The sequence below is a fragment of the Lolium rigidum genome, chromosome 4 (assembly GCF_022539505.1).
Source record: "Lolium rigidum isolate FL_2022 chromosome 4, APGP_CSIRO_Lrig_0.1, whole genome shotgun sequence".
Lineage (NCBI taxonomy): Eukaryota > Viridiplantae > Streptophyta > Magnoliopsida > Poales > Poaceae > Lolium > Lolium rigidum.
This window is the reverse complement of record NC_061511.1, coordinates 274003626-274075714: the sequence shown is the minus strand read 5'-3', so window position 1 is coordinate 274075714 and position 72089 is coordinate 274003626. Positions and strand designations below refer to the sequence as shown.

At 45.7% G+C, this 72089-nt stretch overlaps 3 protein-coding genes and 1 non-coding gene across 4 annotated transcripts; 2 read left to right on the top strand and 2 right to left on the bottom strand.

Moving 5' to 3' along the window:
- Positions 1-21353: 21353 nt before the first annotated feature.
- Positions 21354-23422, bottom strand: LOC124650631 (annexin D3-like). Its single transcript, XM_047190146.1, has 6 exons — positions 23170-23422; positions 22746-22891; positions 22415-22645; positions 22084-22299; positions 21855-21944; positions 21354-21760 (listed from the first exon to the last, which is right to left on the bottom strand). The coding sequence occupies exons 1-6, from the start codon at positions 23372-23374 to the stop codon at positions 21554-21556; spliced, it is 1095 nt and encodes a 364-aa protein (XP_047046102.1). The 5' UTR covers positions 23375-23422; the 3' UTR covers positions 21354-21553.
- A 492-nt stretch (positions 23423-23914) lies between these two features.
- On the bottom strand, positions 23915-23987 carry TRNAR-CCU. The gene has a single exon. It is a non-coding gene; the product is annotated as a tRNA-Arg (tRNA).
- A 2695-nt stretch (positions 23988-26682) lies between these two features.
- Positions 26683-28212, top strand: LOC124650630 (annexin D4-like). The gene is made up of 3 exons (XM_047190145.1): positions 26683-26811; positions 26927-27330; positions 27425-28212. The coding sequence occupies exons 1-3, from the start codon at positions 26772-26774 to the stop codon at positions 27932-27934; spliced, it is 954 nt and encodes a 317-aa protein (XP_047046101.1). The 5' UTR covers positions 26683-26771; the 3' UTR covers positions 27935-28212.
- A 31627-nt stretch (positions 28213-59839) lies between these two features.
- On the top strand, positions 59840-62228 carry LOC124706067. Its single transcript, XM_047237724.1, has 4 exons — positions 59840-60083; positions 61338-61404; positions 61512-61716; positions 61872-62228. Exons 1-4 carry the CDS (start codon positions 59875-59877, stop codon positions 62099-62101), a joined length of 711 nt encoding a protein of 236 aa, XP_047093680.1. The 5' UTR covers positions 59840-59874; the 3' UTR covers positions 62102-62228.
- Positions 62229-72089: the final 9861 nt, after the last annotated feature.

Here is a 72089-nt window from a genome sequence, read left to right as displayed (position 1 = left end):
ATAATACTTGATGTGGATGACATATCGTTGATTAGAAATGATGTAATTATGAATTTGATATGATTAAAATGTTTCATTGAAATTTAACTTCAATGAAAGGATATGGACTAAAAGCATATTTAGCGTCAAGATCTATGAAGATAGATTGAAGCGAATAATAAATTTAAGTCAAACTACATAGAATAAATATTGAAGTAGTTCAATATGAAAACGTCAAGAAGGTGTTCTTTTTGATGTGGAGGTTTAACAAGACTTGAGTGTATTTGACACTCAATGAGTAAAAACACATGAGTGATTTATATCACGAATAATATGTACACAATCAGATGTCCTATGCTCTAAGGTGTTACGATCATATATCAGAGTGATTCATATGATGACCATTGGACAATAGTAAGAATATCCCCAAGTGCTTTGTTAGAGCCAAGAATATAAATATATAGTTTTATATGGGGTAATGACAAACCCATCACTGTAAGGTGTTGCACCGATATTAGTTTGGTCACATATAAAAATGAATTTCAATCTCAATTAGGCTAAGTATTCAATAAAAGGTAGCACAATGGGCTAGACGAAGTCTATGCTAGATTTATATGAGTTCTAAATATTGTGACGGATTCTAGAAACGAAGGGACAATATATCATTGTTTTGACAATGACTGAGGGTGTTTGAGTCGAGGAGTTCTTTGAGAACTTGGTGTAGTTCCGGTAGTGTCAGAACTATGAAGTTATATTGTATGTGACAATATTGGTAACATATTTCAGATCGCGAAATTAAAGTTCCACCAGAAGACTAAACATATACGATTAATGCCGAATCATTTGAAAAACCGAGTGATGCGTGGAGACGCAAATAAATTGCAAAATACATACATTTTTGAACATGTTAGATTCGTTGACAAAAACCTCTCCCATAAGAAAACATGATAAGCACTAGGAAGGCCAAGGTGTTAGATCTTTACAAATTTAAACTAGATTATTAACTCTAGTGCAAGTGGGAGACTGTTGGAGATATGCTCAAGAGGCAATAATAAAAGTTTTTATTGGTAGTGTTCATGATAAATGTTTGCATCCCATACTATAATTGTATTAACCGGAAACATTAATACTTGTGTGTTTTGTAAACATAAAAGAGTCCCTAGTAAGCCTCTAGTTAAACTAGCTTGTTGATTAATAGATGATCATGGTTTCCTGATCATGAACATTGGATGTTATTAATAACAAGATCATATCATTAGCTGAATGATGTGATGGACATACGCCCATAGTAAGCATAGCATATGATCAAGTCGTTAAGTTCATTTTGCTTAAAACTTTAAGATACATAGTAACATAATCCTTCGACCATGAGATCATGTTAATCACCTACACCAGATGGATGCTTTGATGACATCAAACACTACTTCGTAAATGGGTAGTTATAAAGGTGGCATTAAGTGTTCCGAAAGTATAGGTTGAAGCACGTGGATCAATAGTGGGATTTGTCCATCCAAATGATGGATAGATATACTCTAGGCCTTCTCGGTGGAATATCATCTAATTAGCTTGCAAGCATGTGACTGACTCACAAGGGATGCCATATCACGGTACGAGTAAAGAGTACTTATCGGTAACGAGGTTAAACTAGGTATGGAGATATCGACGTTCAAACTTCGGATAAGTAAAATATCGCGCGATAAAGGGAATCAATATCGTATGTAAATGGTTCTTTCGATCACGAAGTCATCGTTGAATATGTGGGAGTTATTATGGATCTCCAGGTCCCTCTATTAGTTATTGCTCGGAGAAGAGTCTCGATCATGTCTGCATAGTTCACGAACCGTAGGGTGACACACTTAAGGTTCGATGTTGTTTTAAGTAGATATGGGATATGGAATGGAGTTCAAATTTTGTTCGGAGTCTCGGATGGGATATAGGACATCACGAGGAGTTCTTGAATGGTCCAAAGAATAAGATTCATATATAGGAAGTCACATTCCAAGTTTGGGAATGGTCCGGTGCATTTATGGAAGGTTGTAGAAGATTCTAGAATCATCCAAAGGTAGAGTCCCGCAGAGACTCCAACGTCCCTAGCCAACCCACCAAGTGGGAAGGTGGAGCCCATGGTGGACTCCACCTAGTTGGCCGGCCAAACTAGAAGGAAAGGGAGAAATCCCTTTCCCTCTAGGTTTTCAATTTTGGTAAGTTTGGGAGTTGGACTCCAAAGTGGTTTTCACATCTTTACTATTAAATGAGAGTTGGTCGTTTGACACTCAACGCACTTTGGTGGTCGTCATTGGAAGCATCTGGACCCTCTAATCATCCCCAACATTTCCGCTCAAACTCACACCGTCCGATGTCCTCTCCTATTTGTTGGGAGCACATATATATGTTAAGAGGCTGCATGCATTCAGGAAAAGGAATGCTATCTTATAATTTCAATTGCTACAAATAGTCTGTTCTAGCCAACTTGGAAAGATATCAATCATATGTAATGGAATCAGCGTAGCCAAGTAACTGCTTATTTCCATCAACACTATCAATCTATCACGTTAATCATGGAAGAGATTTTCTTACCAATTTTCAGTCAATAAATGTAGGATAGCAACAACCATATTTTTTAGCCTAACATGGAAAGGTATCATATCTTCTTTACTATTAAGGTGAAACATGTGAATGCCTGGTGTTACACATGTAAAAAGTTACAAAATATGCCCCGAGCCTACCATGCCGTCCCTTCATCAGACACCCCCTCCGATCGATGCTCCATCTCTCGCATGCGTCTAAAGTGGACTAGGCCCAACGGCCTCGTTAGAAAATAACGGGAACCCAGCCCTCGCCCCCGAACTCCACATCCTCCACCTCCCTGTGCAGATTCCCCGACCCGTCGCCGATCACCCTCCCGATGGTCTCGTCGTGATCTCCCCATGGGCCTGCTGGAGGCGAGGATGTCATCCACCAGGCGGCGAGGATCTCCCCATGGTGTGGCACCCTCGCTACAGAACATGGACGGGATGTATGATGCCGAGTCCCCACTCCGTCGCAGGGATCCCCGCCAGTGGCAAGTCTTCACCATATACGTTGCTGCCTGCATGCAATGTGCGGTTGGTGGACGCCGCGGTCTTCACACCGGGCGCCGCCTCCTCCTGGCAGAGTCCCTGCCTATATACCCCGACACCGCCGCTGCACATGCCTCCCTTGTCCCTTCGTCGGAAGGATCCGCTTATCCGGATGGACGGGACAACCTAGATGCCGCTACCGAGTTCACGCCGACAACACGGACTAAACGGCACTACCGTCGCGTCACCGATGCACTACGTGTGCACGTCGCCCTGCTGCCTTGGCCACCATCATCGTCCCGATTCAGACGCACACCTGCCACGGACTAAACGGAAACACCGTTGCACGGACGATCCAATTCACCTGGACGCTGCATCCTAGACATAGTCGTTCGTCTGGGCAGAATTAGGTTACTGGAATAATATATTCAATGTTTTCTCCATTCTACAAGTTCCAATTACATGTTAGCATATTGATTTTATAGGAGTCACTCTTTTTTGTGCCCAAGAACTCCGTAGCTTCATTCAATTAGAGATGGAATGGAGCATCCTGCTGCTAGGTGTTGCTACTGCACCGAGAGTGCCGCATCTTGGATCCTACCTATGGGATGCAAAATGGAGAAGCAATGTTTTCGAGGCATGAAGGAGGAAGCCATATATGTTCCTTGATGACTACAACAGCTTGGTGGCAGGAGATCGAGAGTTGTAGCGTCCCTAGCAAGACTGCGAAATAGTTGAATATTTGCTTATGCTTTATTTGCATTTTAGATTGTGAGAAGTTCATGGTGTTCCGTCTCTTGTGCTTTTTTTTTCAAAATTCGGTGCAAATTCTAAATCAGGATAAAGGATACTGAATAGGATACGGTTAGGAAGTCAAGATAGAATGCTGCAGTAAATCAGTCTATATGATTTTTTTTCCATATGGGGATTTTGAGAAAGCTTATTCTCATTTCTGGATTTGGTTTCAACCTTCATGAAGTAAAGGTGTTCCCATATTAAATCAATTGGTACTTACCTTATTCCATTCATACCCACTTTATGAGCTTCTATTGTGTCTTATCAGAGATCCATTGATAGGTTTTAGTTGTTTCTTGCATTTTGCTTGCTTTCATTATTCTGGCATGGTTATCATTTCAAAGGCCATTGTATTATTAGTACATGATCCTAATTTTATGAATTATTGTAGATATCTTTTTAGCCTAATAAACTATGCATACAACTTTTCTTCTGAGGTTTACTTCACAACTTCTAGATCTATGTTAGTGCATACGGCTATGGGAAGTCTATCTCGTGGGGTTGCATTTACATATTACAGTTCTACGTGGCCTTTCGAAATTATTTAACAAAAACAGTCCTTGATTTTATTGTTTTGTTTGATTTCATTACCCCCGCTTGGTTATCATTTCCTCGAGTTCGACAAACGAAACAACAATGCAAAATTCCACCCCATAGGAATGGTGCTACTGAAATGATTCAGAAATCCCCACGATTAAGAGCCTATATATATGTAAATATATCGAAACAATCTCTAACTAATTGTCAAATCAAAGTGGCAACAAATCCTATCCGGTCCTACCAAACTGTAACAAATTCAGTCCAAACATTGTTGTGTTGGTTCACTCTTATATATCTAACAAGTCATGGCATGATATACAATATCTGCAGGGATTAGCTAGCATCTACAACTTAATGCTTGAATATCTGGATTAATGAGCGCAAAAGTTGGAGCAGATGTATGTGTGCCATTGAATAGCTTTTGTGTGGTTCAGGTTCCAAGTAGCCGCGCTAATAAGCTAGCTAGCTTGATTAGTTTACTTGTGTTGTGATGAAATAAAATTGAGCGGCTTGTGGTGACCGATATGTAGGAATTGGCAATGATATGTTGCGAGTCGATGGTGCTGGTGGAAAAAGAGTAGATTGACAAGTTACATAGAGGGAACGAGAGAGGAAAAGAGAAAGAAAATAGATAATATTATCATGTGTGGTTAAGAAAAATGTTTTGAAGAGCCGTGGCAACGCACGGGCATTCAACTAGTATATATAGAGGAGGAGAGGGAGGGGATGAACACCACAAGCCAGCCACACAACCCAGGGCTCCCGAGGTCGGCGCCCAACAGCACCCCTCTCCCAAACCCTAGCTACGCCCTCCTATTTCTCCAGCGGTGCTTACGACGAAGCGCTGCCAGAGATGTCGACCACCACCGTCATCACGCCGTCGTGATGGCGGGATTCCGAGGAGGATCTACTACATCCGCTGCCCGCTGGAACGGGGAGAAGGACGTCGTCATCAACACCATACGTGTGACCGAGTGCGGACGTGCTGTCCGATTGTGGCATCGTCAAGATCTTCTACGCACTTTTGAAAGTGGCAAGTGATCGACTACATCCACCACGAGATTTATCTCGTTAACGCTTAGCGATCTTCGAGGGTATGTTGATCTTCACCTCATTGCCACCGTCTACTAGATCAGATCTTGGCTTGTTATTTGTTCTTCGGTAGGAAATTTTTTGTTTTCTATGCTACGAATCCCTATAGAGTCCACTGGAATTCTAAACCCAGAAGCACCTGGATGGATAAAAAGTTCGGTCTCCTTCGATGGTCAATTTATTTAGGGGACCCCTGAGAGTCTCGCGGGGATCACATCCCTGATCCCCGGGTGGACAGTCGTACAATGTATATTGGCAAACCATCTGATCCCTCTAGTCTCCACATCCAAAAATAAAAAGAAGAAGCAACCCGACAAAAAAAAATCACGAGGGGGCTCTCAAGTGCAGCGCTAGCTCCAAGGACATGCGCTCGGGTGACTTTGCTTGCAACATTGCCTGAAGCAGTCTCGGTTGGGGTCTCTCGTAGTAGCCAACAACCGGATGTAACAGGGCAACGACCTTCTGTAGCAGCGGTGGCAGCGGTGTCGTTGCCTAATCGACGGTACCTCGGAGGAGGGATCCTCACGAGGGGGAGAAGAAGTAGGGGCCATAGGGCGGAGTGCACACGGGACGGTGGTACGCGAGTTACCCAGCTTCGGAACACCTGCACGATGACAGGGCCTACCGCCGCTTGTCCGGAATTATCCGGGCGCTTTCGCGTTGTTACAATGAGTTGTGGTTGTGCCTCTAGGGCTCCCGGGATCCGGCTTATAAAGGCGCACGGATCTAGGGTTTACACGGAGAGTCCTAGCCGGATTACAGATAGCCTAACTACGGTACAATATCTTGCCGTGCACGTCACGGATCCGCCTTCCATATACGTCGTACCGGATCCGGGTTCCTCATGGGCCTCCATGGATCCGGGTTACTCCTAATGTCGGTACGGATCCGGCTTACCGATCCCGGGCTGGACTTCTTCCTTCATGATCAACAAGAATCGGGCCGCCCGATGGGCCACATGCCTCATCACCATCTCGTGGGCCACCCGGGCTTGCCGGATCTAGGCACCGTCGATGGTACACCCATGAAGTATACCCACAACAAGTAGCCCCCGCAGTTCTCCGAGTTTCACCTGCAGTTTCCGCCTTGCTGGTCCATCATGATCTCCGGCAAACGTTGGTAACGCGGAGAAACTTGAAGAGCTCCAACTTCACATTTTCTTCTTTCCCCAACTTATTAGTCGGAAAATGCTCCCATCCCGCGGGACTTCATCCATCGACATTCCAAAGAACATTTCCGGGTTACTCCCTGCTCGTGAATGAGAACTAACTTATCCTCACGCAATTACCCGGAATCTTAAAAGACTCAAACGGTTCCGCCAATTCTGGCGCCATTTTCGCGCGATCTCCGCGGTAACTTATCTCTAGCCATTTTTACCGTTAGGGTTTGGGACACGTGTCACGCATCCAACGGTGCGACGCTTGCGTTCCGACCACAGGATGCGGAACACGAATCTTATCCCCTCAGCCTATAAATATCCGCCGTCGAGGCCCTTACCCTCATTCACCCCCCCTTCTCACCTCTCAGCCGAGCGCCGCCCGTGAGCTCTTCCTCCGCCGTGCCGGAACCTGCCGGAATAGTCGCCGGAGCATCACCGGAGCCAGTTCACCACCGCAGTGTTCTTCGTGTTCTTAACTCCGGCGAGCCACCGCGCGGAAAACTCATCGCCGGCGACTCCAACCACCGCGTCCGCCATTACAGTAAGTCCTCGAGCTTCATCTTCGCGCCGTAGTTGGTAGGGGTGAACTTTGGGGAAGACGATGTGGGATCCGACTAAAGTAAGTTTCCGCCAAACTCTTTTTCCTCAGATGTCTTCAACGACTCCGCCTCCGACCTCGGAACCAATCATGGCGACCCCGATCTCCTCCGCCCCTCCTCCCTTCGTTCCAGTCCGGCTGGATCCTTCAAAGGATTCCGGCAAGGAGGCCGAGGGGACCTCTGCTCACCCGGAGAAAGCTTCCGGGAGGGTCAAACGGAGCACCAGGCGGAAGAGGCCACGAAAAAATCAAAAGCTCGGAAGCGAGATTCTGAGGCTAAAGGAAAGTGGTGGCCCTGTACCACCACCGAGATGGAGCTCAAGAACCTCGAGTCGGAGGGCTTTCGCAACCCGGAAGCCGGAGGTCGGTTCCAAATGAACTTGCTCCGGCTCCGAAGGACGATGAGATGGTGCTGACGAAGGCGCTGGTAGAGCGCGGATTTTCATTTCCGCCTTCGGACTTCTTCCTGGAGATTCTGAAGACGTATGGACTCCAACCCCACAACATATCTCCAAACAGCGTCCTCGCCATCAGCAACCACGTCGCCCTCTGCGAAGGCCATCTCCGGGTAACCCCCGAGATTTCTCTCGTTCCAATATTTTTCTCTCGTCAAGAAGGAGAGGATCCGACAATCCGCCGAACTCGCTACATGCGGATCCATCACCTTTATGCTCCGCCCGGGCCGCGTCTACCCCCCTACCGACCGCCACGAATCCGCGAGGTACTGGTCCGGGGGTTTCTTCTATCTGAAGGACGTCTCCGACCCCGCGAGCGAAAAGAAACTTCCGGTTTTTAAGAACTGCCCCGCCACCGAGCTTCCGTCATGGACGCACTGCCCCCACTTCTCCGACTCGCCTCAACTGACCCGCGCTGTTAGGCGGATCTGCAAGCTCACGGAGGAGGGGCTGACGGGGAAGGACTTAACCCTTTCCTCGGTTCACCAAGCGGATCCAGCCCGCCGCAACACAGGGACCGCCTGATGTTTGAATACACGGGGCGCGACGATCCAATGCGCGCCACCAAAGACAATCTTTCCGCCGACGCCATCGACAAGAGGATCCGGGTCCTCCTCAAGATCTCACGTGAACTCCATGTTCACGTATGCAACAAAGATATCCATACAAATGGATCCGGAACCGCGGTACGTCGTCTTGACTTTGGTTTATTGTTTTTCTTCAAACTTTTTCATCTAAGTGTTAACTTTGTATTAGCTCGAGGCGCTTGAGGAAAATGAACTCGGAACTCTCCTCCGAGTCCCATCCACCGGCCACGCGGATCCGGAAGCCGCATCGGAGGCGGAAGCTCCCGAGGCTTCCCGCCCCGCTAAGAGGAAGAAGCCGGCTCCTTCCAGCCCCTATGCAAAACGCGCCCGCGAAGTGCCAAGCATCGCGGCCACCCGGAAATTGGAGGCGGAAAAGAAGCGCCTCTCGCTGATTAATACCAGCAACAAGGGGCAGCCCGCAATCCAAGCATTTCTTCAAACCTTCCGGTAAACGTCCACTTCCGAGACCCAAGTTCTGATTCAACGCTTGCTCTTATACTTTTATGTTTTTTCCGAAGCTCCGAAGCCAGCCTCCCAAGGCCCCAAAGGTCCTCAAGAAGAGAGCCAAGCCATCTCCGGCTTCATTTCCCATCACTCCTGAGGTTGAAGTGCCGCCCAAGGCTTCCTCCGCCACCAAGCCGGATCCAAAGGATATCATCGACATTGATGACCTTCCTGAAGATCCCGTTCCTCATGGCGACTCCGCCAAGGGTACCTCGTCACCAATTCCTCCGCCAGATCAACCAAGCTCCGCTTTCGCGGAGCCCACTGAAGAAGAACAGGAGCAAAAGGCTAAGCTCCTCCAAGTTACCAACGCGACCCGAGTCAACCTCCAACCAACTCCGTCCCTCCAAAAACTTACCCTTGCACAACGTCACGCGGAAGTTTCCGCCATGCCGAACAAGGTATGGGGAAAACCGGACGAGGAGGTGCGTGAACTCGCCGAGCCGGAGAGCGACTTGAAGGATTTTTTCGCCAAGCACAAGGAAGTGCGGCAGTAATACTAGCCCCCAAGCATTGGGTGATATAGTTCCGTGTAACGTGTATTATCCGATGCTTTCCCGTAATGTACTTTAGACGGAAATTTAAAATTTTTATATCTCAAACTGAATTCCTCGCTAGCCCCCAAGATTTTAAATATCCGGCTAACTCCCCGCTGCTTCATAGACCACACGGAAATTGCACGAAGATCTGCGCATTCATGTGCTAGAGCAGATCACGGAGATCGAGGGGCTGCGCCGTAACGCGGAAAACAGCCAAAAGGCTATCCAGCTCGCTTGAGACCCGCCTTAAAGGTACGAGATCCGGGTCTTCACTTTTTGTGTTGTCATAGTTCAGGATGCATAATATGTGCAACTTTTCTCGCCTTCGAAGAATCTGCCAAGCACTCCTCGTTTGATGAGCTTTCCGCCAAAGTCAAGGTGCTTGAGGCGGAGAACGAGTCCCTCAAAACCTTCATTCATGAATCCTCTAAAAAGGAATCTGAGGCGAGGAAAAACTCTCCGAGAAGCATGCCAGCGACCTGGCGGAACTGAATGACAAACTGGAGAAAAGCCAGGGCCGCGTGATTTCCATAATATCCAAGAACAGAGTTCTGGAGGAGGAGGCGGAGGCTATTGACAAACTTATCTTCCGTAAGCATTTTTCCGTATCGTTGCTCCGACTAACTTGTATGATTCCTCTCTAACGGAACTGAGTCTCTTTCTTCCACAGCAAGCCTTGGCTTTGAATGGTCAAAAGAGTCAAACCTTACGAGGACGGAGGCATACGATGAAGCGCGGATATCAATTGACGCGTTATTTGAAGCCTGTCGCGGAATCGCCACGGCTCTGTCTCTGAAGAAGGCCAAAACCACAGTCATCGATACGATGACCAAACTTATGAAGCTGGTGCCGGATTTCATCAAGGACTGGCAGGAGTCTTCAGCACGCGGAGTCGCCTCCCTGGTCCTGGCCACCCGCAAGGCTCACTTCCCCTCGCTCAACCTCGGCGATCGTTGCACGCGGAGCCCCCAAGGGTTCCGACATGGGCGCCCTCCTCGCGGAAACCGAAGGATATGAACAGCTGTTTGTCAGGCGAGTGGATCACTCGTTCTGGTATAACAAACATGATCTGCCCGAAGGCTTTTCCGATGCTGAGGAAGAAGCAGGTGAGCCGGAGTATTACGGGGAAGGATCCGGATCAAGCGGCGAGCATTCCGGAGAAAACTCTGGTGACGACTCCAAAGCCGGATCTGGTGACAGCGACGACGGCTCCTCCTACCAGCAATCAGAAGAAGAGGACTCCGAGTAGAGTTCCCGCTTTAAACAATGAAACAAGTTGCATCATTTTGGCCCCGGAGTGGGTTTGTAATAAGACTTAAATTCTTAAGTAGCTAGGAACGAAACGATTATGCATGGGGCGGAAACACTTATCCCGCTATCCGTTTAATGTTATGTGCATGTTTCGTTTTATGTCGGAAAGCAAGTGCTGACTTCATTGTTTTCCGGCTTGCCCGCTTGACCTTCCGCGAGCCGGAAGACCTTAGCCGGAAACGCCGCCGCCGGCGACGAAGCCCAATGGCAATCCGTCAATAACCGCGGAAACAAGCCCCCGTGCGTAGGTGCCGGAAATCGCTACTAGGAATCCACGAGTTCGCAACGGACAACAACTTAATCGTAAAACTTAAGCTTACGTCCCGAAGGACGATTTTTGAAAATCACAACTTTTGTACACGCCTAGGCGGAAGAATCCAGCTCTGCGGTTTTAGTCGGAAAACATACACGATCTAAAAATGAACAAGTAAAGGAGGTAAAAGACTCAAAGAGTGAACCATAAGCTTTATTTCATTGATCATGTATAACTATTACAGTGTTTGTAACTCAGAAAGAATATGCTAAGTGTAGAAAGGACGTAGCTGTGCGATATTCCAAGGGCGATCTGTTTCATCGTAGATGTCATCCGGATCCTCACGCTTGCGTTTCCGGCGCCGCTAGCAGTGTCTATCCCTCAGCTCGCGGAAATCAACAAGGTAGTATGACCCGTTATGAAGCACTTTGCTAACGACGAAGGGTCCTTCCCATGGAGATTGCAACTTATGGTCTTTCACCCGTCGAAGGCGGAGGACCAGGTCTCCTGCCATGAAGGAGCGATTCCGGACTCGACGACCGTGATAGCGTCGGAGCTTCTGCTGGTAGATGGCGGAGCGCTGATCAGCTAGATTCCGAGCTTCCTCGATCAGGTCCACAGATAGCTGTCTGGCCTCGTCAGCTGTTTCTTCATTATAGGCGGAAACTCGCGGTGAATCGTGGATGATGTCGGAGGGAATCACGGCTTCAGATCCGTATACCAGGAAGAAAGGGGTAAACCCCGTTGACCTGTTAGGGGTAGTTCGCAAACTCCACAAGACAGCGTCTAGTTCGTCGGCCCAAGCTCCAGCTGCTCGTCGCAGCGGTTCTTCAAGGCGTGGCTTGATTCCTGATAATATTAGACCGTTAGCTCTTTCAACTTGACCATTGGATTGTGGGTGAGCCACAGTATGCAAGGTCCAATCGAATCCCCATTGTCTCACAATAATCCTTTAATTCTCCCTGAGCGAAGTTTGTGCCATTATCTGTGATTATGCTGTGTGGGATGCCGAATCTCATCACGAGGCTGCAGTACAAATTTTAGTGCCGTAGCACCGTCGGCTTTTCTCACTGGCTTTGCCTCGATCCACTTGCTGAACTTGTCAACAGCGACCAATAGGTATTCAAAACCGCCAGGAGATGATCTTTTTAACTTACCAACCATATCGAGCCCCCACACCGCAAATGGCCAGGTGATAGGTATGGTCTTCAGCTCTTGGGCTGGAGCGTTTGGTTGAGTAGCATAGTACTGACAACCTCGGCAGGTCTTGACTATCTTGTCAGCATCTTCTTTAGCCGTGAGCCAATAAAAGCCTAGCCGAAAAGCTTTTGCAACGAGTGACCTGGGAGCGGCATGGTGCCCGCAGTCCCCTGCGTGGATCTCTCTGAGGATTTCAATGCCATCTTGATTGGAGACGCATTTGAGAAATACCCCCGTTGCGCTTCGTTTGTAGAGCTGTCCATCAACAATTGTGTAGGATCGTGCTCGTCTGATGATCTGGCGCGCGAGGACCTCGTCCTCCGGCAACTTCTGATCGATGAGGTAGTCCAGGAAAGGCCGTGTCCAAGCCGGAATGGTAGCCAATACCTCTCTAGCCGGAGACACCGCCACTTCTGGGTTTTCCGGGTTAGCGCCCTTCACCGAGGGTATCCGGAGATGCTCTAGGAAAATTCCAGGCGGAATTGGCTTTCTGCCGGATCCGAGCTTGGATAGCATGTCTGCCGCTGTGTTATCGTCTCTCCTGACGTACTTGACTTCGTATCCGAGGAAGCACTTGGCGAGCTCATCAACTTCGTCTCTGTAGGCTGCCATGACGGAATTTCTGGCGTTCCAGGTTCCGGCTACTTGTTGTGCCACCAAGTCGGAATCTCCACAGCATATGATGTGCTTGATCCCAATTTCCTTAGCGATGCGCAGACCGTGTAGTAGAGCCTCATATTCCGCCATGTTATTTGTAGCTTCGAAGTGGATCTCGCGTAACATACCGCAGCTCTTCTCCGGTAGGGGACTTCGTGGTGACTCCGGCTCCCGAGCCTTGATGCTGCTTGGATCCATCGAAGTGCATAACCCATGTCTCTCGGTTCCGGCTCCGTACTTGCATCCGGAGCTTCGTCCAATCTCGCAACGAAATCTGCCAAGACTTGGGATTTTACCGCAGTCCTTGGCTTGTAAGCGATGTCGAAGGCGGATAATTCAATGCCCCATTTAGCCGTCCGTCCCGTTGCGTCGCCGTTGTTGAGAATTGTTGACAGCGGAGCCTTGCTCACAACCGTTATCGGGTGCTCTTGGAAGTAGTGTCTCAGCTTCCGGCTGCCTAGGAAAACTCCATAAGCTAGCTTCGAAAGTGAGGGTATCTTTGCTTTGACTCCGTCAAGCACCTCGCTTATGTAGTAGACAGGTCTTTGGACGTCGTATTCATGACCTTCTTCCTTTCGCTCCACCACGATGACGAGGCCGATGACTTTGTTGGTAGCTGCCGCATAAAGGAGCATTGGCTCGACTCGCTGGGGCTGCCAAGATAGGTGGGGAGGTAAGTATTTCCTTCAACCCTCGAAGAGCTGCGTCGCCGCGTCGTCCCGCACAAATTTGTCTCGTTTTCTTCAACAACTTGTACAGAGGTAGCGCCTTCTCGCCAAGACGGCTAACAAACCTACCGATTGCTGCGACACAACCAGCTAGTCGTTGCACATCTTTGAGACAAGTTGGCCGTTTGATACACAGGATTGCCTTGATCTTTTCCGGTTAACCTCAATGCCTCCGTGAGAGACTATGAAGCCAAGGAGTTTTCCGGCTGGCACGCCAAAGACGCACTTCAGCGGATTCAACATCATCTTGTACCGACGGAGATTCTCAAAGGTTTCGTGAGGTCGCCGATCAAGTCGGATCCTTTCCGGGTCATGACCGCGATGTCGTCGACGTAGGCGTGCACGTTCCGGCCAATTTGGTCCTTCGTGCACCGCTGCATCGTACGTTGGTAGGTGGCACCTGCGTTTTTCAAACCAAAAGGCATAGTAACATAGCAAGTAAGTACCAAACGGGGTAATGAATGAAGTCGCCTTTTGGTCGGATTCCTTCATCCGGATCCGATGGTACCCGGAATACGCATCAAGAAAACACGTAAGTTCCGCCCCGCCGTCGAATCAATGACTTGGTCAATGCGCGGCAAGGGGAACGGATCCTTCGGGCAATGCTTGTTCAAGCCGCAGTAATCGATGCACATTCTTAGTATTTCAGTTGTTCTTTTTGGGTACAAGGACGGGATTCGCGACCCAATCGGTGTGGATAACTTCTATTACAAAACCTGCTTCTAGTAACTTTGCTAGTTCCATTCCTATGGCGCGGCGCTTCTTATCTCCAAAGCGTCGCATAGCTTGCTTCACCGGTTTAGCCCCCGGATTTATGTTGAGGTAGTGCTCGGCGAGTTCCCTAGGTACTCCGGACATGTCGAAGGTTGCCATGCGAAGATATCCATGTTAGCGCGGAGGAACTCGACGAGCGCGTCTTCCTATTTGGGGTCCATGTTGGCTCCGATCGAGACTTGCTTGCTAGGGTCATCTTCCTTGAAGTTGACTTTCTTGGTCTCTATCGCGGCCCCGAAGGAGTTTTTCTGTTCGGAGATCTCGCTTCTTGGTGGTTTGCATCTCGGCCGGATCCACCGCGGCCCCGTAGCCTTTCAGCCTCTTCTCCGGATATGACAGACTCGCGAAGGCGGCTTCGCCCAACTCGCACTCGTGAGCCTTTTTGTAGTCTCCGGTTATGGTGATCATACCATTAGGACCCGGCATCTTGAGCTTGTTGTAGATATAGCACGCTCTTGCGTGGAACTTGTGGTAGGTGGGCCTGCCGAAGATGACATGGTAGGAGCTCTTGAAGGGCACAACTTCGAACGTGATCTTCTCTTCGCGGAAATTGTGAACATCGCCGAAAGCCACGGGAAGTGTGATGCTGCCAAGGGAGTTCGCCTTCTTACCCGGAACCACGCCGTGAAACTCAGTGTTGCTGTGTTTGAGCTGTTCCTTGGTGAGGTTCATCCGCTCCGCAGTCTCCAGGTACATGATGTTCAAGCCGGCTCCGCCATCCATGAGGCACTTGGAGAAGTCATACCCGTCTATGCGGGGACTCACAACCAAGGCGTAGTATTCTTTTGGCACAATGGCGGGATGATCCTCCCCGTCAAATGTGCACGGAACTTCCGACCACCCGACATATCGCGGCACAGCCGGAACTCGTGGCGTTCAGGATCCGGGTAGCTGATTTTGTAGCGCGGATCGTGGGGGTTCCGAGGAAGGTGTGGTAAGCCCCCACGCTCTTTTTCTCGAAGGGGTTGGATTTACTCGCGGATCCGGCTTTGGGATCCGGCGAGTTATCATCCTCGTCCATCGCCTCGGAACTCGTCCTCCTCCTTGTCCTTGTTCTTGCCCTTGCCTCCTTTGCCGCGTGGGCGGTGCTTCCGGCTCGCTTGTATCCTGCCTCCGGGTCGTTCTTTAGGTCGTTGACCCACTTGCGCTGCGGTTGGTGTGAGTGGACTTCCCCGTAGCCGGATCCAAGTGGGCCAGTGCAGGGCATGTCTCCGTATTCCTCGTAGGTTTGCGGGGCGCGGGATCCGCCGGCCAGTGACCTCGTGCCATGCCGCCGACCCCCGCCGGCTCCGCCTCCGCGGCCGCGTCCTCTTCCACCTCCCGAACCTCCGCGTTGGAACGCCATGGCGACCATGTCGGATCCGCCACTCTTCCGGTCATCAGTGGTTTTTGCGTTTGTGGCCGCTGTTGTTACCGTTATCACGGTTCTTCTTTTGTTGGTGCAGGGGGATTGCCGTAGCTGCGATATCACCGCCCGCGTCGTCATCGGCGGCAGTGTGATCACCGGCAATGGAGATCATCTCGTCCAAAGTCAGCTTTGTTGGCGTTAGCCAAACATGTAAGCTTATGCCTCAGCAATCCTCCTCTCTCGCAATCCACCAATGAAGGCGTACATGGCAGTGGTGTGGTCGACGTTTTCGCACTCGTTCCTCGCATGCCAACCATCGTGTGAGGAAGTTTCTTGAGGATTCTCCCTTCTTCTCGGATACAAGCTTGTAAGTCGCTTGCCGTGGCAGGTCTTTTGTAGGTGCCTCTGAAGTGTTTCTCAAAAGCGGTCTTCAGGTCGAACCAGCAAAAGATGGAGTTTTTCTCGAGGTCGCTGAGCCATATCCGGGCTGGTCCTACAAGGTACAACTGGAGCATGCGGCAAGCGATATTAGGGGTTCCTCCGGCAAAGGTTACTGCATTGTAGTAATCCTCAATCCAGGTATCCGGCCTTTCGGTGCCATCATAATGCTTCAGATTTCCGGGTAGCTTGAGGGAGCTCCTTGGCTTTGGTTCCTCTCGAATCATTCCGCCAAAGCACTTTGGTCCGATGTAGTCGGTTCCGTATTCGTTGAGGCGTTCCCGCGCGTCGCGCGAGCCGTGACGGGGGACCGTGAGCGAGAGCGAGATCTCCGGCCACCGCCTCCGCCTCCACCTCCGCCGCCACCGCTAGGTGGTGGTGAGGGAGACCTGCGAGGGGGCCGATCCGACCTCCTCGCTTCCGCCCGCAGATTCTCCCCGGCCCTCCCGGTGCCGGCTCCGGCTCCCGTGGCTGCCTTCGCCGTGACGCCGGCTGCCCCGGTCGCTCCGGCTCCGGCGGGGCTCCGGTCGCGCTCCTCATTCCGGCTCCTCCTAGGCTCGGGCTCACGATCATTGTTCCGATTCCGGCGAGGTTCCGGCGTGCGCTCCCCGTTCCGGCTTCCGGAGGGCATCACGATGTCGCGGATAACAATTCCACCATGCCCTTGAGGCCCGGTGTTTCCGGCTGGACTACGGCGACGAGGGGGACGCGGGTAACCATTAGGCGGAGGAGAGGCGTTGCGGTACTTGTCTCGTCCAGTAGTACATTGCATCCTTTCCCTTTCTCGGATCTGACGGTGGCGTCTTTGATGGTACGGGGATCGGATTTGGGTGTTCCCTGGCTTTCCTTCTGCGTTCCGAGGATCCGGTTCGCGACTCGTCATCTCGATGGCGATTGTTGTGGGCGTCCTTCTGCGCAGTGGAGACGCAATGCTCCGGGTTAGATTCCAACTTGCGCGAAGTATCTGCCTTGCTCTGCTGTTTAACCGCTGAAGCGACGAGCGTGCGCAAGTAGTTGATGTCAATCTCCTCGTCACTTTTCTTCAGAATTTCTGCAGCTTTCGCCATATTGTCCTTTGGGGTGGCGAGCGGCTGCTGTTCGGCAGGGGTTGCGAAGTTGATCCTGCGGGGAGGGATTGCTTCTCTGACGATTCTATCAGCCTCCGCCTGTGCGTAGGTCATTTTCACCTCCCACTCCTTTCTCATACTCTTGACTTGCTCGAGCGTTGCGGTGACTTCGCGATCCTCGTCTTTCAAAGCGATCCATGATCGCGTGCAGCTTCTTCCCTCTCATCCAATATAGCAGCTGCGGTGTTGGCAAACTTTTTGGCTGTGGCCAGCATCTCCTTTCTAGTGGCCTCTAAAGCCTCCGGATCTGCGGCGTCGCCAGGGGTTATTGGCTTGTTGAGGACGTCTGACTTTGCGACCAAATCCATGCGTGCTTGTGCGACTATCTCTTCAGGCGACAGGAGGCTCTCCGAGGAAGAATCCCTACGGGGCCGCTCCCGTGACATCGGAGATCCGTGGTGGGATGGCTGGGGGTCGGATTGAGTGTCTGCCGCTTCTGATCCGTCTTCTCCGAGCGCCGCTACAGTTGCAAGTACCTGCTTTGGCTGGACGGAATCGACTTCGGGCTGTTCACCGTATCCGAGTTCCTTCACCTTGCGATCAAACTCGCAGGTGTCCATGGACCGGGTGTCTCCGGAGATTGGGCTTAGATTTCCCAAGATCGACTCTTCAACCGGAGTTTCGCTTTCTCCGACAGCCTCTTGCCGATCCGGAGCAGCGTTGTTTTCCGGGGCCTCGACCTGCTCGGGACCAGCTCCGGCTCCATGAGGGGCGGTTCCGGCGGTATGGGCCAAGAAGTGTACGAAGTGACACCTTTGCTTCTCTAACACCCGGGAGACCCGGGCGGATCTGCATTGGTCTTCCACCGTTACTTCCTGCTCAGGGGCGGATTGGGTGGGTTTTGATTTTTTCAGATCTAAGGCGGAATCTTCGCTAGGAAGTTCCTGCGTCTCAGATCGGATCTTCGCGACTGCGTCCCGCTCAGCGGCGGTCGCGTCAGCGCTACTTACCAGCGGGTTTCCGTCGGAATCGACGGTTTCCCCGATGAAGATGTGTATGCCGCCAACTGGGACGATGGAGAGCTTGACGGGGTCGGTTTTAGCCGGAATCCAACACTCATCCGGAGGGACGATCGGCAGATTTCCGGCGTAAAGGACACGCCCCATAGCCGATGGTGTCGTCGTAGCTTCCCATGGCGGAACCCTCCCGGTTCCGGCCTCCGTACGCCGCAGCCCCACGGTGGGCGCCAACCGTCGTTGCCTAATCGACGGTACCTCGGAGGAGGGATCCTCACGAGGGGAGAAGAAGTAGGGGCCATAGGGCGGAGTGCACACGGGACGGTGGTACGCGAGTTACCCAGCTTCGGAACACCCGCACGATGACAGGGCCTACCGCTGCTTGTCCGGAATTATCCGGGCGCTTTCGCGTTGTTACAATGAGTTGTGGTTGTGCCTCTAGGGCTCCCGGGATCCGGCTTATAAAGGCGCACGGATCTAGGGTTTACACGGAGAGTCCTAGCCGGATTACGTATAGCCTAACTACGGTACAATATCTTGCCGTGCACGTCACGGATCCGCCTTCCATATACGTCGTACCGGATCCGGGTTCCTCATGGGCCTCCATGGATCCGGGTTACTCCTAATGTCGGTACGGATCCGGCTTACTGATCCTGGGCTGGACTTCTTCCTTCATGATCAACAAGAATCGGGCCGCCCGATGGGCCACATGCCTCATCACCATCTGTGGGCCACCCGGGCTTGCCGGATCTAGGCACTGTCGATGGTACACCCATGAAGTATACCCACAACAAGCGGTTTCCTTAGCACCGTCGGTGTCGGCAGTGGTCTCCTGTAGTAGCACCGTCAGCCGGATGTAGCTGTGGTCGCGGCCGGATGTAGCAGTGGTGGCGCCCAGATGTAACAGTGCCGCCGCCGGTCTCCTGTAGCATGGCCAGCGAAGGGATTTAGCAGCACATGATGTAGGATGCAGCAGAGGCGACAATCGGATGTAGAAGCGCCAACAGGCTCCTATAGTAGTGGTGGTTGGATGTAGCAGCACCGTGACCTCTCTTGTAGCATCGATGGCTGTCGGATGTAGCAGCAGCGGAGGCTGGATGTAGCAATGACGACATCCTCTTGTAGTAGCGGCGATGTACTATTGTAGCATCAACACCATCGACAGAGGCCCCAGCAGCCCGGGCGTCGGCCCCTTACAGCAATCCCGCCCCTTCCTTGAAGCACCCATGGTGGAGCTTGCAGCTGGCGTGGATTTGTTAGCATCACTTGGTGATTGCCAAAGAAGGTGGCAGTCGGTGCCAACCGACAACCTCCCATGGCTCTGGCATCCCGTTATGGCGACTGGAGTGAATCTTGGAGGGGTGGGCGCGGAGGAGTCATGAGCCATGGGAGCCACGGCGGGGGTTGTTGGAGATATGCCCGAGAGGCTATAATAAAGTGGTTATTTTTATATCTCTGTGTTTATGATACTTTTTTATATCACATGCTATAATTGTATTAACCGAAAACATTGATGTGTTTTGCAAACAAACCAGAGTCCCTAGTAAGTCTCTAGTTTAACTAGCTTGTTTTATTAACCGGTGATTAAGGTTACCTAATCATGAACATTGGATGTTGTTAATAACATGATCATATCATTAGGAGAACGATATGATGGACATACGTCCATATTGAGCGTAGCAATAAGATCAAGTCCTTAAGTTTTTCTCAAGGTGGAGTGTGTTATATTGTTATCCAAATTCAATAAGAAGGCTAATGATGGAGCGAAGTGAAGCCCGTCGCCAGTATACTTGGGCCGATATAGGGTTGATCAGAATATACGAATCATCAACACCGTCTATTTATACCTCTTGTAAGCCGTTGGCTAGGGTTGGTCATAATATAAGATAACCCACAGCTTTTGAAAACACTCCACGATATAGTAAAAATAATCTGCCTGCCGCCCGTGGTTTTTACCTCTTTTTGTTGGAGAGGGTTTTTTCACGTTAAAATCTTATGTTTCCTGCGTGTATTCTTGTTCCTTCTTCATTACTTGCTTGTCGCGTTTATAACAGAGCCAAAGATCTTTGTTCTTTGTTCTTCTCATTTAGTTGCTCTGATTTATATAAAAGTTAAAATTATGAACAGCAAAAGTGAATTTATATGTTTTTATCATCCAAGATTTTGCACCCTCTGCTCATTTTGTTCCATTATATTACTAGCTTTCGCAAAAAAAAAAACATTTGATATCTTTTGTTATCATTTAGTTGCTATGGTAGATACAAGTCAAATGATGGCATGTGGAAAGAAAACTGAAAAGTAAATTTAGGTGATATTTTGTCTGCTATGTACAGTTCCTACTTGATTAGTCCTACTTGATTAGCCCTACTTGATTGCTAATTATTTCTCTCTTCTTTGTAGGGCGGTAAGAGCATTATTTTGACTGCTTTCTTGTAGATTCAACCTGCTTGGAGGCATAAGGCAATAGAGGATAAAATTGCTAAAGGTGAGAAAAGATTAATCAACAGTACTTCTCTATGTTTACATTGGTTCTGTGTTTGGTTTGCATGATGGATTGTTTCACAAATCGAACAGTTCGATCTTTTCACATCTTCCTCAATTAATCCATAGTAAAATGTTACACGTAATTATTTTTTATATGTTATAGCGACAACACAACTCTACGAGTAACTTACGCTGACTTAAAAACCGAGCAAGTGAGACTATTAGCTCCAGACATAGGAATTGAGATGGTGTGATTGGCATAGGAATCGCTACAACTGCAGCTAGATTTAGGGCTCCTTTGATTCATAGGATTTGTAATGGAATTATGTAGGATTTGGATCCTATGGAAAATTTTCCTATACAAATTGTTTGATTAATAGAAACAAATCCTATAGAAATTAATCCTATAGGATCTTGTAGTGTAAATCCTATATGAAAAAAGCATGATATCATACCTCATGGAATAAATTTCTTTGCTACAATTAAACACACTCCATCTTCCTATAGGATTCATATATGCATCACATCTCAATCCTATACTTTTCTTATTCGTATATTTTTCCTATCCTATAAATCAAAGAAGCCCTTATTGTTGGTGGTATCACAGCTGCTTTTGGAAGAAGGAATTAAGATGGCATCTGCTTAGTGATGGATGAAGTAGGAGGTGTTTCTTTCTGTACTGTCAGTTGTTCTAATCTTAGTTTGGTGTTATTTCTGTTGAATCATGTGCATAAGATGAGTTTACGATGCCATTAATTGCACTCTGTATCTTTGGATAATCAAATTGCAATAGAAATAATGTTGGCTCAAACCGGTGCTGAATACACCAAATAAATTATCACCGGGTCTTACTTAACAACGCTGACAGTTCGCTCTCTAGATTGTACACATGATGATGCCATTCTATCCAATCCAGTGAGCAAAGTCAAAAACATATGCGACGGCTACCTCGGGCTTTTGTTAATCCTGTTCATGGCTGCTCGGGCCCGATGAGGGCGAGCAGGATGCCCTGGTAGTACCCTGAAGTGTCGCCAACTACGTCCGCAGTAACTGTGGTCTTGTACCTCACCTTGTATTCATCCTTCACTTTCTTCATGTCGACCTCGGCGCGTGATACGATCCCTCTTGTCAGGGACGACTCGTCCGTGCCGAGCCCGATGATTGAGGTCCGGATCACCTGAAAATAAAGGCAAACCACGAAGAAAATCAGAACTGAAGCAAGTCAGTCCCAGACTGTTGCTGATGAATCACAGAAATGGCTTGAGTGCTACCTCTGCGAAATGCTTCTCAGGCGATGTCAAGCACCAAACAGCGGTTTTCAGCAGTGCCGAGAGCTTGTCGTTGCGATTCCCTTCAAGGACCTGCGGATCAAATGGCACAAAAAAAAATCAGTCACCGTTAGAAGTGTCATCACACAGACAGTACAATCTTCATGTGACAAATCAAAGTTAGACTGAATATTTTGATTGGGTGCGTTCTCGATGGCGACAGAAATGGGACCTCGTCGATGGCCTTGCCGTGATCTTGCTTGTAGCGCTCGAACGTGGCCTTGAGCTGCGGCTTGCTCCTAGAGCACACGACGCGGACCACGTCCCCGTGCAGCGCCTCCTTCTTGATCATCACCGCGGCGTGCAGCTCGGCCGCCTCCGCCCTCGCCAGCTCGTCGTCGACGTGCTCGCCGGCGTACCGGTACGAGCTCACCAGCCGCACCAAGAACTGCGCACGCACGAAGACAGGCACGCACGCTCATGTGACCGGCAACAGCAAGATCCAAGAAACCCACAGGGACAAAAACGAATGCCAGGATCTACACGACGCGTCGACGCCTTGCCTGCTTGAGGGGATCCTTGTAGAGCGCGCAGGCGGCCACGTCCTCCTCGAGCGACGAGTCGTAGGCGGAGCAGTAGGCCTTCCTGACGGCGACGAGGTGGTCCGGCGTCGACGCGCAGGCCACCTCGATGAGCGGCCAGGCGTGTCGCTCGCCGCCCTTCTTCCTCAGGGCCTTGTAGGCCAGCTTGGCGTCCCGCGCCGCCGGGTCCATCGCCCACAGCGTCATCGCGCCCTGACCAGCCAGCAAAGATTGACAGTTTGTCACTTGATCAAGAAGAAGGTGAGGTCGCTCGCAAGTCACAACGGAGACGAAGATGCATCACAGTTATTACCTTGAAGTGGCTGGAGAGCTCGGCCTGGAGCCTGCTGAGGAGGGTCTCGTCGTAGAGGCCCTCGTAGGCCACGGCGATCTCCCCGCGCTGCGCCGCCGTCCGGTGGCCTAGTATCTCGATCAGCGCCTTCTCGTCCGTCCCCCATCCTGTTCCCCAGAATTTTCAGTTCAGCACAAATTGTTCATCGGAGCTCGTCTTATACTACTACTTAATTAAAAACAACGAGAAGAATTATCCTAATTTCTCTCCCCTCAAACAAGAACAGTGACTTGAACAGCAACCACTACAGTGACTGTACAAAGAACTGACCGGAAGAGCTAACACACTTTTTACACAATTCAGTGAGTAATAAGTTTCTTAGGATACAAATAAACAAGCACAAATCTTCAACAATAATGCACAGAAACTTGAAAAACAATAATACCTTGTACTGCTTTTCTTATGTTCTCCGCATCTTCAGTCGGGGAAGGGACTGGGTCCGGGACCGAGATGGAAGCCATGGAGGCGACAGGTGCTGCTTCTTCTTCCTCCTCGTGTCCTGGAGCCGAGGTGGAGTCGAAGTGGGGGAAGAGGAGATTGAGGGGAGGGATGTTATGGATGCACTCGAGGCAGGAGCACCAGCAACACATGGCACGCTACCACGGAGACAGGGGTTGAAAGCTTAGCCTGCCTGCGATGAGCTTTTGCCTAATTATTTCCTGGTGTGTTTCGCGTGCGTGTTTGATTGTGTTTTCCCGGTTCATTTTCAGCTTCTTAGAGACGAGTGTTGATGGGTTTCGAACTCATAATTGATAGCCTTTGGCGTATTAGGCCAGGGAGTGTTATGTTGTTCTACACCTCACAGCTCATACTGGTGTATCTTGTGGGTTGGAGTGTGCTAATGACTTAATTGACATTAAAGAGGTAATAAACTTGTATATTCTTGAAAAAGTTAACCCACGCACTAATGATTTTCCTTTTCACCCATACAGATAAATCATGTGTTTAAGGACTGCCTGATTTGTTTTCAGACTTGAAGTCAGCAGAAATCAATAAATTCTTACCCATTTGCACTCTTTAACTATTTTCCATACTCTTGTCTATATCCTCTTGGGAATATAAAATTTCCTACAACAGCAGAATGGACACTAGCATAAAAAAAAGGAGAACACACTAAAACAAAAAAAATACGCGCCAGGTAGGGGTCGAACCTACGACTTTCCGCTTAGGAAACGGACGCTCTATCCACTGAGCTACAGGCGCTTGGATGTACGAATTCTTCATTTTTTCGTTGACAATCCAGATTACTGTTTTTAGCCTTAATGGGAAGCACTCTGCCTTTGCATTAATTAAAGATATAAAATGTGCAACAAACAGAACAATCAAGAATTTACAGGAATTATGAAAGAAAGAGCTCAATGATTTCCTTCGTCCTATAATCTGTTCTTCCATAAATTTTTATTTCCAGCTTGAGGGAACTACTAACATGCGGAAAGATAGCATGTGCAACAACAAAGGTGTTCAGTAATAACAATTGTCAGGACAGAGAGAACTTACAGTATAGTATTGCTTTTTTTTTGCGAATAATAGTATAGTGTTTCTTTTAAAAAGGAAAGTATGCACATTTTCATAAAAGCTAAATTTTAGAAACACATGGCATTGCTTAACCTGTAAGTTTTCTTCTACTGCATCTTGTCTAAAAAGGCACCGTCTCCAGTATGCAAACATCTGTAATATGTTTACACTTTAGCCCATCATTCAAAAGAACAAGAAGCGGCATGGCATCCAAGATAAATATATTTAGAAAGCCTTTCAAAAGTGGAGGGATTTGCCTGCACGTTCCATACCACGTTTCACACAGCGTTTCACGTTTTTTTTTTGCTTTCTGTGTGGAACCCATACTGTTTCATGTTCTTCTCTTACTTTGTTAAATTCTTTCTTTCAGCGGAAGCTGGTTGGAAGCCTTAATAGCAGATAAAAAAAATTAGGTCAGCTATCACAAATATATAAATACATAATTAAGCTACATCCAAACAACAGTGCCAAGTTATGTATTCCATTATTTCAAACAGAAACAAGAGAGGGACAGTTGGCAAGGGTTGAGCTGACTATAGAACTGCTTGCTTAAATATTTTAGAGAAAACAAGTGTTCTCGCGGATCACACTGATCTGACTAAATAGTTTTGAATATGAACGTTGCGGAGAATGATTTGGTTGCCAACGCATAACCAGTCCGTTGGCAAGAGATGCATGGACAACTGGCTATGTGGAAAATGCCAAGGTTTAGTTTGTGCAAACAAATCAACAACCATATCTGAAAATACTGTATTGTAGCCAAATAGGCTGTGCTACTATTGAAAAGGCACCCAATATTCAGGGATAACAATTAGTTAATCTTTTTTTCCCGCGGTAACAATTAGTTGATCTGAACCACGTTAGTTGTCTCTAGATGTTAGGATACTTATCTATGATAGTAAACGCTGAAAGATTTGCTTGTCACTAAAGATGACTACGAGGTGAACGAGCAAAACTACATGATATTATTTCCGAAGTAATTGCAAAAATTACTTTGGAGAGCAGAAACCGTTCATCAACTATGTTTATACTACTTCCAATTTCTAACACGGCCATTTCTGCAGTAACTGTGGAACTGATCGTCCCTGGAAGGCCAAAATTGTCTGATCCACTAATCGATCTATTTTTTTCGTCCCTCCGTAGCCAGAAACAGGATGTATACAGTATTGTGAAGTTCTGCTTGATTTGAGACCAAGAAGCCAAGCATAAGAAGCTACATATCCACTTCTGCTGATCAGTGACCTTATAACAGACACTTGAAACAGAAGTTGTGTCCCGGAACAGCCTTCAATTGAATAAGACATAAACCAACCATTCATGATTTGATGCAAATAATGATGATGTTGGTGGCAACGATAAGGATGACAGCGTGGATTGCAAGGTTTACTTATTACTTGTGCAGTGTATTGCTATCAGATTAATAGTATTTATCATCTTTGATTTTTGAGAAAAAAACTCGGTAACTATCTCACCTCTTCGAAGAAGATGCAAATGACTCGCACATTATTACTTTAAGAAACAAAATCAGAATAATTTACCTCTCTGATCATATATTTGACATGAAAATGCCTTTTTATGGAAATTGACACGAGAATTTGAATGCATTGAATTTACAAAGGTAATTTCTTGAAGTGATAACTCAAACTCATATATTTGACATGAAAATTCCTTTTTATGGAAATTGACACGAGAACCATACAATTTTGCAATTTTAGGGGCAAGGATATTGAATGATACAAATAAATAATAATGACCATTTAATTGGTACTCTTTCTAACAGATGGCTCGACTTGTTTCATTATTTGGATAACTTGATCTGATCATGTGATGTGTTTATTCCACATCCATGGACCATGGTGACATGGGGCCTTCATGTGCAGCTGGTCTCCTAAAGGTTTCTCAATAATGGGGTTTCCTCTTGTTATTTATCTGCTGGAAATATTAGGTGAAGAACTAGCTGGTTCTACTAGCTAGCTGGTTTCTGTTGTAAAAAATAGAATTAACAGTAACTCTTCATTGTAGTTGTACATATGTCCTCCCAAGTTGCATGTTATCACGAAAATGTAACTCTGACGTGATCGGTACAATGATAAGGGCAGGGCAACTGACAATCATAGTGGTGGTCGTCTTAAATCAGCGCGTGTTCCACGATGCCAAGAGTACGCATCAGCTCATCACGTCGTGGGTTGTCACCTCATTTATCAGATGGGGAGGATTGTTGCATACGCGGATGTGTACCCATGTGTAAACCATTGACGAGAGCCATTCTTTGATTAGCTGGGCAAATCATATCAAAACATATATACTGAATTAATTTGAAATACCAGCGCTGCACATAATTGCCTTCCCAGAGACACAGTATAAAGATGGTCCACCAGGAGGAGCCAAAGCACACAGCGATCCATCACCATCCTCTGCACCCATCGTCTTCTTCTCCGCAAATCTTGGGTTAGTCAGAGACTCCGGGCGACAATGGCTGACGAAGTTCAGACGCTCACCAGGGCCTTCTCAGGTTTGAATCGACAGAGCATTGACTCCTACATCAATTCTTCATCCATGAGGTTCCGTTTTGTGACCATTTGTTGTGAGTCGACATTGATTTTGCTGTGATTCCGAATAATATGAAGGTCTGGGAGGCCTGGGTGTGGACGAGCAGACGATGGTGACGGCGCTGGCGAAGTGGCGGAAGCAGCCGGAGAAGCGGTCCGGGTTCCGGAAGAGCTTCCCGGGTCTGTTCAAGGATCACGGCGTGATCGAGAAGGTGGAGGACGACTACATCCTGCACCTCACCGCGGAGTTCTCCCGGTTCAAGAACCTGATGGTGCTGTGGGCGATGCACCCGTGGGAGCGCGACGCCCGCCTGGCGCACCACGTCCTCCACCAGGCGCACCCGGCCGCCATCGTCGTGGAGATCGCCTGCACCAGGTCCGCCGAGGAGCTCCTCGGCGCGCGCAAGGCGTACATGGCGCTCTTCCACCACTCCCTCGAGGAGGACGTCGCGTACAGCGCCAAGGACAAGCCCTACTGCAGCGTAAGCTCCCCTTTCTTTGGATGCTGCTGATTAATGGCGATTCTTCTTGGAAGCCGATGAGCGCGTCTGACTGATGATCTGTGAAATGTTGCAGCTGCTGGTGGGGCTGGTGAGCGCGTACCGGTACGAGGGGCCCAAGGTGAGCAGCGACACGGCGAAGGCGGAGGCCAAGGCGCTGGGCGCGGCGGTGAAGAGCGCCGGCGCCGCCGGCACCAAGCTGGTGGAGAACGACGAGGTGGTCAGGATCCTCAGCACCAGGAGCAAGCCCCACCTGGTGGAGACCTTCAAGCACTACAAGGAGCTGCACGGCAAGCACATCCTGGAGGACCTCGCGAGCGAGGAGACCCTGGGGGAGACCGTGCAGTGCCTGGCAACGCCGGAGGTGTACTTCAGCCAGGTGATGGAGGCGGCGCTGAGGGACGGCGCGGACAGCCACGGCAAGGAGGCCCTGTCGCGGGTGGCGGTGACACGGTCGGACGTGGACATGGACGGCATCAGGGCCGCATACCAGGAGCAGTTCGGGACCAAGCTCGAGGACGCTGTCGCCGGCAAGGCCCACGGACAATTCAAGGACGCCCTCATCTCCCTCATCGCCGGCAAGTAAATTGCTTGATTGATTACGGACGGATCTTCTTCTTCTTTTTGTTCTTGCGGTGGCACCGGCGAGCCAGTTGTGGCACCCCGGCCGTGCGTGTGTTGATTTCTTTCGATATCTCATTTCTGTATGTGTTTTGTATGTTGATTGTTGAATTGTTGTCGATCGATCGAGCCTGTAACATATGCAGCTGAGGTTGGGACGTCATGGATGAATAAAATTGTAATCAATCAAGCATAAATCTTTCGAATAAAAAGGAAGTTGGTCCTAGGATCCCTTTCACACTATGACGATGATTTACTTGACACTTGTTTTCTTTGATCTGGCCGCAGTGTTAATTTTTGGAAGGTTTTGCAGGTGAATTTAATGAAAGATATGCCTGGAAATTGCCAGATTAGATGGATTCGGTCGCACACAACCATATTTTTTCTAGTCGTTTAGTTTCAGGGGGAGCGTGCGAAACTTCGCAGCCTGTTGTCATCGTGGGACATGTCTTTAATCCTATGGTGAAGTTAGTGGCGGAAAATAACATGAAAGCCGAGATCTTATAACTAGTGATGGTGCTTGAAGACCTGGTGGCGATGAGGTTTTGTCTTGGTGATCCGTGAATTGGATCAGCGACATCAGCAAGTGGTAGCGACACACATGAGATATTCAGAGTCTAAACTTGCGCGATTTTTTTTAAAATAATACACTTTTTAATATTAATTCCAGAAATAATATTCATTTGTAGGAAATTTCAGAAATAATACACCGTCGGGCTGGTGGAACCCGAATTTGTAAAATCGGGTTTGGGAAACCCGAATTCCCAAAGTCGGGTTGGGCAACACCGATTTCTTCAATAGCTGTGGTGCGCCAGAACAACAAACAAAAACTCGGGGTTTAAGAACCCGATTTTAGTGAATCGGGCTGGAGGAACCCGATTTCGAATAATCGGGCCGGGTGAACCCGATTTTGAGTATTCAGGCTTATTGAGCCGAGCAGTAATTTTTCCCGCTTTTTTGCGTTCACACAGTTTCCCCCCGCCCTTGCCGCCACCCTTCCCGCCACTCCTTCCCGCCACCCTTCCCGCCACTCCTTCCCGCCACCATCTCCCGCCAATTGTATCCCGCCAATCGGTTTCGCCACCATTTCCCGCTATATTTTCCCGCCCTGGTGTCGAATTTTAGCCTATAAAAGCAGGCAACGCTACTCTGGATTGCACAAGTTCTTGTATCTCTATCTTTGTGCTGCTTGCTCACTCTTAGCCATCATGAGTGTGCCGTGCTCTGACCAGGAGTTTAGGCCGGTGAAGGCGAAGGCTGCAATTTTACCTCGGGTGTGACTGCGGAGCGTTGTTGGTGCGGCCGTCTTGCTAAGGTTAAGCAGGTGGAGGATTTCTCCGACCAGTTCGGCATGAAATTTTTCATGTGTGCGAGCTATGAGCATGATCCACCCCGTAGTTCAGCTTCGTCGTCCACCAGGCCGCCGGTATGTTTCGACATAATTGTATGTTGGCTTAATTTTGTTTGTGAATTTGATTTAATGTTACTGTTTGTGTTGTAGTCTCCCCCGCCCCTATGCAAATGGTTTCACTAGATAGACACGGAGCAGCCGGATTGGGCGCGCGAGGAGGTTGAGGAGAAACAGCGCCGTGCGTGGGCAACGTTCTTTGAGAAGGAGCGTTGGGAAAAGGTTCGTGCTAATGAGAAAGCAGAGCGAGAGAGGCGGATACGGAAACTAAGGGCGGAACAAGCTCGTAACCGAGAGGTGAATCGGAAGAGGATGGATGATGAGGCTGCACGTAGGTTTGCAGAGGAAGAGGTTCGCAGGGAGGCTCGTGAAGCGGAGAGGAAGAGACTAAGGGAAAGAGCTGCTGAAGCGCAAGCGGCAGAAGAACGCGGCGACAAGTCTGGAAAATGGCCACGGTGGACGCAGAGAAAGTAGTGTGTGATGGCGTGTATTTCACACGTTCGTTGGGCAACCCCAAGAGGAAGGTATGATGCGCACAGCAGCAAGTTTTCCCTCAGAAAGAAACCAAGGTTTATCGAACCAGGAGGAGCCAAGAAGCACGTTGAAGGTTGATGGCGGCGGGATGTAGTGCGGCGCAACACCGGAGATTCCGGCGCCAACGTGGAACCTGCACAACACAACCAAAGTACTTTGCCCCAACGAAACAGTGAGGTTGTCAATCTCACCGGCTTGCTCGTAACAAAGGATTAACCGTATTGTGTGGAAGATGATTGTTTGCGAGAGAAAATAGTAAAAACAAGTATTGCAGCAGATTTGTATTTCGAGTATTAAAAGAATGGACCGGGGTCCACGAGTTCACTAGAGGTGTCTCTCCCATAAGATAAAAGCATGTTGGGTGAACAAATTACAGTCGGGCAATTGACAAATAGAGAGGGCATAACAATGCACATACATGACATGATAAGTATAGTGAGATTTAATTGGGCATTACGACAAAGTACATAGACCGCCATCCAACTCGCATCTATGCCTAAAAAGTCCACCTTCAGGTTATCATCCGAACCCCCTCCGGTATTAAGTTGCTAACAACGGACAATTGCATTAAGTATAGTGCGTAATGTAATCAACAACTACATCCTCGGACATAGCGCCAATGTTTTATCCCTAGTGGCAACGAGCACAACACAACCTTAGAACTTTCGTCACTGTCCCAGTGTGTCAATGCGGCATGAACCCACTATCGAGCATAAATACTCCCTCTTGGAGTTAAAAGCAAAAACTTGGCCAGAGCCTCTACTAGTAACGGAGAGCATGCAAGATCATAAACAACACATATGTAATAACTTGATAATTAACATAACATGGTATTCTCTATCCATCGGATCCCGACAAACACAACATAGAGTATTACGGATAGATGATCTTGATCATGTTAGGCAGCTCACAAGATCCAACAATGAAGCACAATGAGGAGAAGACAACCATCTAGCTACTCGCTATGGACCCATAGTCCAGGGGTGAACTACTCACTCATCACTCCGGAGGCGACCATGGCGGTGTAGAGTCCTCCGGGAGATGAATCCCCTCTCCGGCAGGGTGCCGGAGGAGATCTCCAGAATCCCCCGAGATGGGATCGGCGGCGGCGGCGTCTCTGCAAGGTTTTCCGTATCGTGGTTTTTCGCATCGGGGTTTCGCGACGGAGGCTTTAAGTAGGCGGAAGGGCAGAGTCGGGGGCCCGACGAGGGGCCACACCATAGGGCGGCGCGGGCCCCCGGCCGCGCCGCCATGTGGTGTCGCCACCTCGTGGCCCCACTTCGTATGTTCTTCGGTCTTCGGAAGCTCCGTGGAAAAATAGGCCCCCGGGTCTTCGTTTCGTCCAATTCCGAGAATATTTCGTTACTAGGATTTCTGAAACCAAAAACAGCAGAAAACGGAACTGGCACTTCGGCATCTTGTTAATAGGTTAGTTCCGAGAAAATGCACGAATATGACATAAAGTGTGCATAAAACATGTAGGTATCATCAATAATATGGCATAGAACATAAGAAATTATCGATACGTCGGAGACGTATCAAGCATCCCCAAGCTTAGTTCCGCTCGTCCCGAGCGAGTAAAACGATAACAAAGATAATTTCTGAAGTGATATGCCATCATAACCTTGATCATACTATTTGTAAACATATGTAGTGCATGCAGCGATCAAAACAATGGTAATGACATGAGTAAACAAGTGAATCATACAGCAAAGACTTTTCATGAATAGTACTTCAAGACAAGCATCAATAAGTCTTGCATAAGAGTTAACTCATAAAGCAATAAATCATAGTAAAGGTATTGAAGCAACACAAAGGAAGATTAAGTTTCAGCGGTTGCTTTCAACTTGTAACATGTATATCTCATGGATAATAGTCAACATAGAGTAATATAACAAGTACAATATGCAAGTATGTAGGAATCAATGCACAGTTCACACAAGTGTTTGCTTCTTGAGGTGGAGAGAGATAGGTGAACTGACTCAACATAAAAGTAAAAAGAATGGTCCTTCAAAGAGGAAAGCATCGATTGCTATATTTGTGCTAGAGCTTTTATTTTGAAAACATGAAACAATTTTGTCAACGGTAGTAATAAAGCATATGAGTTATGTACATTATATCTTACAAGTTGCAAGTCTCATGCATAGTATACTAATAGTGCCCGCACCTTGTCCTAATTAACTTGGACTACCGGATCTTTGCAATGCACATGTTTTGACCAAGTGTCACAATGGGGTACCTCCATGCCGCCTGTACAAAGGTCTAAGGAGAAAGCTCGCATTTTGGATTTCTCGCTTTTGATTATTCTCAACTTAGACATCCATACCGGGACAACATGGACAACAGATAATGGACTCCTCTTTAATGCATAAGCATGTGGCAACAATTATTATTCTCATATGAGATTGAGGATATATGTCCAAACTGAAACTTCCACCATGAATCATGGCTTTAGTTAGCGGCTCAAAGTTCTTCTCTAACAATATGCATGCTCCAACCATGAAGGTGGTAGATCTCTCTTACTTCAGACAAGACGGACATGCATAGCAACTCACATGATATTCAACAAAGAATAGTTGATGGCGTCCCCAGAAACATGGTTATCGCACAACAAGCAACTTAATAAGAGATAAAGTGCATAAGTACATATTCAATACCACAATAGTTTTTAAGCTATTTGTCCCATGAGCTATATATTGTAAAGGTGAATGATGGAATTTTAAAGGTAGCACTCAAGCAATTTACTTTGGAATGGCGGATAAATACCATGTAGTAGGTAGGTATGGTGGACACAAATGGCATAGTGGTTGGCTCAAGTATTTTGGATGCATGAGAAGTATTCCCTCTCGATACAAGGTTTAGGCTAGCAAGGTTATTTGAAACAAACACAAGGATGAACGGTACAGCAAAACTCACATAAAAGACATATGGTAAACATTATAAGACTCCATACCGTCTTCCTTGTTGTTCAAAACTCAATACTAGATGTTATCTAGACTCTAGAGAAACCAAATATGCAAACCAAATTAACAAGCTCTAAGTATTTCTTCATTAATGGGTGCAAAGTATATGATGCAAGAGCTTAAACATGAGCACAACAATTGCCAAGTATCAAATTATCCAAGACATTTTAGAGTTACTACATGTAGCATTTTCCAATTCCAACCATATAACAATTTAACGAAGAAGAAACTTCGCCATGAATACTATGAGTAGAGCCTAAGGACATATTTGTCCATATGCTACAGCGGAGCGCGTCTCTCTCCCATAAAGTGAATGCTAGGATCCATTTTATTCAAACAAAACAAAAACAAAAACAAACTGATGCTCCAAGCAAAGTACATAAGATGTGACGGAATAAAAATATAGTTTCAGGGGAGGAACCTGATAATGTTGTCGATGAAGAAGGGGATGCCTTGGGCATCCCCAAGCTTAGACGCTTGAGTCTTCTTAGAATATGCAGGGGTGAACCACCGGGGCATCCCCAAGCTTAGAGCTTTCACTCTTCTTGATCATATTGCATCATACTCCTCTCTTGATCCTTGAAAACTTCCTCCACACCAAACTCGAAACAACTCATTAGAGGGTTAGTGCATAATAAAAATTCACATGTTCAGAGGTGACACAATCATTATTAACACTTCGGACATTGCATAAAGCTACTGGACATTAGTGGATCAAATAAATTCATCCAACATAGCAAAAGAGGCAATGCGAAATAAAAGACAGAATCTGTCAAAACGAACAGATCCGTAAAGATGGATTTTATTAGGCCACCAGACTTGCTCAAACGAAAATGCTCAAATTGAATGAAAGTTGCGTACATATCTGAGGATCATGCTCGTAAATTGGCTTAATTTTCTGAGCTACCTACAGGGAGATAGACCCAGATTCGTGACAGCAAAGAAATCTAGAACTGCGCAGTAATCCAAATCTAGTACTTACTTTTCTATCAAAGATTTTACTTGGCACAACAAAACATAAAACTAAGATAAGGAGAGGTTGCTACAGTAGTAAACAACTTCCAAGACACAAATATAAAACAAAAATACTGGAGTAAAAACATGGGTTGTCTCCCATAAGCGCTTTTCTTTAACGCCTTTCAGCTAGGCGCAGAAAGTGTATCTCAAGTATTATCGAGAGATGGTGTGTCAACCTTACCTTGGGCTTTACCCTTACCTTTCTTATTGTTTTTCTTTCCCTTTGGTTTAGGAAATATATGATTTCCCCCTGGTATAGAGGTTAATTTCAGAGTGCCTTCTCCCACATCAATGACTGCTCCCAATAGTTTCAACAGGGATCTCCCGAGTATGATTTTTCCTGTTTCAATAACAAGATAATCAATGGATATTGTTCTTCCAAGAATGGTTGTATGCACACCTGCGGCTATTCCCTTAGGAATTATAATAGAGTTATCAATGAGGGTTATTTCTTCTCCTCCTTCATCGACTCCCCAAAGTTTCAAAGATTTATAAATGCTTTCGGGCATAAGGCAAAATTCATACATAATATCACGAGTAGGCATGAAGAGTTCGATCACCGATAACAATTTTAACAGTAGGATCCCACAATGAAAGTTTAGAGTTCACTAAAACTTGTTCAAGACGATTACGAACGTGGCAATAGTTATCATCCAGGCGAGATGTACTTATCTCGAGATTGTTTAATCTACTATATATGCTAGTGAGGGCTGAATCAAAGTTATTAGCTGAATCATGTGATGCAACCAACTTCTTTATGGCATTAAAAGCTTGATCCCCATTGCAATGGAGGAAATCTCCTCCCACTAAAGTATCCAAAGCATATCTATAGCGAACCATAAGACCAAAATAAAAATTACTAAGGAGCAAACTTAGAGTCATTTGAGGTTCAGTTTTACGATAAGAAGTAAAAATTCTAGACCAAGCATCCTTAAAACTCTCCTCATCCCCTTGTTTAAAAGTGAAGACTAATTCTTCAGGCGAAGAAGTAACAGGTTCAGAGCTAGACATGGTAACAAAAGTAACTATTTTTTTTTTGTATTTTAATATAGAGTGCAAGACAATAAATAAAGCAAACTAAATAAATTAAATGCAAGTAACTAATTTTTTTGTGTTTTTGATATAGCAAACAAGACAGTAAATAAAGTAAAACTAGCAACTAATTTTTTTGTGTTTTGATATAATGCAGCAAACAAAGTAGTAAATAAAATAAAGCAAGACAAAAACAAAGTAAAGAGATTGAGAAGTGGAGACTCCCCTTGCGGCGTGTCTTGATCTCCCCGGCAACGGCGCCGTGAAAATATGCTTGATGGCGTGTATTTCACACGTTCGTTGGGCAACCCCAAGAGGAAGGTATGATGCGCACAGCAGCAAGTTTTCCCTCGGAAAGAAACCAAGGTTTATCGAACCAGGAGGAGCCAAGAAGCACGTTGAAGGTTGATGGCGGCGGGATGTAGTGCGGCGCAACACCGGAGATTCCGGCGCCAACGTGGAACTCGCACAACACAACCAAAGTACTTTGCCCCAATGAAACGAGTGAGGTTGTCAATCTCACCGGCTTGCTGTAACAAAGGATTAACCGTATTGTGTGGAAGATGATTGTTTGCAGAGAAAATAGTAAAAACAAGTATTGCAACAGATTTGTATTTCGAGTATTAAAAGAATGGACCGGGGTCCACAGTTCACTAGAGGTGTCTCTCCCATAAGATAAAAGCATGTTGGGTGAACAAATTACAGTCGGGCAATTGACAAATAGAGAGGGCATAACAATGCACATACATGACATGATAAGTATAGTGAGATTTAATTGGGCATTACGACAAAGTACATAGACCGCCATCCAACTGCATCTATGCCTAAAAAGTCCACCTTCAGGTTATCATCCGAACCCCCTCTAGTATTAAGTTGCTAACAACAGACAATTGCATTAAGTATGGTGCGTAATGTAATCAACAACTACAACCTCGGACATAGCGCCAATGTTTTATCCCTAGTGGCAACAGCACAACACAACCTTAGAACTTTCATCACTCGTCCCGGTGTCAATGCGGGCATGAACCCACTATCGAGCATAAATACTCTCTCTTGGAGTTAAAAGCAAAAACTTGGCCGAGCCTCTACTAGTAACGGAGAGCATGCAAGATCATAAACAACACATATGTAATAACTTGATAATTAACATAACATGGTATTCTCTATCCATCGGATCCCGACAAACACAACATAGAGTATTACGGATAGATGATCTTGATCATGTTAGGCAGCTCACAAGATCCAACAATGAAGCACAATGAGGAGAAGACAACCATCTAGCTACTGCTATGGACCCATAGTCCAGGGGTGAACTACTCACTCATCACTCCGGAGGCGACCATGGCGGTGTAGAGTCCTCCGGGAGATGAATCCCCTCTCCGGCAGGGTGCCGGAGGAGATCTCCAGTCCCCGAGATGGGATCGGCGGCGGCGTCTCGGTAAGGTTTTCCGTATCGTGGTTTTTCGCATCGGGGTTTCGCGACGGAGGCTTTAAGTAGGCGGAAGGGCGGAGTCGGGGGCCCGACGAGGGGGCCCGATACGTCTCCGACGTATCGATAATTTCTTATGTTCCATGCCATATTATTGATGATACCTACATGTTTTATGCACACTTTATGTCATATTCGTGCATTTTCCGGAACTAACCTATTAACAAGATGCCGAAGTGCCGCTTCCGTTTTCTCGCTGTTTTTGGTTTCGGAAATCCTAGTAACGAAATATTCTCGGAATTGGACGAAACGAAGACCCGGGTTCCTATTTTCACCGGAAGCATCCGGAACACCCGGGAAGGACCGGAGGGGGGCACCGGGCCCCCAGACCATAGGCCGGCGCGGCCCAGGCCCTGGCCGCGCCGCCATATGGTGTGGCCACCCCTTCGACCCTCCTGCGCCGCCTCTTCGCCTATATAAAGCCTCCGTCGAGAAAACCCTGAGGCGAAGAACCACGATACGGAAAACCTTCCAGAGCCGCCGCCATCGCGAAGCCAAGATCTGGGGGACAGGAGTCTCTGTTCCGGCACCCTGCCGGAGCGGGGAAGTGCCCCGGAAGGCTTCTCCATCGACACCGCTGCCATCTCCACCGCCATCTTCATCACCGCTGCTGCTCCCATGAGGAGGAGTAGTTCTCCATCGAGGCTCGGGGCTGTACCGGTAGCTATGTGGTTCATCTCTCTCCTATGTGCTTCAATACAATAATCTCATGAGCTGCCTTACATGATTGAGATTCATATGATGATGCTTGTAATCTAGATGTCATTATGCTAGTCAAGTGAGTTTTACTTATGTGATCGCCGGAGACTCCTTGTCCCACGTGTGTAAAGGTGACAGTGTGTGCACCGTGTGGGTCTCTTAGGCTATATTTCACAGAATACTTACTCACTGTTATGAATGGCGTAGTGAAGTGCTTATTTATATCTCTTTATGATTGCAATATGTGTTTGTATCACAATTTATCTATGTGCTACTCTAGCAATGTTATTAAAGTAGTTTTATTCCTCCTGCACGTGTGCAAAGGTGACAGTGTGTGCACCGTGTTAGTACTTGGTTTATGCTATGATCATGATCTCTTGTAGATTGCGAAGTTAACTATTGCTATGATAATATTGATGTGATCTATTCCTCCTACATATGCATGAAGGTGACAAGTGTGCATGCTATGTTAGTACTTGGTTTAGTCTTTTGATCTATCTTACACTAAAGGTTACTAAAATATGAGCATTATTGTGGAGCTTGTTAACTCCGGCATTGAGGGTTCGTGTAATCCTACGCAATGTGTTCATCATCCAACAAAAGTGTAGATTATGCATTTATCTATTCTGTTATGTGATCAATGTTGAGAGTGTCCACTAGTGAAAGTGTAATCCCTAGGCCTTGTTCCTAAATACTGCTATCGCTGCTTGTTTACTGTTTTATTGTGTTACTACTGCTGCGTTACTACTGTTGCGTTACTACTGCTTGTTTACTGTCCTAGGCAAAGCACTTTTCTGGTGCCGTTGCTATTACTTATTCATACCACCTGTATTTCACTATCTCTTCGCCGAACTAGTGCACCTATTAGGTGTGTTGGGGACACAAGAGACTTCTTGCTTTGTGGTTGCAGGGTTGCATGAGAGGGATATCTTTGACCTCTTCCTCCCTGAGATCGATAAACCTTGGGTGATCCACTTAAAGGAAACTTGCTGCTGTTCTACAAACCTCTGCTCTTGGAGGCCCAACACTGTCTACAAGAATAGAAGATCCCGTAGACATCAAGCACTTTTCTGGCGCCGTTGCCGGGGAGGAAAGGTAAAAAGGCACTCATACACCGGTCCCAGGTAAAGTATTTTTCTGGCGCCATTGTGTTTGTGCTCAAAGCTATTTCCTTTAGATCCTGCAATTGCATCTTTTTGTTTCTTGTTTACACTAGTTTGGCATAATGGACAACAATGAGCTTCTTATTCTATTTCCTGATTTAAAACATGGATTGTTTGATGCGAAAATTAAAAAACCTATGGAATCTTATTTGCATGCTCGGTAGTGATATTAGTATGAACGCTTTGAACACCATTGTTGATAATGATATAGAAAGTTCTAAGCTTGGGGAAGCTGGTTTTCATGATCTTTTTAGTCCCCCAAGCATTGAGGAGAAAATTTTCTTTGATGATACTTTGCCTCCTATTTATGATGATTATAATAGTGGTCTTTTGGTACAACCTACTATGGAGAGTAAATTTTATTGTGATTATACTATGCCTCCTACACTTGATGAGAATAATAATGATAGCTACTTTGTTGAATTTGCTCCCACTACAACTAATAAAATTGATTATGCCTATGTGGAGAGTAATAATTTTATGCATGAGACTCATGATAAGAATGCTTTATGTGATAGTTATATTGTTGAATTTGCTCATGATGCTACTGAAAATTATTATGAGAGAGGAAAATATGGTTGTAGAAATTTTCATGTTACTAAAACACCTCTCTATGTGCTGAAATTTTTGAAGCTACACTTGTTTTATCTTCCTATGCTTGTTACTTTGCTCTTCATGAACTTGTTTATTTACAAGATTCCTATGCATAGGAAGCATGTTAGACTTAAATGTGTTTTGAATTTGCCTCTTGATGCTCTCTTTTGCTTCAAATACTATTTCTTGCGAGTGCATCATTAAAACTGCTTGAGCCCATCTTAACGGCTATAAAGAAAGAACTTCTTGGGAGATAACCCATGTGTTATTTTGCTACAGTACTTTGTTTTATATTTGTGTCTTGGAAGTTGTTTACTACTGTAGCAACCTCTCCTTATCTTAGTTTTATGTTTTGTTGTGCCAAGTAAAGTCTTTGATAGAAAAGTAAGTACTAGATTTGGATTACTGCGCAGTTCCAGATTTCTTTGCTGTCACGAATCTGGGTCTACCTCCCTGTAGGTAGCTCAGAAAATTAAGCCAATTTACGAGCATGATCCTCAGATATGTACGCAACTTTCATTCAATTTGAGCATTTTCGTTTGAGCAAGTCTGGTGGCCTAATAAAATCCATCTTTACGGACTGTTCTGTTTTGACAGATTCTGTCTTTTATTTCGCATTGCCTCTTTTGCTATGTTGGATGAATTTCTTTGATCCATTAATGTCCAGTAGCTTTATGCAATGTCCAGAAGTGTTAAGAATGATTGTGTCACCTCTGAACATGTGAATTTTTATTATGCACTAACCCTCTAATGAGTTGTTTCGAGTTTGGTGTGGAGGAAGTTTTCAAGGATCAAGAGAGGAGTATGATGCAATATGATCAAGGAGAGTGAAAGCTCTAAGCTTGGGGATGCCCCGGTGGTTCACCCCTGCATATTATAAGAAGACTCAAGCGTCTAAGCTTGGGATGCCCAAGGCATCCCCTTCTTCATCGACAACATTATCAGGTTCCTCCCCTGAAACTATATTTTTATTCCGTCACATCTTATGTACTTTACTTGGAGCGTCGGTTTGTTTTTGTTTTTTGTTTTGTTTGAATAAAATGGATCCTAGCATTCACTTTATGGGAGAGAGACACGCTCCGCTGTAGCATATGGACAAATATGTCCTTAGACTCTACTCATAGTATTCATGGCGAAGTTTCTTCTTCGTTAAATTGTTATATGGTTGGAATTGGAAAATGCTACATGTAGTAACTCTAAAATGTCTTGGATAATTTGATACTTGGCAATTGTTGTGCTCATGTTTAAGCTCTTGCATCATATACTTTGCACCCATTAATGAAGAAATACTTAGAGCTTGTTAATTTGGTTTGCATATTTAGTTTCTCTAGAGTCTAGATAACATCTAGTATTGAGTTTTGAACAACAAGGAAGACGGTATGGAGTCTTATAATGTTTACCATATGTATTTTATGTGAGTTTTGCTGTACCGTTCATCCTTGTGTTTGTTTCAAATAACCTTGCTAGCCTAAACCTTGTATCGAGAGGGAATACTTCTCATGCATCCAAAATACTTGAGCCAACCACTATGCCATTTGTGTCCACCATACCTACCTACTACATGGTATTTATCCGCCATTCCAAAGTAAATTACTTGAGTGCTACCTTTAAAATTCCATCATTCACCTTTGCAATATATAGCTCATGGGACAAATAGCTTAAAAAACTATTGTGGTATTGAATATGTACTTATGCACTTTATCTCTTATTAAGTTGCTTGTTGAGCGATAACCATGTTTCTGGGGACGCCATCAACTATTCTTTGTTGAATATCATGTGAGTTGCTATGCATGTCCGTCTTGTCTGAAGCAAGAGAGATCTACCACCTTCATGGTTGGAGCATGCATATTGTTAGAGAAGAACTTTGGGCCGCCAACTAAAGCCATGATTCATGGTGGAAGTTTCAGTTTGGACATATATCCTCAATCTCATATGAGAATAATAATTGTTGCCACATTCTTATGCATTAAAGAGGAGTCCATTATCTGTTGTCCATGTTGTCCCGGTATGGATGTCTAAGTTGAGAATAATCAAAAGCGAGAAATCCAAAATGCGAGCTTTCTCCTTAGACCTTTGTACGAGGCGGCATGGAGGTACCCCATTGTGACACTTGGTCAAAACATGTGCATTGCAAAGATCCGGTAGTCCAAGTTAATTAGGACAAGGTGCGGGCACTATTAGTATACTATGCATGAGACTTGCAACTTGTAAGATATAATGTACATAACTCATATGCTTTATTACTACCGTTGACAAAATTGTTTCATGTTTTCAAAATAAAAGCTCTAGCACAAATATAGCAATCGATGCTTTCCTCTTTGAAGGACCATTCTTTTTACTTTTATGTTGAGTCAGTTCACCTATCTCTCTCCACCTCAAGAAGCAAACACTTGTGATTAACTGTGCATTGATTCCTACATACTTGCATATTGTACTTGTTATATTACTCTATGTTGACAATTATCCATGAGATATACATGTTACAAGTTGAAAGCAACCGCTGAAACTTAATCTTCCTTTGTGTTGCTTCAATACCTTTACTTTGATTTATTGCTTTATGAGTTAACTCTTATGCAAGACTTATTGATGCTTGTCTTGAAGTACTATTCATGAAAAGTTTTTGCTTTATGATTCACTTGTTTACTCATATCATTACCATTGTTTTGATCGCTGCATCCACTACATATGTTTACAAATAGTATGATCAAGGTTATGATGGCATGTCACTTCAGAAATTATCTTTGTTATCGTTTTACCTGCTCGGGACGAGCGAACTAAGCTTGGGGATGCTTGATACGTCTCCGACGTATCGATAATTTCTTATGTTCCATGCCATATTATTGATGATACCTACATGTTTTATGCACACTTTATGTCATATTCGTGCATTTTCTCGGAACTAACCTATTAACAAGATGCCGAAGTGCCAGTTCTCGTTTTCTGCTTGTTTTTGGTTTCGAAATCCTAGTAACGAAATATTCTCGGAATTGGACGAAACGAAGACCCGGGTTCCTATTTTCACCGGAAGCATCCGGAACACCCGGGAAGGACCGGAGGGGGCACGGGCCCCCGGACCATAGGCCGGCGCGGCCCGGCCCCGGCCGCGCCGCCATATGGTGTGGCCACCCCTTCGACCCTCCTGCGCCGCCTCTTCGCCTATATAAAGCCTCCGTCGAGAAAACCACCGAGGCGAAGAACCACGATACGGAAAACCTTCCGGAGCCGCCGCCATCGCGAAGCCAAGATCCGGGGACAGGAGTCTCCGTTCCGGCACCCTGCCGGAGCGGGGAAGTGCCCCGGAAGGCTTCTCCATCGACACCGCTGCCATCTCCACCGCCATCTTCATCACCGCTCGTTGCTCCCATGAGGAGGGAGTAGTTCTCCATCGAGGCTCGGGGCTGTACCGGTAGCTATGTGGTTCATCTCTCTCCTATGTGCTTCAATACAATAATCTCATGAGCTGCCTTACATGATTGAGATTCATATGATGATGCTTGTAATCTAGATGTCATTATGCTAGTCAAGTGAGTTTTACTTATGTGATCTCCGGAGACTCCTTGTCCCACGTGTGTAAAGGTGACGGTGTGTGCACCGTGTGGGTCTCTTAGGCTATATTTCACAGAATACTTACTCACTGTTATGAATGGCGTAGTGAAGTGCTTATTTATATCTCTTTATGATTGCAATATGTGTTTGTATCACAATTTATCTATGTGCTACTCTAGCAATGTTATTAAAGTAGTTTTATTCCTCTTGCACGTGTGCAAAGGTGACAGTGTGTGCACCGTGTTAGTACTTGGTTTATGCTATGATCATGATCTCTTGTAGATTGCGAAGTTAACTATTGCTATGATAATATTGATGTGATCTATTCCTCCTACATATGCATGAAGGTGACGAGTGTGCATGCTATGTTAGTACTTGGTTTAGTCTTTTGATCTATCTTACACTAAAGGTTACTAAAATATGAGCATTATTGTGGAGCTTGTTAACTCCGGCATTGAGGGTTCGTGTAATCCTACGCAATGTGTTCATCATCCAACAAAAGTGTAGAGTATGCATTTATCTATTCTGTTATGTGATCAATGTTGAGAGTGTCCACTAGTGAAAGTGTAATCCCTAGGCCTTGTTCCTAAATACTGCTATCGCTGCTTGTTTACTGTTTTACTGTGTTACTACTGCTGCGTTACTACTGTTGCGTTACTACTGCTTGTTTACTGTCCTGGGCAAAGCACTTTTCTGGTGCCGTTGCTATTACTTATTCATACCACCTGTATTTCACTATCTCTTCGCCGAATTAGTGCACCTATTAGGTGTGTTGGGGACACAAGAGACTTCTTGCTTTGTGGTTGCAGGGTTGCATGAGAGGGATATCTTTGACCTCTTCCTCCCTGAGATCGATAAACCTTGGGTGATCCACTTAAGGGAAACTTGCTGCTGTTCTACAAACCTCTGCTCTTGGAGGCCCAACACTGTCTACAAGAATAGAAGCTCCCGTAGACATCAGGGCCACACCATAGGGCGGCGCGGGCCCCCCTGGCCGCGCCGCCATGTGGTGTCGCCACCTCGTGGCCCCACTTCGTATGTTATTCGGTCTTCTGGAAGCTCCGTGGAAAAATAGGCCCCTGGGTCTTCGTTTCGTCCAATTCCGAGAATATTTCGTTACTAGGATTTCTGAAACCAAAAACAGCAGAAAACGGAGCGGCACTTCGGCATCTTGTTAATAGGTTAGTTCCAGAAAATGCACGAATATGACATAAAGTGTGCATAAAACATGTATGTATCATCAATAATATGGCATAGAACATAAGAAATTATCGATACGTCGGAGACGTATCAGTGTGATGTGTCGTATTGGCTATATATCTTAATTTTAGTTGTATCTTAAATTCCGTTGTAGTGATAAATCCTATTTTTATTTCCATGGTGCATACAAATAGTACTCATACACTAGATGAAGGAAATAGTAGTAGTAATAAGTCTCATGCGTACAGATGACTCAGTGAGTGTCATCTCACTGACCACGCCCCCTTCCTCGACGCCTCAGTGGTGGTCCAGCCTGAAAAGGTGAGGGCGAGTACCCTCTGATAGGTGGCTGCCGCTGTCGTGGAGGAAGCATGTACCCCTGCTCGTGCTGACTGTACTGCGTGGGCTGTGTGGGATCTGGAGGTGGAGTGTGATGTTGACTAGACATCCAGTCTTGGTACATCTGCTGTGTTTCTTCCTGATCCTGAGCACTGGACCAGAAGGATCGTGATGCGGACATAGACGACACATGTGCATCACCTTTGATTGGATAAAAAACGTTAGTCATGAGGAAATTCACAAATGGTGCACAATTAATATGGATAGTGATGAATTGCATACCCTCTGGCTCATCCATACGGGGACACCACCCCAAGTTAGGCATGGGAGTTTGCTGCTCCATGCCGAAACGGCCACGCTGCCAGTACTCGTAAGTAGGCTCCTGCTGCTGCTGGTTCTGCCAATCAGAACCTCCTGCCTGGTTAGGAGATGGTGGCCTCGGGCTCGGCGGTACCTCCATACGTGGGCGCGGTCCATGCCGCGGCTGATGAAGCTGCAAAGAGGGACGAGGTGGCCGCTGTGCTGCTCGGTACTCGACAACATCCGAAGATCGGGTGCATGTGATAGTCGCGTAGATACGACGTAGTTTCTCCTGAAGACGCTGTGTGAAGGAGGCGTGGTGCTCATACCGTCCAAGAAGTGGGCCGGCGGAGAGCGACCGTTCATACTGGGCGGCATCATCTTGCAGCTCCGCCGTCAACACGGCCTACAATTGTGAGCTCAAATTAGTAAAGTGTTGGCAAAATGTAGAAAAAATATAGTTGACTTACTGCGTGATGCCGAGTGCCCGAAGTGGAGTGGCGAGGGTAGGTGTCCCACTGTGTCGAGGGAGCCATCTCAACTGGGTCACACGCCTGGCTCAGCCGAAGTCGTGTCCTAGGCATGTACGCCCGCAAGCACTGCTGAAATTCCTGAAGATCAAACGGCTCCCTAGTGGCCCATGTCACGGCCGGCGCATTGGCCCAACCAGCGAGGTATGGACCCAGGAGCTGTACCCATCCGACATCAGTCTTGTTCGCTCCTTTTCTATTGTACCTGAAAATTAAATTGTACCCATCCGTCAATGATTGTCCAATTGATGTAATAACTGATGGTAAAATTAAATTGTACTCACGCGTGGACGCGTGGTGGTAGTGGAACTGTGGGAGGTGGTGGCTCGATCAACTGACGCATTCCAAACTGTCTCATGACCCTCTCGCTGCGACATCTCCTCCACGAAGATATCGAAGATGATCTTCGCCTTCGTCATCCGAGAGGCCCAATCTCCGGTACACATCAACGATATACCGCCTGGGTATGCCTCGTCGCGGTGGTCCTCACCGTATGGCTCCCAACTAACATCTCTCTCCGAGTAGTAGGTCAAACTGCTCCGTGAATGCTCGGGTAGCAATTCCGCAGCTGATTATGCCCAAAATGTCTCTGCATAACATAACATAAGTATGTTAGTGTTGCATTTTATATAACAATATAAACAAGGTGTGTATACCTTCCGCGATGTCCATATAGAACCAAACGTCGGCATGTCGATGCGATCCGCGTCATACAACTCGTCTGGCGGCCAAGACCCACCACCAATCTCAGGGCGGCCGACGGGAAACCTCGTCCAGGACCAGAGCTGGAACAGGAGGGGGCAACCAACGATTCCAGAACCATGCGAGGTGAGCTGGCAACCCTTACACATACCTCGGTACGTAGCGGCTAAGACCGCAGAACCCCAGCTCCTCCGTGTGATGTGCTGCTGCTACGTGGCCTCTCGCTATCTCCTGAGCTATAGGGATGTACCGCGCACTGATCGTGTTCCCGTGATTGTCCGTGAACATCGTCTTCCCGAGTAGCCACATGAGGTACGCCTCCAAGCTGCGAGTGATCTGGATTGCAGTCATCGGTACATCGGGGTATCCGAACTGCTCGATCTGTCAAGAAATATTCAATGTTAGGACTACATAGTACGCGGTAATTAAGGCTTGATAAAATAGATGAAACTGTTACGAACCTGGAACTCGTGTAGCCACGCCTGACGAGGGCCGTGAGCCTCAAAAGAGATAGGCCCAACACCCTCGCGAACACCAACGAAACGTGCATCCATGCTGTGCATCCAGCCCACGGGTTCCTCCAATAGGCCGATGGGCTCACCAGCCAACGGAAGGCCCAGCAACATAGACACGTCCTCTAGAGTAGGAGCCATCTCACCCCAGCGAAAGTGGAAGGTGTGGATCTCGGGCCTCCACCGATCCACTAAGCAGGTGATCAAAGCAGCATCGTAGTTCAGACGCGAAACGTTCTCTCGGGCCTCCACTAATCGAGCGAAAGGTAGTAGTCCAGCCCACTTCAACCTACCTGCAAAACAAATGATGAAAAAGGTAAAGCAAGGTCCAATTCGAAGATAAATTTCAAATTAAAGCTAAAACACCTACCTGTCTTCCCACTGAGGGTGTATCATCCAGTTCTTCTTTGGAGTACGGGTCTACAGTGGGTCGATGCTCCGCGGGTCGGACTCCAAGTGCGATGCACGATGTTTCTAATCAATCACTGGATCGAGCAACGGGCGGGCCGCCATATCTGCAGAAAGATATCAAAAATTGTTGCATTGTTCAAAGATGATACAAATTAAACCATTGATCACAAAGTTTACAAATTAAAGCATAGTTCATAAAAATTCAAATTAAAACATAGTTCAGAAATATTACAAATTGTACCATTGTTCAGACTAATATGGTTCACACGTACTACAACTTAAGCATAGTTTATAAATATTACAAATTTTCTACTGTCTCCCTCTAGTTCTTCCCCTCCCATGCCTTCCTCGGTTGCCTCGCCTTCCTCGGTTAGCCGCCGCCGCTGCAGCCGCTGGGTAGAAAGTGGGACATAGGGGGTCCCTGTGTCCAAATTGGTTGCAGAGAAAACATTGCCTAGTTGGACCACCCGCTTCTGCTTCATCCATATCATTTCTAATGCGCCTTGTCTCCCGTCGACCTCTCGTTTGTACGCAATAACCTTGGGTCGGGGATGTACCGCCTTTCATTTGGTATCACCGTAGTAAAATTTCCCACAACTCTATATCCTAACATCTCACTCGGTCCAGGTGTTCATCACGACCTCTTTCATGTAATACAGAGAGACGAAAGAAATTGAGTCCATCCCTAGTTGTCTGGTAGCTGCCAGCACATGGGAGCATGGAAGGTGAAGCAACTTCGGTTTGTTGCATGTGCACTCACACGATGGCCATTCTTCATTTCCAATTCTCACCTCATGTGTTCTCACCGCATTCACACAACCAAACTTGTCGGTTGGTAAGCGCACCTCGAACCTCCTTTCCTGATTACCGATGCCCAGAACAGTGTGTGACATACCCTTCTTCATCTTCACATCCATATATTCCATAATGGCCTGACAGTACGGAGTGTTTGGATTTTCCAGCATATGACTCACAGCCAACTGTCGTCTCTCTTTGAAATAATTCATAGTGCCATATAAAATACCCTCCACAAGGGCTGTCAAAGGCAATGCCCTATTTCCCCTAAGCACGAAGTTGTATGATTCAGCTAGGTTGGTAGTCATCACACCATACCTAGCTCCATGTGTGTCATGCAGCAAAGACCACCTTTCTAATGGCTCGTGCTCTATCCACTCTGCAAAATTTTTAATCCGTCGTCCAGGCCTCCTTCTTGTATTGGGTGGGTCAAATCCAGGCAGGTCACATAGCCCAATAGGATCTGGCTCGGGGGCTACTGGAACCTGTGTACCCTGTGCCACAGCTGCTGCATGAGCTACTGCTAATGCAGCTCGGGCGGCTAACCTATGCCGCACATGGTCCTTAGTGAACTCATCCAGCTTGCCGCGGAGAAAAGTGTACTTGCATTCTTGATTCTGCTTGCACAACTTCTTGAACAGATTCATAAGACTCTTGCTCCTAAACCTGCGAGAAGAAATTGGCCCCCGGGTGGCGCATGCACCACCTACTCGCATATCCTGCCATGGCGTCTCTTCATCGAGTCCGGCTTCTTTCGGCGTCTTGATAGCCGCAAGTATACCTGCATGCCTGTCATGGAGCACGCACACATTTGGGCGATCTTTCACTATCGATTTTTTTAAGCTGCCGAAGAACCATAACCAGCTAGCAGTGTTCTCGCTCTCAACAAATGCAAATGCGAGAGGCACAATTCGATTGTTGCCATCCACTCCAATTGCTGTCAGAATCTGTCCCTTGTACCTCCCAGTCAGAAAAGTTCCATCTACACACATCACCGGACGACAGTGCATGAAAGCCTCGATGCATATGCTGAATGCGAAAAACACCCTTGCGAGAACCACGACATTAGGGAACTCAGGTATCACAAAGTCTTGTATGTCCACATGGGTGCCCGGATTTCGGTCCTTCAATGTCTGCAAAAGACGGACGACACCGTCATAAGCATCATAGAAGGTTCCGAATCTGTTCTCCAGTGCCGTCTATTTAGCCCTCCATGCCTTGCCATATTCAATTTCATACTTATATTGAAGGTGAACTCTTCTCTGGATGGCTTTAACCCCCATCGCTGTATTCTCTACAATCTCCTTGTAGAACAGGCGAGCAAGCAGAGTGGATGTAAGGTTTCGGTGATCCTTTAGCATACTCTTAAGGACACGGGTGTGCGGCACGCAGTCGCTCACCACCCATGTTGTGTCATACTTCGGACAGTACCCATGCACCCTTGCTGGACATCTAGCATCGCTACAGACCACTGTCAAGAATTTTTGACTTGAAACGGTGGTTCTGAATACCCTTTGCGTGTTCATTGCCCACTGGGTGATTGCTTCCTCCAGATGTCTCTTGTCAGCATATCTAGCACCAACTGAGATGGTGTTTGATACGTCTCCGACGTATCGATAATTTCTTATGTTCCATGCCACATTATTGATGATATCTATATGTTTTATACACATTATATGTTGTATTTATGCATTTTCCGGCACTAACCTATTAACGAGATGCCGAAGAGCCAGTTGCTGTTTTCTGCTGTTTTTGGTTTCAGAAATCCTAGTAAAGAAATATTCTCGGAATTGGACGAAATCAACGCCCAGGGTCCTATTTTTGCACGAAGCTTCCAGAAGTCCGAGGGAGAGTCGAAGTGGGGCCACGAGGTGGCGACACACCAGGGCGGCGCGGCCCAGGCCCTGACCGCGCCGGCCTGTGGTGTGGGCCCCTCGTGACGCCCCTTACCTGCCCTTCCGCCTACAAATAGCCTTCGTCGCGAAACCCCCGATACCGAGAGCCACGATACGGAAAACCTTCCGGAGACGCCGCCGCCGCCAATCCCATCTCGGGGGATTCGGGAGATCGCCTCCGGCACCCTGCCGGAGAGGGGATTCATCTCCCGGAGGACTCTTCACCGCCATGGTCGCCTCCGGAGTGATGAGTGAGTAGTTCACCCCTGGACTATGGGTCCATAGCGAGTAGCTAGATGGTTGTCTTCTCCTCATGTGCTTCATTGTCGGATCTTGTGAGCTGCCTAACATGATCAAGATCATCTATCTGTAATTCTATATGTTGTGTTTGTCGGGATCCGATGGATAGAGAATACTATGTTATTATGATTATCAATCTATTACCTATGTGTTGTTTATGATATTGCATGCTCTCCGTTATTAGTAGAGGCTCTGGCCAAGTTTTTGCTCTTAACTCCAAGAGGGAGTATTTATGCTCGATAGTGGGTTCATGCCTCCATTAAATCTGGGACAGTGACGAGAAAGTTCTAAGGTTGTGGATGTGCTTGTTGCCACTAGGGATAAAACATTGATGCTATATCCGAGGATGTAGTTATTGATTACATTACGCACCATACTTAATGCAATTGTCCGTTGTTTTGCAACTTAATACTGGAAGGGGTTCGGATGATAACCTCGAAGGTGGACTTTTTAGGCATAGATGCATGCTGGATAGCGGTCTATGTACTTTGTCGTAATGCCCAATTAAATCTCACAATATTCATCATATCATGTATGTGCATTGTCATGCTCTCTTTATTTGTCAATTGCCCGACTGTAATTTGTTCACCCAACATGCTATTTATCTTATGGGAGAGACACCTCTAGTGAACTGTGGACCCCGGTCCATTCTTTTACACTGAAATACAATCTATTGCAATACTTGTTCTACTGTTTTCTGCAAACAATCATCATCCACACTATACATCTAATCCTTTGTTACAGCAAGCCGGTGAGATTCACAACCTCACTGTTTCGTTGGGGCAAAGTACTTTGGTTGTGTTGTGCCGGTTCCACGTTGGCGCCGGAATCCCTGGTGTTGCGTCGCACTATATCCCGCCGCCATCAACCTTCGACGTGCTTCTTGACTCCTACTCGGTTCGATTAAACCTTGGTTTCTTATCGAGGGAAACTTGCTACCGTGCGCATCACACCTTCCTCTTGGGGTTCCCAACGGACGTGTCAACTACACGCATCAAGCAAATTTCCGGCGCCGTTGCCGGGAACCGAAGAAAAGTTACTCCACAAAGATTTCTAACTCCCACGTCAACTCCGCGCCGGCAACAAATTTCCGGCGCCGTTGCCGGGGAGATCAAGACACGCTGCAAGGGGAGTCTCCACAATCCAATCTCTTTACTTTGTTTTTGTCTTGCTTTATTTTATTTACTTTCTTGTTTGCTGCATTATATCAAAACACAAAAAAATTAGTTGCTAGCTTTACTTTATTTACTGTCTTGCACTCTATATCAAAAAAAAAAACACAAAAAATTAGTTACTTGTATTTACTTTACTTGCTTCATCATGTTTCCTCCTAAGTTTATTCTTAAAGATGTACCGGTAGGGCGAGGGTCTATCCTCGGGAAAGATAATATAGAAGATTTTTTCACTCATATTAGTACGGTTGAAGATTTTGAAGATAGACACCTGGTAGAACTTGCTCCTACTTATGAAATTGCTGCTGCTTCTTTAGTACACATGTTAGAAGCTAGATTTGTTAACCTTAACCCCGTAATGCAGCATATGTTCCTTACACTAAGTGATATGGAAGAAGGAGAAAAGAAAGATTTTGTCCTAGAAACCCTTCTTAAAGAATTTGGTGATGTAGCAAGAGAAGCTAGAAAGGTCTTTACTAAATATAATATGCTTGGCTCTTATACAAACTTTGCTAGCACCCTTGAAAAGATGGAAAAAGATAGACAAAAGTACACTAATAAAGTTAATTATGAGGGGAATATTAAAACATCGATACCTTGCAAGCTCTTGGGAATGTGCGAGGCACTAGAAAAGAATTTTGATTGGATTGTTCCTGAAGATTTGTTTGATAAGAGTAGCAAGCCTAAGGGTAATGAAAAGGGAGCCTCTGAAACTTACATAGATAAGATACAATGCATAGTTGAGAAAACTCCCAACACCCTTGGTTATGATATCAATGCTCCATCTCTTGATAACACTTGATACACACTTTCTGCGCCTAGCTGAAAGGCGTTAAAGAAAAGCGCTTATGGGAGACAACCCATGTTTTTACTACAGTAATTTTGTTTTATATTTGAGTCTTGGAAGTTGTTTACTACTGTAGCAACCTCTCCTTATCTTAGTTTTGTGCTTTGTTGTGCCAAGTAAAGTCTTTGATAGTAAGGTTCATACTAGATTTGGATTGCTGCGCAGTAACAGATTTCTTTGCTGTCACGAATTTCGACCTGCCTCACTGTAGGTAGCTCAGAAAAATATGCAACTTTACGTGCGTGATCCTCAGATATGTACGCAACTTTCATTCAATTTGGGCATTTTCATTTGAGCAAGTCTGGTGCCTCAATAAAATCCATCTTTACGGACTGTTCTGTTTTGACAGATTCTGCCTTTTATTTCGCATTGCCTCTTTTGCTATGTTGGATGAATTTCTTTGATCCATTAATGTCCAGTAGCTTTATGCAATGTCCAGAAGTGTTAAGAATGATTCAGCCTGTAAGTGGGCAGGCTAGCGGCGGCCCACCAAGTGCCCTTTTCTGTCTGTATAAGTTGAACGGGCTGTGGCTTCATGGGCATATTATACACTTGTCCTTAGCGGGCATCCGCCGGCCCGATTAAACCCGAGAACGTCTCAGGAGGAAAAAACCAGCAGCATGCACACAGGGGATCTCAGCTGGATGCTCGAGGGACGGGAGCGGAGGGATGGGGCCGCGGCGGTCGGCAGTTCTTTGGGGCATGAGCGGTCGTAAGGCAGCGCGGCCTGCGCCGCCGCGTGCGCGCCGTCCCCGAGCAGCATCGCCGCCACGAAATTGAACCGCTCGGACCAGACCGGCCGGCGCTTCGTGAAGGCCACCCCCTGCGGGGCCAGCCGGTCCCGAGCTCCCGCTGCCTCCTCCTCCGCCGGGGCGTTGGTGGAGAACGGCTGACGCGGCGGCAGGGGATCCGGCTCCGCGGATCTAGAGAGCACGGACTCCAGCGCGCGGACGGACCTGGAGAGCGAGTCCGCGACCTCCTCGAGCCTCTAGCATCCCGGAATCCCGGCCAGCTCCTCCGCCGCTTTCGCGGTCTCCGGCGCCTGAACCACCTCCTCTGACTCCGTGGCGGCGGCGGCGAGCAGGATGAGGAGGAGCGCGGCGGTGGCGCGGTGGGCCATGGCCTCCGTCGCCATGGAGAGGATTCGGCGCGGGGGCGGCGGTAGCGGACGGACCGCGACTGCCCTCCAGGATTCTGTTCGTGCCCGTGGGTGTACAATTAGTGCGTAAAGTGGGCTTGGGCAGGCGGCGTCGTGGACAGCCCGCTCCCAGTTACAGACCTAAGAATGATTGTGTCACCTCTGAACATGTTAATTTTTATTGTACACTAACCCTCTAATGAGTTGTTTCGAGTTTGGTGTGGAGGAAGTTTTCAAGGATCAACAGAGGGAAATGATGCAATATGATCAAGGAGAGTGAAAGCTCTAAGCTTGGGGATGCCCCGGTGGTTCACCCCTGCATATTTTAAGAAGACTCAAGCGTCTAAGCTTGGGGATGCCCAAGGCATCCCCTTCTTCATCGACAACATTATCTGGTTCCTCCCCTGAAACTATATTTTTATTCCATCACATCTTATGTGCTTTGCTTGGAGCGTCGGTTTGTTTTTGTTTTTGTTTTTGTTTTTGTTTGAATAAAATGGATCCTAGCATTCATTGTGTGGGAGAGAGACACGCTCTGCTGTTGCTTATGGACAAATATGTCCTTAGGCTTTACTCATAGTATTCATGGCGAAGGTTGAATCTTCTTCGTTAAATTGTTATATGGTTGGAATCGGGAAATGCTACATGTAGTAATTCTAAAATGTCTTGAATAATTTGATACTTGGCAATTGTTGTGCTCATGTTTAAGCTCTTGCATCATATACTTTGCACCCATTAATGAAGAAACACCTAGAGCTTGCTAAATTTGGTTTGCATATTTGGTCTCTCTAAAGTCTAGATAATTTCTAGTATTGAGTTTTGAACAACAAGGAAGACGGTGTAGAGTCTTATAATATTTACAATATGTCTTTTATGTGAGTTTTGCTGCACCGGTTCATCTTTGTGTTTGTTTCAAATAACCTTGCTAGCCCAAACCTTGTATCGAGAGGGAATACTTCTCATGCATCCAAAATCCTTGAGCCAACTACAATGCCATTTGTGTCCACCATACCTACCTACTACATGGTATTTCTCCGCCATTCCAAAGTAAATTGCTTGAGTGCTACCTTTAAAATTTCCATCATTCGCCTTTGCAATATATAGCTCATGGGACAAATAGCTTAAAAACTATTGTGGTATTGAATATGTACTTATGCACTTTATCTCTTATTAAGTTGCTTGTTGTGCGATAACCATGCTTCTGGGACGCCATCAACTACTCTTTGTTGAATATCATGTGAGTTGCTATGCATGTCCGTCTTGTCCGAAGTAAGGGAGATCTACCACTTTATTGGTTAGAGCATGCATATTGTTAGAGAAGAACATTGGGCCGCTAACTAAAGCCATGAATCATGGTGGAAGTTTCAGATTTTGGACACATATCCTCAATCTCATATGAGAACATTAACTCGTTGCTACATGCTTATGCATTAAAGAGGAGTCCATTATCTGTTGTCCATGTTGTCCCGGTATGGATGTCTAAGTTGAGAATAATCAAAAGCGAGAAATCCAAAATGCGAGCTTTCTCCTTAGACCTTTGTACGAGCGGCATGGAGGTACCCCTTTGTGACACTTGGTTAAAACATGTGTATTGCGATGATCCCGGTAGTCCAAGCTAATTAGGACAAGGTGCGGGCACTATTAGTATACTATGCATGAGGCTTGCAACTTGTAAGATATAATTTACATGATACATATGCTTTATTACTACCGTTGACAAAATTGTTTCATGTTTTCAAAATAAAAGCTGTAGCACAAATATAGCAATCGATGCTTTCCTCTTTGAAGGACCATTCTTTTACTTTTATGTTGAGTCAGTTCACCTATCTCTCTCCACCTCAAGAAGCAAACACTTGTGTGAACTGTGCATTGATTCCTACATACTTGCATATTGCACTTGTTATATTACTTTACGTTGACAATTATCCATGAGATATACATGTTATAAGTTGAAAGCAACCGCTGAAACTTAATCTTTCTTTGTGTTGCTTCAATACCTTTACTTTGATTTATTGCTTTATGAGTTAACTCTTATGCAAGACTTATTGATGCTTGTCTTGAAGTACTATTCATGAAAAGTGTTTGCTTTATGATTCATTTGTTTACTCATGTCATTACCATTGTTTTGATCGCTGCATTCATTACATATGTTTACAATAGTATGATCAAGGTTATGATGGCATGTCACTCCAGAAATTATCTTTGTTATCGTTTACTCGCTCGGGACGAGCGAGAACTAAGCTTGGGGATGCTGATACGTCTCCGACGTATCGATAATTTCTTATGTTCCATGCCACATTATTGATGATATCTACATGTTTTATACACATTATATGTTGTATTTATGCATTTTCCGGCACTAACCTATTAACGAGATGCCGAAGAGCCGATTCTTTGTTTTCTGCTGTTTTTGGTTTCAGAAATCCTAGTAAAGAAATATTCTCGGAATTGGACGAAATCAACGCCTAGGGTCCTATTTTTTCACCAAGCTTCCAGAAGTCCGAGGGAGAGTCGAAGTGGGGCCACGAGATGGCGACACACCAGGGCGGCGCGGCCCAGGCCCTGGCCGCGCCGGCCTGTGGTGTGGGCTCCTCGTGACGCCCCTTTACCTGCCCTTCCGCCTACAAATAGCCTTCGTCGCGAAACCCCCAGTACCGAGAGCCACGATACGGAAAACCTTCCAGAGACGCCGCCGCCGCCAATCCCCTCTCGGGGGATTCAGGAGATCGCCTCCGGCACCCTGCCGGAGAGGGGATTCATCTCCCAGAGGACTCTTCACCGCCATGGTCGCCTCCGGAGTGATGAGTGAGTAGTTCACCCCTTGACTATGGGTCCATAGCAGTAGCTAGATGGTTGTCTTCTCCTCATGTGCTTCATTGTCGGATCTTGTGAGCTGCCTAACATGATCAAGATCATCTATCTGTAATTCTATATGTTGTGTTTGTCGGGATCCGATGGATAGAGAATACTATGTTATGTTGATTATCAATCTATTACCTATGTGTTGTTTATGATCTTGCATGCTCTCCGTTATTAGTAGAGGCTCTGGCCAAGTTTTTGCTCTTAACTCCAAGAGGGAGTATTTATGCTCGATAGTGGGTACATGCCTCCATTAAATGCTGGGACGGTGACGGAAAGTTCTAAGGTTGTGGATGTCTTGTTGCCACTAGGGATAAAACATTGATGCTATATCCGAGGATGTAGTTATTGATTACATTACGCACCATACTTAATGCAATTGTATGTTGTTTTGCAACTTAATACTGGAAGGGGTTCGGATGATAACCTGAAGGTGGACTTTTTAGGCATAGATGCATCCTGGATAGCGGTCTATGTACTTTGTCGTAATGCCCAATTAAATCTCACAATATTCATCATATCATGTATGTGCATTGTCATGCTCTCTTTATTTGTCAATTGCCCGACTGTAATTTGTTCATCCAACATGCTATTTATCTTATGGGAGAGACACCTCTAGTGAACTATGGACCCCGGTCCATTCTTTTACACTGAAATACAATCTACCGCAATACTTGTTCTACTGTTTTCTGCAAACAATCATCATCCACACTATACATCTAATCCTTTGTTACAGCAAGCCGGTGAGATTGACAACCTCACTGTTTCGTTGGGGCAAAGTACTTTGGTTGTGTTGTGCAGGTTCCACGTTGGCGCCGGAATCCTTGGTGTTGCGCCGCACTACATCCCGCCGCCATCAACCTTCGACGTGCTTCTTGACTCCTACTGGTTCGATTAAACCTTGGTTTCTTACTGAGGGAAACTTGCTACTGTGCGCATCACACCTTCCTCTTGGGGTTCCCAACGGACGTGTCAACTACACGCATCAGTGTTCATGCTGTACTCCCAGGCAGAATCGTGCCGATCATCGACTATCATTGCATCCGACAAATCATGGTTCCAAGAAGAGGGGATCGGATCCTCCTCTTCGTTATCATCTGAAGTATCGGATCCACCGGATTCATCTGAGTCAAGCTCATAGTCCACTCCATCCTCGTCTTCCTCGTCCATCATGTTCTGCATCTAGTCTTCTTCTTCATCCTCGCTTTCAAGCTCGACACTACCGTCATGACCACCTGCTGCATGGCAACTCTGCCCGGATTGGAAACTGCTGCCGCCAGCATCAAAACTTTGACTGCTCTGCCCTGGATGGAACTCACCCTCGCCTTCCTGGGAATTCACCACCTTCGCCGCGGGAAGATTTAAGGCGATGGGGTGAGTTCCCCTGCGCTCGCACGCTTCCAACCAGTGCACCCACTGAGAGGTCCGCTCAATCGGCTTCAACCGCCAGAAAATCTGGGTACTTGAGCTGCTCCACAAAGCATGCACACCAACAGTGTATGCTTCGGGATTAAGCCCGAAATTCACGGTCAACCACTCCTTCAACTGACTAACTCGCCATGTTTTTGGGTTTGTCAGATGCAACTCCTCATGCTGAAACTCGCTCAGATCAGCTCCCATCGGAGTTGTTCGGACCGTGCCATGACCGAAGTAAACAACGAATTTTACTCTATCTGACATATCTGCTCACCTATACAAATTACGGACTCGTCAAAAAAATCTAGCACCTACACTCTAAAATAAATAAAAATCTAGCACCTGCAGTCCTAAATAAATACTATCTACCGGTACATATTACACTAACTAATGTGCGAAGCTAACGAACGCAACATGCATTATGATTACACCATCTAATACCAGGAATTAGGGTTTACCCTTGAAGCGTGCCAAACACCTCTGTCAGCAGCTCAACTCCTCCATCCCGCAGCAGCAGCAGCAGCACCACCACCACCACCAGCTCCACCACCACCACCACCTCCACCACCACCAACACCACCTCCGCCAAAACGCCTCAAAAACTAACCCATCTATAGATCAGCTAATTCTACAGCATTTGGTGGTCAAACTACAACAAATGGCTGACTAAATCGCTCAGAAATGAGAGAAAACGCTGCTGGACTGAGAGCAAATGAGAGAGAGAGCTGAGATGAACTGAGAGAGCTGCAGCAGGAAGAAGAGCTGGGCGTCGGCCAGCAGCACCGCGCGTCGGCCGGCATTTATTGCCCAGCTATTTCGGACTCGGCATCCCCGAATCAGCGCTTCGGGATGGCCCTCCCCGACACGGCCTGCTCCTGGCCAGGAGACAGCCCAACATCGCTCGCGCGTGGCCGACAAAAGCCGTCTCGGGCGCGCTGAGCCCGACAAACGCGAGTCGGGCGTGTTGACCCCGAAAATAGCCGTCTCCGCGCGGCCGGCAGTAGATTCCCTGCGCTTCGGGTTCGGTGACCCCGATTTAGATAATTCGGGTTTACGGACCCCGACGGTGTATTATTTCTGAAATTTGCTTAAAACTAATATTATTTCTGGAATTAATATTAAAAAGTGTATTATTTAAAAAAAATCGCTAAACTTGCAGGGTGAAAATCCAACGTCCGGCCTTAATACGGTATCCCAGTCAATTTCTTTGTTGAAGGCATTATTTTGTGAGCACGGATTTTTTCTTGGGTGAAAATCTATGATCTATGATTAGGACGATGAAGGCGCTTGTGTACTATTCCCTTCTTGTAAGCGTTGTTTTTTTTTCTTTCTGGAGAAGATGTATTTCTGGTGTTGTCTTGCTGGTGCTTACAAGGAATAGGTCATTGTAGCGGGACTTTCCTTTTCTCTATTTTTTGGCAACATGCATCCATATTGCCATTAGAACTGTGCATTGTTAATATACACTCTTTGTTAGAAACAAATATTTGGAAGCTTCTCTTTTTTTCTGGGCGTTGGCTTGAATTTCATACAATACCTGATGTTTTTCTTGGAGATCAAATAGTGCATTTGTATTTAATCAAACATACCCTTTGTTGCCAATAAGTTTACACTAAAGTCCGGTGGTACACCGAGCCAACTCTCAGCCTTCGTCAGCTACAAAATGTGCTATTCTATTCTAAGAAGGACGCAGGAAGAAGAATAGGAGGAGGCCATCGGCGACGATCAAATCCCGGGAGAGGAGGAGCCGGATGACACCGAGGACTACATATGCTACCTTCTGTACCTCGTGGAGAAGGCTAAGGAGGAGGGCAAGGTGGAAGAGCTCCCCCTCATGCCGGAAGGCGTGGATGAGGAGGAAGCAATGAGACTGGCCATGAAGGCCTCATAGGAGTAGCCTCCACGACAAGCGCTACGCCGCGACGGTCATGCCTCCCGACCTATCAGAGGAGGAAGCCCTGAGGGTGTCCATGGAGGCCTCGCGCCTGGCACCGCTGCCTTCCTAGGCACCCTAGTAGCAGCAACCAATAGCGGTAGTGCCTCCTCCTCCACCGGTTGTCCACTATCTACATGTGTCGGCACCGGACTGTTGTGGGTGATGCATACGATTGTCGACCTGACGCATGAGGACAATGGTGACCAGTAGAATAGGCCTCGGCTCGGCACGTTTACTTTTCAATGTTTATTTCTCTTTTAAAATCAATGTAAATTTATGGTTTCCTATGAATGAAAATTTCAAAAAATCCATCGGGTGGCTGGGCAAGGCCCAACCCAAACGAACACTAGGCGTAAAGCGACTGGTCTTAGTGTTTCTGGCCCAACACAAACGAACTGAAACATACACAAATCGTGTCTAAAATACGTCGGACCGTTGGTGAGACCCTAAGATTTTGAGTCACCTAAAAGGTCCATTGTTCCTTTTCCCAAGGGCTTGAGCCACGCGAACGCATGAGAGGAGGGAGAAGGTATGCCCCGACCTAGTCGGCGGCTAAGACGCGCCACAAACCCCAGTCTAGGGTGTTGGGCTAGCCTAGGTTTTTTTTCATTTTTTTCTCTTTTTTGAAAACTTTATCTTTCAAGGGATTTTTTAAACTACTACATTTTTTAGTATAAACATTTTGAAATCTGAATATTTTTTAAAATTAAACATTTTTAAAATTTCAACATTTTAACTTTAATTTTTTTAAAAGTGTTTTTAAATTTGTATATTTTCAGAATTGAACATTTGTTAAGTCTGAACAAATTTCAAAATTAATCATTTTACAAATTTGAACATTTTTTTATAATTTGTACATGTTTTAAATTTGAACATTTTTTTAAACTTGATTTTTCAAATCTAAGAAGTAAAAAAGGGGAAAAAAGAAAACCAAAAAGAAAAATAAAAAGAAAACGAAAACGAAAACAAGAAACCAGAACGAAGAAGGCCGACCAGGCCGGCGCGGGGGTGTGCGAGGCGCGCTACCTCTACCTGGTCGCGATCGCGATAGGGTTTGCCTGAGAGGAGGGTATCTGGGATTTTCTGTCGCTAATATTCTACTCCATTCATGGATTCGCCGGCGACGGGATTTCGGGGACCCGCAGAGTGGGCGGCGCCGGCGTTGAAGGATTTGCTGCCGGATCTGTCCCGTGAGGAGCAACTATGGCTGGAGAACGGCTTCCAGCCGGCCGGGCGAAGGCGCAAGGGACGACGCATCACCAAGCAGAAACTTCTCCCGGAAGTTCCTCCTTCCATCCCCGCGCAGCGCACAGAAGGGTACGCGGACGCTGCCTTCCCCTTCACTCCCATCGCAATCTGACTTTGGGGAAGTAGTGTGCATTGTTTTATCAAGATTCTTTATCGATTAAGCATGATTGTCAGCATTGCAGATATGCCCTGAGCCCCTGACACAACTTAAATGAATGAATGACCTCTTTCATCTGTAACACCCTTGCCTCACTGAATTATGTAAGATAGATTTTGTTCCCATACATCAGGCTGGATAGTATATATATGCAGCATCAGGTGAACAAATAGTGCAAAGTTCATAATTTGCAGCAACTTTTCAGTTAATGGGAAATACGTACATGTTCTCAGGAAGTAGGAAAATAGAGGCTGGCTCTGTTAGGAATCAACTAAATCACTCACAAAATCCAAGAAAATCAGCGGATCCACACCCCTTTTTTTTGCGAATAAGGAGAGCCTATTAGTCGCTCAATGTTAAATTGCAATCTAATTGCTCGAGGCAGCTTGGTACCCATACTGCACTATGCTCTAATTGTTCGACATTTTTTGGTACTATCCCCGTTGCACTAGTACTGTACAAGATGTCTGAATCCGACAATTAACATGCTTGTGATTGCTCATGAACCTGCATTTTGTGGTTGATTGATTGGTTATTTAGCTGATGGAATATATACATTATGTTATAGTACTTATAAGCGAAAATCGATAAGTATATTTATCTACATGGCTTGCTAGTAAAGGCTTGTATGCACCTCATAATTACTGGCCTGACTCCAGGATTACTAGTTTTGAAATGCAGATTACTACGTCATGTTTGTACAGTACAGTCATTTGTTTGCCACTGCCCTCACAAGTTACAGAGCATTAACTTACCTGAAGACAAAATATTTCATCTATCGTTGGTCACCAGGCAGCCTATACCTATGATGGCTCTAAAAGGATGTTTGCTTTATGCGTATTATTATAGTACAGTCAATTACTTGGAATAATAATGTTCTGCTGACTTATGAAATGAGGGGAGAGCTACACATAAACTTCCCTCGCCCTTGGTTTGTCTGCTCATGCATGCTCTCGTCGGGTCGCATTGCAACAGACTTGCACACAGCTGCCTGCCAAAAAGCCTTTTGACAAGAATTGAAGCTCTCGAGAGTCTTGGAAGCATGCCTCTTATTGTCCTTTCCTTTCTTCTTTCTTGTTTACTGTATTGGTTATTCTGCTATGCAATGTCAGTATACGCTGCTCCGAACACATAATTTCCTCCACCTGTATTGGATTTGGACGCAGAGAGCGTGATGCCTGGCTCATCGGGTCAGTCCAAGCTGCTCTCTGCCACTACAATGCTAGGCACCAGGTTTGTGCACGCTACTTCTCATTTGATTCATTCGAGTATTTTTCATGGTGACTACTACTTCCTGCTGCACCAGCTAGCTGGATGACATGCATGTATAATCTCTGCAGGGTGGCGAGTTTGATGCCGTGAAGCCCCTGATGGAAGACCGAGTTGGTTTCAGGGACCAGGTGTGGTTCCACCTCAACTTCTGGGCTCGTAGCCGCAGCACCAACAAAATCAAGCGCTTCTTCGCCGAGGTGCACTACAAGCCATCCTCTGACACCTCCAAATACCCACGTGCAACTCCCATCGTTGAAATATGCACCATCATTGGTATGTAGTGTACATGTCTGTGCTGACTTGACTTCCTTTTATTATTTTCTCTTCCATCGTCTTCTTTATTACTACCGTAATGCATGCATCTTAATATGTTTGTGGAGTAATTATCTGATGTTAGTGTTGGTTCAAACATAATCCAATGCCCGCAGAAGAGCCTCTTTCCCAGTACAGGAGGGCGTGTGCATTTTGTGCCGCCAGTTATGAAATTTTGCACCCTAAGGGGTGCCGCAAGTTTGTTTGCGGTAATGACAAGGACCGGTTCGAACAACGTCTCGTGCGGTGTGGCTCTATGTGCATCGAGCCACCATTCAGTTGCCCCTCCAAGATTGAAAGGCAGGGTCTGCCTTATCGCTCCTCATCGTCTTCGCCATCACAATGACCGATCGATATCCCTCTTCTTTCTACAACGTACGTCAGTCAGGAATTAGCTTGATAATCATAGCTGGTCTTACCAGAAAGTAGGGGTTGTATATACTATCCAGTGTTGAGTAATGTCATAGATTTTGTTTCCATGTGCTTGATTGATTATTATATATGAAATATGCACTTACGTATTGTTGTGCTATTTATCTAAAAAATATGTACAACCATAGTTTACTCGCGGGCGTGGATGAATCTCTAGTGTTGACAATGTGCATATTCTGAGCTATGGCGGTGGCTTAGTTATTCACCGTGAACTAGATTGCTCTTGTGACATTGCCGTGTAAATTCAAACAGTTGAAAATAATTAGTACAATTTGGTCGCACATTGGATGCATTCGTATGTACCCATGTACATGGAATTCTGGGCCCGTCCTAATGGTAACTTCAATTGTCCCTGTTTTTATGAGCAAACATAAAGATCGGATTCGAGAACTGCCTCCTCAATTGGCGTTTCTTGGGATGAGCAAGTGCATTTGTTGGATGCGATCCAAACAGTGATGAAAAGAATTCTCAAATCATTCGCGGATGGACGTGAAAGAAGGAAGAACCAAATGGCACTGCTTCCTCAAAGCGAGCTTCGGGTACCCGATCAAGGGACTAATGAACTTACTTATTCCATTTTCTCTCTTGCTAACATAAATCCTCCTTTTCTTGTTTGCATAAAACAAAATAAAAACGAGAACTAAGTAGATTTTGACCCATTAAGGGCGTCAATGGCACGCACGTAAAGTAGGAGGAAATCGGTACCTAGCGAAGCTAGCAAAGTCGGCACAAGAAATAAGCAGAATAGAAATAGCAATTGCAGGCTCAACTGGAGCTAAACGAAATCAATATATTCCGGCCCGAGGTTGGTGGAGGGGTAGAAAGCACTGTTAGCCATAAGCTGGTACTAGTTTCATTCTTTCTATTCTAAAATCCAAGGCGAAACGCGAGAAAACAAGGTGTGTGTTTCAAATCCTAAATTCCATTAACATAATTTTATTGATATGTCTATTACCATATATCCCTATTTTCTTCAAAATTTAGTAGTACCACCTTTGTATGTGTATTTGCAAAACGAATTCAGATACTTACAACATTCATGTCCATTGTTATTCGAATATTACCACATATATATTTTTTATTTTCTAAATACAAATGCCAGATAATTCGGATGATATACTACTGTAGCGCTTTCCAGTTAGTACCTCCTATGAATGCTCATAGTGACAGTGTGGGGTGTTTATTAGTACTTGGGAATACATCTTTAAGGTTTGCCTACATGATGAATTAGTGTTCATTATCTTGCCAAAGAGTAATTCAGAATCGCATAGTGAAGTGCTTATTTATATTCCTTTATGATTGCAATGTTGAGAGTGTCCACTAGTGAAATTATGATCCCTAGGCCTTGTTTCTAAGCATCGAAACTCCGTTTATTTACTGTTCTACTGCATGTTTACTCGCTGCCATATTTTATTTAGATTGTTATTACCACTCATATACATCCATATTACTTGTATTTCACTATCTCTTCGCCGAACTAGTGCACCTATACATCTGACAAGTGTATTAGGTGTGTTGGGGACACAAGAGACTTCTTGTATCGTAATTGCAGGGTTGCTTGAGACGGATATCTTTGACCTCTTCCTCCCTGAGTTCGATAAACCTTGGGTGATTCACTTAAGGGAAACTTGCTGCTGTTCTACAAACCTCTGCTCTTGGAGGCCCAACACTGTCTACAGGAATAGAAGCGTGCGTAGACATCAAGCTATTTTCTGGAGCCGTTGCCGGGGAACGAAGAAAAGCTACACCACAGAGATTTCTACCTCCCACGTTGATACGTCTCCGACGTATCGATAATTTCTTATGTTCTATGCCATATTATTGATGATACCTACATGTTTTATGCACACTTTATGTCATATTCGTGCATTTTCTGGAACTAACCTATTAACAAGATGCCGAAGTGCCAGTTCCTGTTTTTCTGCTGTTTTTGGTTTCAGAAATCCTAGTAACGAAATATTCTCGGAATTGGACGAAACGAAGACCCAGGGGCCTATTTTTCCACGGAGCTTCCGGAAGACCGAAGAACACACGAAGTGGGGCCACGAGGTGGCGACACCACGTGGCGGCGCGGCCCAGGGGGCCCACGCCGCCCTATGGTGTGGCCCCCTCGTCCGGCCCCCGACTCGCCCTTCCGCCTACTTAAAGCCTCCGTCGCGAAACCCCTAAGGCGAAAAACCACGATACGGAAAACCTTACTGAGACGCCGCCGCCGCCGATCCCATCTCGGGGGATTCCGGAGATCTCCTCCGGCACCCTCGCCGGAGAGGGGATTCATCTCCCGGAGGACTCTACACCGCCATGGTCGCCTCCGGAGTGATGAGTGAGTAGTTCACCCCCGGACTATGGGTCCATAGCAGTAGCTAGATGGTTGTCTTCTCCTCATTGTGCTTCATTGTTGGATCTTGTGAGCTGCCTAACATGATCAAGATCATCTATCCGTAATTCTATATGTTGTGTTTGTCGGGATCCGATGGATAGAGAATACCATGTCATGTTAATTATCAAGTTATTACATATGTGTTGTTTATGATCTTGCATGCTCTCCGTTTCTAGTAGAGGCTCTGGCCAAGTTTTTACTTTTAACTCCAAGAGGGAGTATTTATGCTCGATAGTGGGTTCATGCCCGCATTGACACCAGGACGAGTGACGAAAGTTCTAAGGTTGTGTTGTGTTGTTGCCACTAGGGATAAAACATTGGCGCTATGTCCGAGGATGTAGTTGTTGATTACATTACGCACCATACTTAATGCAATTGTACTGTTGCTTTGCAACTTAATACTGGAAGGGGTTCGGATGATAACCTCGAAGGTGGACTTTTTAGGCATAGATGCGGTTGGATGGCGGTCTATGTACTTTGTCGTAATGCCCAATTAAATCTCACTATACTTATCATGTCATGTATGTGCATTGTTATGCCCTCTCTATTTGTCAATTGCCCGACTGTAATTTGTTCACCCAACATGCTTTTATCTTATGGGAGAGAAACCTCTAGTGAACTGTGGACCCCGGTCCATTCTTTAATACTGAAATACAAATCTGCTGCAATACTTGTTTTACTATTTTCTCTGCAAACAATCATCTTCCACACAATACGGTTAATCCTTTGTTACAGCAAGCCGGTGAGATTGACAACCTCACTCGTTTCGTTGGGGCAAAGTACTTTGGTTGTGTTGTGCAGGTTCCACGTTGGCGCCGGAATCTCCGGTGTTGCGCCGCACTACATCCCGCCGCCATCAACCTTCAACGTGCTTCTTGGCTCCTCCTGGTTCGATAAACCTTGGTTTCTTTCGAGGGAAACTTGATGCTGTGCGCATCATACCTTCCTCTTGGGGTTGCCCAACGAACGTGTGAAATACACGCCATCAAGCTCTTTTTCCGGCGCCGTTGTCGGGAGATCAAGACACGCTCGCAAGGGAGTCTCCACTTCTCAATCTCTTTACTTTGTTTTTGTCTTGCTTTATTTTATTTACTACTTTGTTTGCTGCATTATATCAAAACACAAAAAAATTAGTTGCTAGCTTTACTTTATTTACTGTCTTGTTTGCTATATCAAAAACACAAAAAATTAGTTTACTTGCATTTACTTTATCTAGTTTGTTTTATTTACTATTGCTAAAATGGCCAACCCTGAAAATACTAAGTTGTGTGACTTCACTAGCACAAATAACAATGATTTCTTATGCACACCTATTGCTCCACCTGCTACTACAGCAGAATTCTTTGAAATTAAACCTGCTTTACTTAATCTTGTCATGAGAGAGCAATTTTCTGGTGTTAGTTCTGATGATGCTGCTGCCCATTTCAATAATTTTGTTGAACTATGTGAAATGCAAAAATATAAAGATATAGATGGTGATATTATAAAATTAAAATTGTTCCCTTTCTCATTAAGAGGAAGAGCTAAAGATTGGTTGCTATCTCTGCCTAAGAATAGTATTGATTCATGGACTAAATGCAAGGATGCTTTTATTGGTAGATATTATCCCCCTGCTAAAATTATATCTTTGAGGAGTAGCATAATGAATTTTAAACAATTAGATAATGAACATGTTGCTCAAGCTTGGGAAAGAATGAAATCTCTGGTTAAAAATTGCCCAACCCATGGATCGACTACTTGGATGATCATCCAAACCTTCTATGCAGGACTAAATTTTTCTTCGCGGAATTTATTGGATTCAGCTGCTGGAGGTACCTTTATGTCCATCACTCTTGGTGAAGCAACAAAGCTTCTTGATAATATGATGGTTAATTACTCTGAATGGCACACGGAAAGAGCTCCACAAGGTAAGAAGGTAAATTCTGTTGAAGAATCCTCTTCCTTGAATGATAAAATTGATGCTATTATGTCTATGCTTGCGAATGATAGGACTAATGTTGATCCTAATAATGTTCCATTAGCTTCATTGGTTGCCCAAGAAGAACATGTTGATGTAAACTTCATTAAAAATAATAATTTCAACAACAATGCTTATCGGAACAATTCTAGTAATAACTATAGGCCATATCCTTATAATAATGGTAACGGTTATGCTAATTCTTATGGGAATTCTTACAACAATAATAGGAATACACCCCCTGGACTTGAGGCCATGCTTAAAGAATTTATTAGTACACAAACTGCCTTTAACAAATCTGTTGAAGAAAAGCTCAATAAAATTGATATTCTTGTTTCTAGAGTTGATAGTCTTGCCTCTGATGTTGATCTTTTGAAATCGAAAGTTATGCCTAATAGGGATATTTAAAATAAAATTGTTACTACAGAAAATGCCATCCAAGTTAGAATTAATGAGAATATAAGATTAATGGCTGAACTGCGTGCTAGGTGGGATAGAGAAGAAAATGAAAAACTAGCTAAAAAGGAAAATGTAGCTAAAGTTTGGACTATTACCACCACTAGCAATGCTAATGATTCACATGTTGCTGCACCTCCTACTATCAATGGTAAAATAATTGGTGTTAGCAATGCTTCTACTCCTAGTGCAAAGCGCGCAAAATTACCCGAAACTGCTAAAACTGCTGAAACTGCTTGTGATAAAACTGCTGAAATTTTTTCCAACCTTGGGGATGATAATCCCATTGCTTTAGATTGTAATGATTTAGATTTTTATGATTGCCACATCTCTGAAGTTATAAAGTTCTTGCAAAAACTTGCTAAGAGTCCCAATGCTAGCGCTATAAATTTTGCTTTCACAAAACATATTACAAATGCTCTCATAAAAGCTAGAGAAGAGAAACTAAAACTTGAAACTTCTATTCCTAGAAAGCTAGAGGATGGTTGGGAGCCCATCATTAAAATGAGGGTCAAAGATTTTGATTGTAATGCCTTATGTGATCTTGGTGCAAGTATTTCCGTTATGCCTAAAAAAGTCTATGATATGCTTGACTTGCCACCATTGAAGAATTGTTATCCGGATGTTAATCTCGTCGATAATGCTAAAAAGAAACCTTTGGGGAAAGTTGATAATGTTCATATTATGGTTAACAATAACCTTGTACCCGTTGATTTTGTTGTCTTGGATATTGAATGCAATGCATCTTGCCCCATTATATTGGGAAGACCTTTTCTTCGAACCGTTGGTGCCACTATTGATATGAAGGAAGGTAATATTAAATATCAATTTCCTCTCAAGAAAGGTATGGAACACTTCCCTAGAAAGAGAATGAAGGTACCTTATGATTCTATTATTAGAACTAATTATGATATCAATGCTTCATCTCTTGATGTTACTTGAGTTACACTTTCTGCGCCTAGCTGAAAGGCGTTAAAGAAAAGCGCTTATGGGAGACAACCCATGTTTTTACTCCAGTATTTTTGTTTTATATTTGTGTCTTGGAAGTTGTTTACTACTGTAGCAACCTCTCCTTATCTTAGTTTTATGTTTTGTTGTGCCAAGTAAAGTCTTTGATAGAAAAGTAAGTACTAGATTTGGATTACTGCGCAATTCCAGATTTCTTTGTCTGTCACGAATCTGGGTCTATCTCCCTGTAGGTAGCTCAGAAAATTAAGCCAATTTACGAGCATGATCCTCAGATATGTACGCAACTTTCATTCAATTTGAGCATTTTCGTTTGAGCAAGTCTGGTGGCCTAATAAAATCCATCTTTACGGACTGTTCTGTTTTGACAGATTCTGTCTTTTATTTCGCATTGCCTCTTTTGCTATGTTGGATGAATTTCTTTGATCCATTAATGTCCAGTAGCCTTATGCAATGTCCAGAAGTGTTAAGAATGATTGTGTCACATCTGAACATGTGAATTTTTATTATGCACTAACCCTCTAATGAGTTGTTTCGAGTTTGGTGTGGAGGAAGTTTTCAAGGATCAAGAGAGGAGTATGATGCGCGCAATATGATCAAGGAGAGTGAAAGCTCTAAGCTTGGGGATGCCCCGGTGGTTCACCCCTGCATATTCTAAGAAGACTCAAGCGTCTAAGCTTGGGGATGCCCAAGGCATCCCCTTCTTCATCGACAACATTATCGAGGTTCCTCCCCTGAAACTATATTTTTATTCCGTCACATCTTATGCACTTTGCTTGGAGCGTCGGTTTGTTTTTGTTTTTTGTTTTGTTTGAATAAAATGGATCCTAGCATTCACTTTATGGGAGAGAGACACGCTCCGCTGTAGCATATGGACAAATATGTCCTTAGGCTCTACTCATAGTATTCATGGCGAAGTTTCATCTTCGTTAAATTGTTATATGGTTGGAATTGGAAAATGCTACATGTAGTAACTCTAAAATGTCTTGGATAATTTGATACTTGGCAATTGTTGTGCTCATGTTTAAGCTCTTGCATCATATACTTTGCACCCATTAATGAAGAAATACTTAGAGCTTGTTAATTTGGTTTGCATATTTGGTTTCTCTAGAGTCTAGATAACATCTAGTATTGAGTTTTGAACAACAAGGAAGACGGTATGGAGTCTTATAATATTTACCATATGTCTTTTATGTGAGTTTTGCTGTACCGTTCATCCTTGTGTTTGTTTCAAATAACCTTGCTAGCCTAAACCTTGTATCGAGAGGGAATACTTCTCATGCATCCAAAATACTTGAGCCAACCACTATGCCATTTGTGTCCACCATACCTACCTACTACATGGTATTTATCCGCCATTCCAAAGTAAATTGCTTGAGTGCTACCTTTAAAATTCCATCATTCACCTTTGCAATATATAGCTCATGGGACAAATAGCTTAAAAACTATTGTGGTATTGAATATGTACTTATGCACTTTATCTCTTATTAAGTTGCTTGTTGTGCGATAACCATGTTTCGGGGACGCCATCAACTATTCTTTGTTGGATATCATGTGAGTTGCTATGCATGTCCATCTTGTCCGAAGCAAGAGAGATCTACCACCTTCATGGTTGGAGCATGCATATTGTTAGAGAAGAACTTTGGGCCGCTAACTAAAGCCATGATTCATGGTGGAAGTTTCAGTTTGGACATATATCCTCAATCTCATATGAGAATAATAATTGTTGCCACATGCTTATGCATTAAAGAGGAGTCCATTATCTCGTTGTCCATGTTGTCCCGGTATGGATGTCTAAGTTGAGAATAATCAAAAGCGAGAAACCCAAAATGCGAGCTTTCTCCTTAGACCTTTGTACGAGGCGGCATGGAGGTACCCCATTGTGACACTTGGTTAAAACATGTGCATTGCAAAGATCCGGTAGTCCAAGCTAATTAGGACAAGGTGCGAGCACTATTAGTATACTATGCATGAGACTTGCAACTTGTAAGATATAATGTACATAACTCATATGCTTTATTACTACCGTTGACAAAATTGTTTCATGTTTTCAAAATAAAAGCTCTAGCACAAATATAGCAATCGATGCTTTCCTCTTTGAAGGACCATTCTCTTTACCTTTATGTTGAGTCAGTTCACCTATTTCTCTCCACCTCAAGAAGCAAACACTTGTGTGAACTGTGCATTGATTCCTACATACTTGCATATTGTACTTGTTATATTACTCTATGTTGACTATTATCCATGAGATATACATGTTACAAGTTGAAAGCAACCGCTGAAATTTAATCTTCCTTTGTGTTGCTTCAATACCTTTACTTTGATTTATTGCTTTATGAGTTAACTCTTATGCAAGACTTATTAATACTTGTCTTGAAGTACTATTCATGAAAAGTCTTTGCTATATGATTCACTTGTTTACTCATGTCATTACCATTGTTTTGATCGCTGCATTCACTACATATGTTTACAAATAGTATGATCAAGGTTATGATGGCATATCACTTCAGAAATTATCTTTGTTATCGTTTTACCTGCTCGGGACGAGCAGATCTAAGCTTGGGGATGCTTGATACGTCTCCGACGTATCGATAATTTCTTATGTTCTATGCCATATTATTGATGATACCTACATGTTTTATGCACACTTTATGTCATATTCGTGCATTTTCTAGAATTAACCTATTAACAAGATGCTGAAGTGCCAGTTCCTGTTTTCTGCTGTTTTTGGTTTCAGAAATCCTAGTAACAAAATATTCTCGGAATTGGACGAAACGAAGACCCAGGGGCCTATTTTTCCACGGAGCTTCCAGAAGACCGAAGAACACACGAAGTGGGGCCACGAGGTGGCGACACCACGTGGCGGCGCGGCCCAGGGGGCCCGCGCCGCCCTATGGTGTGGCCCCCTCGTCCGGCCCCGACTCGCCCTTCCGCCTACTTAAAGCCTCCGTCGCGAAACCCCGAGGCGAAAAACCACGATACGGAAAACCTCACCGAGACGCCGCCGCCGCCGATCCCATCTCGGGGGATTCCGGAGATCTCCTCCGGCACCCTGCCGGAGAGGGGATTCATCTCCCGGAGGACTCTACACCGCCATGGTCGCCTCCGGAGTGATGAGTGAGTAGTTCACCCCTGGACTATGGGTCCATAGCAGTAGCTAGATGGTTGTCTTCTCCTCATTGTGCTTCATTGTTGGATCTTGTGAGCTGCCTAACATGATCAAGATCATCTATCCGTAATTCTATATGTTGTGTTTGTCGGGATCCGATGGATAGAGAATACCATGTCATGTTAATTATCAAGTTATTACATATGTGTTGTTTATGATCTTGCATGCTCTCCGTTTCTAGTAGAGGCTCTGGCCAAGTTTTTACTTTTAACTCCAAGAGGGAGTATTTATGCTCGATAGTGGGTTCATGCCTGCATTGACACCGGACGAGTGACGAAAGTTCTAAGGTTGTGTTGTGTCTGTTGCCACTAGGGATAAAACATTGGCGCTATGTCCGAGGATGTAGTTGTTGATTACATTACGCACCATACTTAATGCAATTGTCCGTTGCTTTGCAACTTAATACTGGAAGGGGTTCGGATGATAACCTCGAAGGTGGACTTTTTAGGCATAGATGCAGTTGGATGGCGGTCTATGTACTTTGTCGTAATGCCCAATTAAATCTCACTATACTTATCATGTCATGTATGTGCATTGTTATGCCCTCTCTATTTGTCAATTGCCCGACCGTAATTTGTTCACCCAACATGCTTTTATCTTATGGGAGAGACACCTCTAGTGAACCGTGGACCCCGGTCCATTCTTTAATACTGAAATACAAATCTGCTGCAATACTTGTTTTACTATTTTCTCTGCAAACAATCATCTTCCACACAATACGGTTAATCCTTTGTTACAGCAAGCCGGTGAGATTGACAACCTCACTTGTTTCGTTGGGGCAAAGTACTTTGGTTGTGTTGTGCAGGTTCCACGTTGGCGCCGGAATCTCCGGTGTTGCGCCGCACTACATCCCGCCGCCATCAACCTTCAACGTGCTTCTTGGCTCCTCCTGGTTCGATAAACCTTGGTTTCTTTCTGAGGGAAAACTTGCTGCTGTGCGCATCATACCTTCCTCTTGGGGTTGCCCAACGAAC

Coding starts and splice junctions, on each gene's coding strand:
- LOC124650630 (XM_047190145.1), top strand. CDS start 26,772: ATGGCTGACGAAGTTCAGACGCTCACCAGGGCCTTCTCAG. Junction 26,812..26,926: donor GCTCACCAGGGCCTTCTCAG/GTTTGAATCGAC, acceptor AATAATATGAAG/GTCTGGGAGGCCTGGGTGTG. Junction 27,331..27,424: donor AGGACAAGCCCTACTGCAGC/GTAAGCTCCCCT, acceptor GAAATGTTGCAG/CTGCTGGTGGGGCTGGTGAG.
- LOC124650631 (XM_047190146.1), bottom strand. CDS start 23,374: ATGTGTTGCTGGTGCTCCTGCCTCGAGTGCATCCATAACATCCCTCCC. Junction 22,892..23,169: donor CATAAGAAAAGCAGTACAAG/GTATTATTGTTT, acceptor TCTGGGGAACAG/GATGGGGGACGGACGAGAAG. Junction 21,945..22,083: donor ACGGCAAGGCCATCGACGAG/GTCCCATTTCTG, acceptor TTTGATCCGCAG/GTCCTTGAAGGGAATCGCAA.
- LOC124706067 (XM_047237724.1), top strand. CDS start 59,875: ATGGATTCGCCGGCGACGGGATTTCGGGGACCCGCAGAGTGGGCGGCG. Junction 61,405..61,511: donor ACTACAATGCTAGGCACCAG/GTTTGTGCACGC, acceptor TAATCTCTGCAG/GGTGGCGAGTTTGATGCCGT. Junction 61,717..61,871: donor TGAAATATGCACCATCATTG/GTATGTAGTGTA, acceptor CAATGCCCGCAG/AAGAGCCTCTTTCCCAGTAC.